Below are 66512 nucleotides of genomic sequence, written 5' to 3'. Positions count from 1 at the left end.
TTCGTCCTTTTTGGTGGTATGCTGACATTACCCTGGATACCGTGGCTCTTGATACATCACAAAGACTTGCTGTCTTAGTCACAGATGCGCCAGCGAGACGTGCACCAACAATTTGTCCTCTTTTGAACTCTGATGTCACCCATAATGTTGTGTGCATTGCAATATTTTAAGCAAAACTGTGCTATTACTCTGCTAATTAAACCTTCACACTCTGCTCTTACTGGTGGAATGTGCAATAAATGAAGATAGGCCACCAGGCTGGTCAAATTTAGCCATGAAACCTCCAACACTAAATTGACCAGTGTTTCAGTTTCAATGTCCAACCCCTGTGTGTATATATATTGCCAAAAGTATCCGCTCACCCATCCAAATAATCAGCATCAGGTGTTCCAATCACTTCCATGGCCACAGGTGTATAAAATCAAGCACCTAGGCATGCAGACTGTTTTTACAAACATTTGTGAAAGAATGGGTCGCTCTCAGGAGCTCAGTGAATTCCAGCGTGGAACTGTGATAGGATGCCACCTGTGCAACAAATCCAGTCGTGAAATTTCCTCGCTCCTAAATATTCCACAGTCAACTGTCAGCTGTATTATAAGAACGTGGAAGTGTTTGGGAACGACAGCAACTCAGCCACAAAGTGGTAGGCCACGTAAACTGACGGAGCGGGGTCAGCGGATGCTGAGGCGCATAGTGCGAAGAGGTCGCCAACTTTCTGCAGAGTCAATCGCTACAGACCTCCAAACTTCATGTGGCCTTCAGATTAGCTCAAGAACAGTGCGCAGAGAGCTTCATGGAATGGGTTTCCATGGCCGAGCAGCTGCATCCAAGCCATACATCACCAAGTGCGATGCAAAGCGTGGGTGTGGGGTTGTTTTTCAGGAGCTGGGCTTGGCCCCTTAGTTCCAGTGAAAGGAACTCTGAATGCTTCAGCATACCAAGACATTTTGGACAATTCCATGCTCCCAACTTTGTGGGAACAGTTTGGAGCTGGCCCCTTCCTCTTCCAACATGACTGTGCACCAGTGCACAAAGCAAGGTCCATAAAGACATGGATGACAGAGTCTGGTGTGGATGAACATGACTGGCCTGCACAGAGTCCTGACCTCAACCCGATAGAACAACTTTGGGATGAATTAGAGCGGAGACTGAGAGCCAGGCCTTCTCGTCCAACATCAGTGTGTGACCTCACAAATGCGCTTCTGGAAGAATGGTCAAAAATTCCCATAAATACACTCCTAAACCTTGTGGACAGCCTTCCCAGAAGAGTTGAAGCTGTTATAGCTGCAAAGGGTGGACCGACGTCATATTGAACCCTATGGATTAGGAATGGGATGTCACTTAAGTTCATATGCGAGTCAAGGCAATACTTTTGGCAATATAGTGTATATATATATAGTTTTTTTTGGATAGATAGTTGATATTCAATAGGGAGTTATGTTGTCCATACTGTATAAAATTTAAGAAACTTCATCACTCCTACTAGCTAGCATAACACCAAGAGTCCTGAAGAAGTAATACAAATGATATCCAAATAACAAATATGTATAGAACACACTACTGTCCAAGAACAAATGCATGACTGACTGATAATAAGCGAGAGACCATACTATGATTCACTTATTCTATTTATACAAGATACAGTGGAAAAAGTACAAGAGAAAGCCATTAACATGTTTCGGAACAAGTTCTTTGTGCTGGAGAATGAGTCATATCTACGTCATCAGAAGTCCCAGAGCTTCGGATTCAAGAGCAAACAATCAATTAATAGAACCTGAAACTTAGCAGTAAAGGAAATGCTCAATAGTCAGTGGTGTAATTTATGGCTATTTAGTGTAGATGGGTCATATAAAAGTATTTTCTTGTCTTGGCTCACTGTTTGAGGAAGAGCGAGGTCTTACAAAGACACATCAAAAAAAAAAAAATCAGAAATTCAGCCATGGTGTAAATCAATAGACACATAGCCCTGGATAAACACAATTCATCAAAATCCAGCTTGTGAACAAAATACATCTTAAAATGACAAGAATAGCTTTAGACTGACAATTTGGGCTTTCTTTGTAATGGCCTGTGGCAATTTTCCAAATATGTTTTTCACAGGCAATGGTCTAGCCTCCACTTTTAGCTTAGCAAATTAAATCAAGTCTTTGTGGTGTTTGGCTCATGGGGCACCAATAAGTGGGAAGAGAAAAACATGCTGACCATGCCGCTCCAATAGATTTTGGCATTAGCACAATATAAGATAAATCTTCTACTCTGCCCTTAATCAAAGCCACTTGTCTGCACCAGGGAGATCTTCATTTCCTTGTTCACTTCAGCATAGCTTGTTTCCCCTCAATATCAACTGCAATCTAAAATAATCAGTGACTACTTTTGGACAGAAACCACCGAACTTTTAAAGGGACGACTCTGAGATGCAGTTAATTTTTTTTTTATGCGAGATATTTTTAAAGAACTAAATTCAGTCTGTTTGTCACAGTGCCCTGAAGGCTGTGGATGTGCTCCACAGAACTGAGCCTGTGCTGGCTCATCTGTCTCAGTCATTTCCTTCCTTGGTTTTTATTACACTCTGGAGCCTGCAGGCACGAATGGGCGTCAGCTTCTCGTATGTGCTGAAGCCCAGCTCACTGTGCTGCTGGGGTTGACGGAAAAGCAGCAGGTGGCTCCTCAACACCTAGAAAAGACCAGAACATTGTATCAGAGAGATGTAGAGACATACACGCACATAGATGTGGAGAGATAAATCACAGCAGGGATGTACCTCATCTGTCAGGTAGTATGTCTTTCTCAGCAGACTCCGACGAGTAGTCTCCACTTCCTAGACGAAAAAAGCAGGAGAAGACCAATGACCCATATGGTCATACATCAAACACTAAAACGGCAAAACCTGCAAAGATGCAATCCATCACGTTCACCTTAGAGTCAATATTAAAAGAAACTAATCTCTAAGGAATAATATACTGTAGCTCAAGTCTATGACTGTTAAGGTCCAAATGTCGTTTTATTTACAAAACTTACAGTACACATTTCAAGTTTATGGGAACAGGCTAAAATTTGTCAGTAAATCTTCTGAGTGCATTATTCACATCTGGACCTGTTTTGTCACTCAGGAACCAGCTACTCCTCACTTACTAAAAGACAAGCTTAAATCAGCAACTATTTGGCTCCCAGTATCTCACACTTCTAGTGAACTGGTGGAAATGGGGCATGCTTTCATTAGATGAATTGGTAACATTTTGGCATTTATACAACCATTTTAGAGAATGTTTTAGTAGTATTTGAGGCATACAAATTAGTACCAATAAAGACTAGACTTGTTGGCAAAGAAGGGAGCCTGGTTGATGGCATTGGTGCTGAGTTCTACTTTTTCTTTGTTAAATAACAATCTGTTTTAAATCCTTTAATGTTAACATCAGATTATGGAGACTAGCTGTCATACAAGTCTAAATAAATGAGTTGAATGAGGAATTGTTCAGTTTTCCTTGGATTGTAATACTGAGCTACTCTTAACACTCTTGTACCTGTGGCACAGCATCTTGGGAGAAAATAAAGGCATTGAGGTGGGCGACAGCTACAGCATACAGTACAGGGCACCAATCCCTCCTCAGAGCTTTCGTCACAAGAGCTCGGAAATACAGCCGCAGCAAAGGCAGCGAGTCCTCAGCAGGGGAAGTAAATTTCTCTAGCTCAATGGGTAACTAGGAAGAGAAAACACAAATGTATAAAAAAAATAACATTTTCACAAATGTTTCTATTTTCAAAGTCAATTATAATATCAACCCCATTTCTGTTCTCTGTGATGCCCCAAGTGTTTGTTTAAAAGTATCTAAACCACTAAATTTAAAACACTATCATCTTCAACCACTAAATTTCTGTGTAAGGTTATCCAAACAAAGTAAAAATGTCTAATGACTAATCAGACTTGCTACGATAAAATAACTCATTTTATTTATACTAAGTCGATTTCCACTGTGCCAGTGGAATGGACCACCAGTGTACTGCCAAACAGCCAAAGATAAAACTGACCACAGTCCCAATGTCTTGTTTTCTGTTGCTTCACATTAGAGACTTCCAAATTCACTGGAAAAACTAAATTAGCTGTAACTTCAGTCTTTTCTGTCATGTGAATTTTATTTGCATTTGGTCTGATTTCTGAAAAAGTGGAAACATGTTTTAGGATGGTCTTAAAAAATTAAAATTTCATGGCAAACCCAAGATGTTGGCAAATCTGCATAGGAAACAAAGTTATACGCAAGATCAAATGTTATGTAGCAGAAAAAACTTAGATATTAATTAAGGCTTTCCATAGCTGTTCTTCTCTGCAGATGGGCTTCATTCATCAGGTTTTGCGGATTTCGGATTCATACATTTTACCAAAAATATATAAAAAATATTAAACTTAATAATCATTGAAACACCCAACAAACCCTTGCTTAAAAACTTATACACATGTAGATGGAAATAGAGCTTGGATATCCATCAGGACTACCTCACTGCATTCCATCTCATCACATGACAGTTATATGAGTGAGCAGTGGCTCCTCACCTGCTCCAGCGAGACCCCAAGTGAGCGCAGAATTGAGACATGCTCGCCGAACACAGCCAGTCTCATCGACACACTGTATCGCCTCTGAAGTGGCAAAAGTATGAAGCAGCCAAAGAGTGAGTCGCCGAAGGACACAGCCTCGTACTGAGCCAGCAGAGCGGAGTAAAGATCATGGAAGGAGGCTAAGCCTGGAGGCGGTATACTCAGGTCCAGAGCTTCTAAACGGCCAGGTCTAGTCAGGCCACGCAGCAGCGCCCATGTCAACTCCTTCACTGGTCTCTCCAGAAAGATATCACTAGAGCACAGGAAGACACAGACCAGACGTGCCAGTTTGGCCACAGGTGGCACCAGCTGCAGCGCTCGCTCCCTAAAGCTCTCCAGCACAAGAAGCCACTGCAGGCAATGCATAAGCGACTGCACTGAGCCAGCAGGTAGAGATTCGGCCCGCAGTCCACCACCCTGAGACACTCCTATTCGCTCGTACAGGCTGATGAGAGGCAGAAAGGCCCAATCAGAGGGCAGTGAAGGGCCTAAGAGCTCAGGGAGGAGCTGAGATGAAAGCCAGGGGTTACGACCAAGGTGTCGCTCACGGGAGGTGATCACAGCAGGCTCCAGGTAGGCAAGCTGGGTGAGGTAGCAGGCACGGATTGAGGGAAGCTGGGTAAAGGCATCACGGAGGAGGAGACCAGGGCTAGGTGAATGACTAGACTTCTCCTGAAGATGCAGCTCTGCCAGGGTCGCGGCTTCTGGACCTCCACTACCAGCCTCACTGCAAAAAACACACTGAGTCACACTAAATATCTGTATCTAAATCTGTTATTACTTTACGTCATTTTTTAAAAATGCACTTGTTTGGGTTGCTTCCCAGAAGCACTTGTCAGATTTTCACAAAATATCAGACATGCTTCCATTTTAACCATTCAATCAATTTTTATTTATTATGTAACATTAATGTGGGGTCCTAAAGTCTGAGACCACATTGATTTTTTTTCCATTTAAAATTGGAACGGATCATTTTCCAATTTTGAAATATTTATAATAAAAAAAAAAATTCAATATTTTGAATAATATATTATTCTAAATTCTGCACTATTTCTAGGTCCCTGTTCAAATCTACAAAAAAATGTGTGATATTGATCATGTTAACTGCTTTGCATAAAAGGTCAGATTTTCCTCATGTATGATCTCCTTTACTGAAGCATTTGTTCAGAAGACACTCCGATAGATTTAATCTAAAATGGATCATAAGGTTTTGCAGAAACTTGTGGAGTCCACGCCAGCTTGAGTGCACAGTGTCATTAAAGCAAAATCGGGAAATACAAAATACTAACAAACTCTAATATTCATGTAAATATTTCAAAGATGTTACTTTTCAATCAAGCTGTTGCTGATTAAATTATCTGTAATAAGAATATTGTATTAAATTAGAAAAGAATGGAAAATAGAAACATTTTTGCTTCTGTTCCCAGACTATTGGACCCCACTGCATGAATACTTTACTCACATACTCACTTTACTCAGCCCCACATTCTAAACATTATTAATTAAAACCATAAACTGGCTACATGTCATGATTCTGAACCATGTTGTAAAACCTACTGAGTGAGCACAGAGACAGTAGAAACACTTAAAGAAATAATTGCTAGGAATAATGTCCGCTACGATAAGTATAATATGCTGCTCTCTTGTGAAAATATTGTGTAACTGCAGCAGATACAATGACTTTACATGAAATGAAAATATGTTTCGAATTACGAACAAGGCCTGATGTCTTGTGCAGATGTCAAGTGAAAAATGCTCCAGATTAAAAATGACAGCCTTGCTCAAATTTCTATATAGAATGCTGCAAGAGAATTAAAAACATAAATGCTTTAGCATGAGTAAAAGAAATGACTGCACAAGATGCAAGTTTCTCTTCACCATTTCTATTAGTGAATTTAGTAGGTGCTGGAAAACCACAACGAAGAACCACCAACTGGATGTAACTACAGCTAAATGGGAAAATCTTCAGCACATTGTACTAAATCGCTTACTCAATCCTCTCCAATTTCACAGGCACAAACAGGGCAAAGTAGTACGACATACACTGAAACACAAAATATATATTTCAGCAAAAGTATCTAAGGTATTACGAGCATTAAAATACTACTGTCAGGTAAATTTGAATAAGGTTGCAGTTACCTAGCAATTTGATTATATAATGTTGGTTATAATGGTGGTTATGGAAGTGCTGCTCAGAAGACTGGCTAAATAAAGTGAGGGACTTAATCGCTAACAAAAAATTTTTTTAATAAAACTCACGGAAAGAGGTCCTGATTGAAGATCATAGTAGACATAAGCTCATGTGCCAGATATTCACTTCCAGGTAACAGCCAGGAGAGCAAAGCCAAGGAAACTTGGTGAAAAAGTGAAGCATGTTTCTTCACCTCTGGGTAAGCAGGAACCTAAAAATTTTGGCCACAAGGGAAAAACATAAACAAGTATTGAATTATAGTATTCTACACTTTACTTTAAATTAGCTAGATTGGACAGAATACGATAAATATTGAAATTGTCATTTAGAAAGCAGAGAATCATAAAAACTGTAGCCAGGTTATAAATTGGCCTGAAATGTGAATTTGTATTATGAGTGTTAAATGACTAGCTGGTGAGTCAGTGTGTGTGGGCATGTTTTTTAATCTTGGAGGGAAGGATAGGTTTTGTGAGGATATTTGGCTGAGAACTAACAAAAGCTTAAAAAAAGTGGCATGGCATTAATTAGGTACATTACAAATTCTGTCATTGTAAGGTTTTTACAAGGCTAGAAAGACAAATGTGTGCCTGTATAAGAGCTGCAGTACCAGTCTATGAGCCAGTCGGAGTATCAGATAGAGAAGGTGGTGTTCATGGCGTAAAATCCAGGCACTGGAATGAGACACTGAGGGTGTTGCTCCAACACAAGACTTCAGGTAAGTCAGCACAGAGTCCGAGAGGATAAGAGCGCTGAACTACAAAGACACAGGCATAGATCATCATTAGCTCAGGAAAGTTAATGATTTTCAACCCGATATCACTAATTTTGGCACCTTTAAAAACACCACTTGAGAATACATAGCAGCATCATTACTATATGCAATTCAAATTTAGATAGATCTGCAGTAATGAGGCATTTTCCTTGCTATTAGTGTGCAATAATATCACATATTCAAACCTACACTCTTGGTTAAGCCTCGGTGGATGGTCAAGATGATGTCTAGTAGATAGAACAGAGCAGTACAGAGAGGGAGAGGAGATTCAGGTCCTAACAGGCTGGTCATTTTAACCCTGGAGCTGCCCAACCCTGGCAGAGTAGGAACAGTGTGGTCTGAAGTGCTCACACCAGGCTTACATATTACTGAACTTGACCTGAAAGACCATTGATGCACAATTTTGATTAGAGCAATATAAAGAAGCCATTGAATATAATGATGCTTGATATTGTGTTTATACTAAACACAGCAAAAGCTCACTGCATTAAAATTTTTAAAATAAAGACTTACCTGAGGCTGCCCATCATGCACATGAAGACCTGATTGGATATGAGAGGAAGGAGCACCTCTGTAGACAGGGCCTCCAGTTCCTGCAGGCACTGCACTGGCTGGAATGAACTCTGTCAATCACACAGCAGTGCACATCACATCACCTCCTCTCAATGCTATTCTGACCAGTGACTGACAAAAATAGCTTTTTACTGTGCATTATCATTAAGAATGATCCGTGGTGGACAAAAATAATACACAAGAATAATAATTCAGTTTTAGAACGAATCTGCTTGCATTCCTACTAAATGGCACATGCAGTAATACTTCTTTCTGGGGTTTTTTGCTTACCTGCAGACTGAGCTGAGAGTAATATGCTCCAGTATAGATCAGGTAAGATGGCAGCAGGCTTAGGGTGCTCGACCTTTGGCTTGGGTCATCCAGCTTTCTCATGCAGCCTTTCAGTATGCCCATCACAGTGGGCTGCAACCCAGACACATGACTCCATGTCACTGGGGGTGGGGGGAGACACTCAGACCCCTGAGAGCTGTCAAACAAATATTGTCATCAGAATTTTTTTAATAATAACAATAATGTGGCTTTTGTGTATATAAAGAATGTAGCTTTTTTAAATTTTTTTTTACCTCAGCAGTCCACTTTGTAGCTCCTGGTGGCAGCCAGCAGTGTGTGTGACCTGAGTGAGCAACGCTAGCAGGGATTTCACTCTGTGGAGCTCCAGGACCAATAGAGGCTCAGACAGAGCACAAGGCTTATGTGCAGCCTGCAATGCCTTCATCAACACTGGGTACAGGTCTCTGGAGACAGGGCAACATTATTACAACATTCTTACTACATGGTTTAATTGTGAAATCCTGTCTCGAATCTTGATATTGTATATACTATGCATATGTGTGACTGGTTGTGCAATTCTGTATTGTATAATGACAGTGACAGCTGATTTGACAAAAAGATAACAGACGTTGGATAATTGGTGGTATGTAACATTTAGATCGTTAAAACTGATAGAAAGAGTGGTCAAGGGATACTCTTCATGCCCATTTTAATATCTTTGTATTCACACTATAATACGTTTAATACTGTATTTCCCTTATTTAAATGTTATATACATGTTCAAAATCTAGATACAATATAAAGCAATAGCATTTTTAGTAGAAATTAGCCAACAACTAAGCGTATATAAAGTACTTTCCGCATAAAAACTACAATTATTTTAAAATTAAGACAGGTTTATCAGAGTGCTATAGAATTCTCCAATCTGATTGGTCAGAATGTGTTATTAATAATGTGTGATTAATTTCTTACAATGGCATGGTGCTGACTAATTATTGGCTCATTATAATGCACTTATTTGAATAGGTAACCGTTTCTATATTAATGACTGAATCAAAGGGACTCTGGTAGAATAATTTCTAAATAAACATAAAAACATAACACAATATATTACTTGTCCCACAGTCATTTCACAACATTAAATGTAACTGAGTCTGTTTAGTAATTACAACATGCAGTTCAGTAATAAATCATAATTGTTGACAAACAACTGTAGTATAAGAGGAATAAAACACTGTGAAGTGCTATGTAGGTAAATAATCAATATCAGGGCACCACCAATTGTGCATTATTTTCCTTTAACAACACATACCAATATGATTTATTCCTTAATTAGAGGTCATTAATAACACAGCTACAGAGCAGAAAGAGTCTCTCTCACTTGTACAGGTTACAAGCCTGCCCATAGCTTGCAGACACAGCCCAGAGCCTCAGAGCCTCAGTGCTACAGCATATACTCTCCCCGAACTCCAACAGAAGCTCTGAAGGTTCCACTGACAAGAACCGGGATAGACGCTCCTTTCCACCTAGATTGTTGAGCTGAGAAAAAAAATGATTTAGGGCACACCCAGGATACATGCTTGTAACATAATTATTTGAGTTATCATACAGTGTCCAGTAGTACAGTCAGACAGCACTCACGATTCTTGCACAGGCATGCCTGCCGGCGCTTCCCAACACTCGCAGGAGCTTCATTGCCTTGGAAACAGGCAACCCATATAAAGAAGGTGGGGATGGTGAGGTCAGCACGCTCCATGAGCAAGGCAGGAAATCTGCCATCACAGTCTCCATTAGCCGGGGGCAATCAAGGATCTAAAAGATGCAAACACCTTGGGGTCACATAGAGGACTGCAATACCTTATCACTTAGATGTAACAAACCAACATTGAGGCAAACAGACAGAAAAGTATAACTGAGATTATTTCAGTAGCTAAAATTTTAATTATTAAAGAGTAGTTTTTTTCAGCAAAGCACAAAAGATGTTACATAGATAACATTTTTAAATTAAGAATTTTTAGCACTTGAAGGTGAAGGTTGACCTGTGTAGCGGCGGAGAGTGAATGCCGAGCGATTCGTATCAGAATCTCCAGAATACCAAGCACTGTCTGGGGCGAAGGTCGTACCACCTCAAGAATGTACCGCAACCGCTGCAGAAGCTGCATCTTCAACAAACCCTGAGATCGGGAAATACATATAATAATATAAACAACTCTGATATGAGAATGTGCTTGATAGACTGATCCATGCAGCATAGTAAGTTTATTATGGAAGATGTAACTGAAAAAAACAGTGTTTTTACACTTAATATATAGACTATCACCAGCATAACTTTAGGGGTCATTTTGGACATGCAAACCTGTTACAGCCTTCAAATGATATTTTATTGGGATACAATGGATTCACATTTGCCAAATACTGTTAACAAATCACACACATGGATTTAGTGGGAAAACACTGCGTGAACAGCCAAGAACTTGTCCAAACTTGGACATTTGGTCCTGTTCTTTAGTATGGTTATTTTAAGCTTTTCCCTCTCTTGTTGTTGTACTGTGCTAATGGTCTACATCCCTCAGCTTAAAGGGTGTTGCAGGATAAATTGCCATCAAATTGTCATCCCCTTTCCTCTTCAACCTTTTACCAGTCTTCTCACCTTGATAACATCCTGTTGAGCGACATCGTGATCTAATTTTCTCTCTTCTTTCTCGGTTTCCTTTTTAGACTCATTCAGACCTTCATCATCTTCATCATCCTCTTTTTGAAGCTGGGGAACCAAGGGGAAAGCTGCCATCCCTAGCAGCCAGGGAAACATGTTGTCCAGATTGTCCTACACAACACAAACACAGACCAAGTTTTAGCTTTTTTACTCCCCTCCCTCTTTATACATGGTATGTATAAAAATATCTTTTTGCTTCAAAAAACAATTATAAAGGGGAAGAAGGCAGTATTTTTTGGTTATTTGCCCCTTACCTCATCTTCGGTGGAAACTAGCAACGCTTGCAGGGCACGCACTGCTGCAGACATTACACCCTCAATGCCGTCGTCCAGCGAGAATCGCAACAGAAAGAGGAGTCCAGCATCGAGCAAGGAGGCCAGCACGTTGCCTTTTAGGCATGATGAGTACTCACCAGCACAGGCCTGAGGAAACACAGACACACTAACTAACAAGTGAACTGAGAGAAGAAAATTAAAAATTTCCAATTTCCGAATACATTTATATTTTAAAGCTTTGCTGCGTGTTTTTTTCTGCATATGCTGAATGTGCTTTTACCGCACCACTTATTCCTCCTACATTGTCATGTCTACATGTGTCTACAAACACAGACTTTAGCAGTGCCTCTATTAGGGTGTCTGTGTAATAAAGTCATGGAACAACCGATTAGAAACCTTCCTGACGGCCAGTTACAAATAAAATTGAATTGAATCTTGACAGTCTTCATGGTCAGAACAACACATCTTGGACAGCAGTATGAAGACAGTATGACATGATATAATCACAGGCACTCCATTGCTTGTTTTCCACTCAGTGAAAAGAAAGGATTTTTTTTTCCTCCACTACATTTTGTTCTGTTTGTGATTTGTAGCTGTACTCTGAAACAGCTGAAGGCAATTTAAAGAAAGTCAACTGAACTGACTTTATTGATTTACCTTTGACAGGATGTGGGCCAAAGTGTTCAGAGCCAGACTCCTCTGCTGGGTCAGCTGACTGCGTGAAAGGAGAAAAAGCTCCTGCAATGAGTAGCCTGCCAACTAGAACCCAAAAGAAGAAAAAAACAAGAAGTTTGTTATCAGCTTTGATGATATTGTGAACATGAAGCCATTATGGAATGAGCTGAAATTAACAGAACTGAACGGACTAAAACTAATGCTTTAACTAAATTAACTGACCTCTGGCTCCTCCCCATGATGATGTAGGCCAAGATGAGTGGGTAAGTCTTCTGTCGGGGGAAGAAGGGTGCCAGAAAAGTCGAAGCGTGCCTGCATGGCCTGGCACACAAAACAAGACTCTGAGGTAAAAAGTACTGGCTAAATATAACCTACAACATTTTTTTATTCCTTGAACATCCACAGCATCAAGCAGAATGCCTGAAAGACTCGTGTTATCATTTCTCAAAATCTTACTTCTACCTTTTTGGTGCCCTGCTTCCTAGGGGCAGGCAAATCCCTCATCCATTCCAGTTTCTCTGGTTCCAGTTTGTCCATGTGTAGCCACTCTTTCTCAGGCTTGATTGGTAGCTGTTCCACTGCATGAACATTTCATTACTAAAATTGCGAACATCTGCACTTTATTCACAATAGTCCCCACAATAGTACTGTTCTGCCAGTAATCCCTTTATATTTATTTACATTTTCCCTTTACTTGTACAGGCAATTCTATTTCTATCTTTATTGTAACTATCTATATTTTTCTTCTACTTTTGTATCGAAAAGTAATAAACAAAATAAAATATATAATGAATAATAAATAATAGGTGCAATGCTGCCAGAAAAACTAAAGAGGAATAAGCTTCTCTCCACTTCAAACATACTGAGGCTGATACTCATGTGTTTTGCGACCCTTCCATTATCTCCAACCCTTGAAGACAAATTAGAGCATGCTCTGGCTTGCTTGCACTAATCAGGCTAATAGAAATCAATGCCTCTGCTCTGGCAGGCGAATCTTGCAGCTCAGCCGAAAGCTCTCTGCCAAATGCACATTAGTGCATGCGTGCAGTTATCTTTCTTGCTAGGACAAGGGAAATAAGAGTTGGAAATCAGCCAGATCGAATCAGCCCCCTTTGAAACACACTGGAGCTTAGAGAGGAACATGAAAGAAATATGCAATGTCGTAAACTTCTGCTCCGAGTGTTGAGAGGAGTAAGGTCCAATATACCTGCTCTCTACTACTTCACTAGACCTGAGGCAAGATGGAACCATCTATAAAAAAGAATTTTTTTAAACAATTTTAAATTACAAATAAAAAATAAAAACCCAAATTCCCTCAGGTTATTCTTGGTAAGATACTGTTTTTATGGGTAGGTCTTTAGCAATTTACCCTTGCACACCACTGAAACATTCTTTATGTAGATGGAAACCTTACAAATGTTTCAGAATCATTCCACATGTGCTCATCTGGATATTTAGATCCACCCAATCCAGGCAAATGTGCTAGTCAAAGTATTAATCCCAAAAGAGCTTAATTCAAAGCATTAGGCTATAATAAATTGAATCCCAGTGAGGCAGATCCACAGCTTTTCTGGAATTCATCTGAGGTTATTGATTTTTCCCTCATCATCACTTTTACCCAGTTGTCCTCATACGACTCCTTCGAACTTAAAAGCCTCTTAGACCATTTCACTCCCAGTACTATAAGTCAAGACTGGATGGCAGGGCATCTCCTCCTCTCTTTATGAATCCTTTTATGGCTTCCTGTTGCACTTTTGGCTGTCTATGGCAAATTCAGCACTACGTCTGAAATGAGTTCCAGGTTTTCTTGCCTCCCCTGAACTCAGCTTGTGCGTTTTTACTCTAGAAGCGTAAAATGAAAATGGTTCATATAGTCGTCCAGTTGTGTCCAAACCAAATGTATGATGAGCAGTAAAAACCCATTTAAACCAGGGGTGTCAAGAATTATAGCCCACAATACTCCAGCCCACCAAATTGAAATTGTGTCATAGACACAAGAGCTAAGCGTTCCTATTCCACTAGGGAGCAAAACAGTGCAATAAAGTCAGGGCCATAAACACAGCAGCTTATAAAATCTGATAAAGATATTTAATTCTTTATTAGCAAGATGAATATTTGATGCTATAACTACGTCTTCTTCCAGAGGGACTAATTTAGGCAGTTTTGCTGTGTTGAGGTGAATTCTTATGCAATCACAAATTTTTATTTGTAAATAATTGTATATTCCAGTTAAGGTGTTTTCTGGTAAAGAACTGCAGTCTGTTCGTCTGTATTGTAGTTAATATATGTAAACAGCGAGGTCTGATAGCACACTGAAAATTTGGGGATTTTTTTTTTTCACTTAAAATAGGAAAAACAACAGGTTTTAGAATTCTGAAATACTAAAAACAAAGAAAGTAAATTTTCATGTCTTGAATATTTAATATTCATGATTCTGCTGGTCCGGATTTAAATGTATGCAAATGTTTGATATTGATTTTGTTAACTGCTTTGTACAGAAGGTCAGATTTTCCTCATGCCTGATCTTTTCTACTGAAGCACGTGTTCAGGCAATACCGGGATGGATTTGATCTATAATGGATCATAAGCTTTTGCAGACACTAGTGGAGTCCATGTGTAAGCACACACTGTCAGTAAAGCAAAAAGAGGACATTTAGATTTTTTCTTTTCATTTACGTTACTGTCAATAATTTAATTAATGTAATGAAAATTGTTGCATTAAATTAGAATGCAAAATAGAGGCATTTTCACTACTGCTTTCAGACTTCTGGACCCCTACTATGTTCTGTTGGTTTGTGCATTCAGACCATACTTTTCAGATAAATGCAAATGTTGTTCCCTTTTCAGGGTCGAATTATACTTTGACTTGGCACAAGTTTTACGCCGGATGCCTGTCCTGCCGCCACTGTCCCATTTTATCCAGGCTTTGGACCAGCACTGAGAGTTAATCCATCAGTTCAGTTCCCTGCCTGGGAATTGAACCCAGGCCATGGCGGTGTGAGTACGGGATTCTGCTGCTGGACCATGAGGAACTTTTCAGAAAAATGTAAACAGCTGAACAAATTTAAGGAGTTTCTGGTGTATTATTAGTATGCTAAATTGATTTAGGACACTACTGGTGTAAACACTGGGAATTTAGGTTAGGCCAGGTCTATCCAGTCTTATCTGCAAAGGGCTGGTGTGGCTGCAGGTTCTCCTCCCAAAAAATCAAACCACACCAGAGTCTACCTGTTTAATCAGTTATCCTGGAATTCATTGAACTATCAGGTGTGACTCTTTGTTAGGTGTAACAAAACCCTCAGCCACTCTGGCCCTTTGCTGATAAATCTGGTCACCCTTAAGCAAAGAAATTTTTTTTAGTTAGCTAGAAGGTCTTTTACTCCTAGTAACGATTCAGCATGTAGGAACTAATATAGTGCTCACCAGTGATTGGCTGATGATTAGTAGGTTCAGTTTCATCCTCATCATCTGTATCCATAGTCACCTCCTGAGAGTCTGGTGCTGAGTCTGAGTAGTGAGGTGCTGGAGCTTTGCTCTCAGTTAAAGATTGGTCAGGACACACTGATTTATTGATAGAAGACGATGTGGAAGATGAGGCATTCTGAGCTTTCCGTGACCTTACAAAATCCACTAATCTTGGATCTGAAAAAAAGAGAAGATTTTTTGTCTAAAAATACACTCAACCAGACACAGTGACAAATGATTATAATGAGGAAAAATATCTTGCAAACATATTAGTCCGTTAAATTAGAGGCAAAGTATATTGAGGTAATAAATAAATAAATAAAAATAATGCAAAGTCAGTTTCACCTAGCTGGGCCAACAACAATTTCTGCTCCTCCAAAATCTCACTCTGGGACATTCCTTGCAGCTTGGTTTGGTTCTCCTGGTGGATCTTTTGTGTTTCCATAGCACTGTCTGGACCAAGGCCCTGACCTGACACCAGTAAGGGACCATCAGCAGTGCCTGCAACACACACACACACACACTCACCTTTTGTGACTTCTACTACAAAGACTACTTAGACTACATACAGCAAAGACAATTGCTTGTTCAGAATTTAAAAAGTTTGCTAGGTTTTTTTTTTTTTTAAGAAATATATCTACAGAAAATTGTGAAAAATGTATACTCAAGCCCACAAAATTAAAATTGCCATAGACAAAAGAACTAGGCTTTTCTATTCCACTAGGGAGCAAAATAGTGCAATAAAGTCAGGGCCAAGATGCTTATAAAATCTGACAAAGATATTTCATTATATAATAGTAAGATGAATATATGATGCTATGTCTTCCAGAATAACTAATTTAGGGGGTTTTGCTGTGTTGGAGTGAATTCTTAAGCAATCACAATTTAAGTATAAAATTTTTAATTGTGAATAATTCCCCTCCAAGTAAGTTTTTTTTTCCCCAAGATGCATGCACAACTATTTATCTAGGTGATTTTCACCATCTCTGCAGGTTAGGAGAGGTGAAACACAAACCAGTCGAAATCAGATATAAGACCATTAACCATCTCCATGGTTTGTTTTCATTAAAATTAATTACATTTATTCATCAATTGAAAATAAGTTATATCAATAATTTGGTCCCAACACTTTCAAAGAAAAATACAGAGACACCAACCTTGAACAGGTCTGGATTTAGAAGCCTGTGTGTTGCCGACCTTTGACTCGTTCTTCTCTCCAGATCCTGTTTTAGCTTTCTGTGCAGCAATATGTCGTGCAAAGATACTTTTCCGACCTTCGGTTGCTTTTTCCTTTCCGTGGATGCAAAGAAAACACATTACAAACGGTGCTCTAATGTTTTTAAAATACCTCATCCACTCACTTTCTGTAAGAACAATAAACAGATCATGTGTGATATGATTCAATTAGAAACAAAGTCCAGTTACAAAATATCTGTGTGTTGAAATCATACCTGCTTGCTGACTGTAGAGCGATGCAGGACTTTGGGGAAAGCTGTGCTTGTGAATGCTGGGAGTAACACTGGAACAGCACTAGTGTCTCTCTCCTACAGTCCACATAGTGCTCAATGTAACCAGACATCTATAGCAACATAACAAATCTAGCAAACTAATTGGAATATAACTTACAACAATCTTGGAGAGGACAGCACTGATGTGAGTGTCATGTCTGTCTAGAAGCTCCTCTGGATCGTCATTTGCAAACCGTACACGCTCCTTTTTGGAACATGACTTCTTGGGTGGTGCAGGAGTCAATGTTGGAAGCTCATCAGGAAGATCTGCACATCAAGTGGCATTTCGAACAGTCAGTAATGTACTGCACAGTAGATAAGGCTGACATGAGCTACATTTACTGGATTTGGACCAAAATTATCTTAAAAAACAAACAAGTTCATGCAGTGCTTTTCAACACAGGATTAACCAAATGTTATTTCCATATTACACTTTCATATCACAGTAATTGCCCAAATTTTTATTATACATCATATTATACCTACTTGATGCTTAGGTACACAACTCTTGTTAAGACTGCATTTTAGTTATAAAAGAAACCTTGGCATGAAAACATATTCTGCAGCATCTGAGGTCATTAATATTCAGCTAGTGGCCTGCAACAGTGTCTCAGTCAGTATTTATACTGCAGAGAAACAGGATATAGTTAAAGGTTACATTCCTTAGGACTGTCAATTATTTTGGCTCATATATTTCTAGAGATAAAAAAATTAGCATTTCAAAAGTAATTGTAGTGAGTTTTATGTGCTATACGTTAGATTTTAATAGCCTTGTTATAGATTACACTCTATGTAATTCTATGCACAGAGGGTCTGCATTGTCTTGTCTGTTGCACCAGGTGAGAGAGACATAGTTTACAAGTTTAGTATCTGAGACTGTGTTAATCAGGATAACACACTTAAAGAAAGGTTTAATAGCTGATTCACTCAAAGACGCACCTGCTATCGTCACAACATCTCTTAGATTCACATGAGACTCATCACTGTCTGCTGAAGCATTGTCCCCTCTGCGTTTATCTGCCCTTCGCGTCACACTGGCCGCCGGTGTGCTGCCAGAGGCTAGAAAATGCTCCTGATCCTGGAGCAAGTCCAACTCCGAGTCTGTGGGCTTGGGACGTCGCAACATCCCTAAACCTGTGAAGGAAAACAGTTTATATATCAGACCCGGAGCCCAAATCTTAAGTTCTCTTGATATATCTCCTATACCAGTGATTCTCAAAAGGCTAAGTGGTTAAGGCTCTGGGTCGCTGACCGGAAGATCCAGAGGTGCTGTATCATGGCTGACCCAGCGCTCTGACCCCAACCCCCAGGGAGGGGTTATGCGAAGAAAGAATTTCACTGTGCAGTAATGTATATGTGACAAATAAAGGCAACTTAACATAAACTTTTAAAAATACAATGATTAAAAATAAAATAATGACGTCATTAGAATATGTCAGTGTTTTTAATAGCTGTGTTAATAAAAGTGTTCTCAACATGGTCAAGAAACCGTTTAATAGGAATCTGAATGCAGAATAAGATCCCTAATGACCAAGTCAGAGAAGACAGTGTCAGGAAAAACCTGAGGAAGAAACCTCAGAGGAACCATGTAAGGTATCCTATGCTTATCTGGAAGACAGCGGGCAGCGGCATAGATGGATGGATGGATGGATAGATAGACAGACTGACATATGTAAGGTAACCCATGCTTATCTGGATGACACTGGGCAGCGGAATAGACAGACAGACAGACAGACAGATAGATAGATAGACAGACAGACAGACAGACAGACAGATATACAAATCACAGACAGAGTTGTAAGGTAACCCATGCTTATCTGGAAGACAGCGGGCAGTGGAACAGACAGACAGACAGACAGACAGACAGACAGATAGATAGATAGATAGATAGATAGATAGATAGATATACAAATCACAGACAGAGTTGTAAGGTAACCCATGCTTATCTGGAAGACAGCGGGCAGTGGAACAGACAGACAGACAGACAGACAGACAGACAGACAGACAGACAGACAGATAGATAGATAGATAGATAGATAGATAGATATACAAATCACAGACTGAGTTGTAAGGTAACCCATGCTTATCTGGAAGACAGCGGGCAGTGGAACAGACAGACAGACAGACAGACAGACAGACAGATAGATAGATAGATAGATAGATAGATAGATAGATAGATAGATAGACAAATCACAGACAGAGTTGTAAGGTAACCCATGCTTATCTGGAAGACAGCGGGCAGTGGAACAGACAGACAGACAGACAGACAGATAGACAAATCACAGACAGAGCTGTCTCCTACAGAATAGGTACAATAGGCAAGAATTGGGATTGCGACAAGCTTCATGACACCCAGCTGAGTGCAAATAGGTTCAGCGTTAATTCAATGCGACTTTATTTCCGGCATAACAAACAAAAACTACTCAGCGATCTACACCTGCCACTTTCAGCTCTTTATCCATCTCTGAAGATGTCTCTAACAGTCCCTAGTACCTCTAACCTATTACTGCAGTTGCGGAAATAGAATATGGTATTTACATATACACAATGTTAATGAATAATCATTCAATGATATGCGTTTCATCTGAAATAAGTCAAGACCAGAAAAAAGATATTTACTTTCTGCACTCTTCTTTATAACAAATACAAAGCCGTCAACTTGCTAAGAGTCCACATGCAACCATGTTCAACCCACTTCCGGTTTGTCGGCGTTAGTTACATTTCAAAATAAAAGTCTTATATTACCTTAATATAACTATTTGTTTTTCATCATGAATGCAATACAATAAATAGTTATATCAGAAACCGTTAAAAATAATGTCCCAAATGTCTCCATGCATAGTTGTAAATGTAGTTTTATTTACAAAATATCCTTTCAATGATTGCCATTTTTTTTGTAATCACACATGAAGTGGTCTCTCCCACTCAGTAAAAGTATTGCTTTATGCTGTATTTTTACATTTTATATCTATACATATGTCATGCAACTTTGACTAGGGTAAAAGGGATTACTAAAGATGTATAAATGAATGAATGAATAATTAAACTCTGTATTTCTGATGCTTCTATCATGCATTATGCTTTTCAATCATCATTAAAGAGCTACCAAATGGTGAGTGGGGTGGGGAAGTTGATTGAATCGTGTATGAACATGAATTTGTGTGTTTATTTCTAGATGATAAAATAATCATTGGATCCACCTTAATTTTTTAGAAATAGTATATATATATATATATATATATATATATATATATATATATATATATATATATATATATATATATTATTAATAATATTAATCTTTAATAGGACAGTCATAAAAAACATTTCGCTATATATGTCGTACTGTGTATGGTTGTGTATGTGACAAATAAAATTTGAATATGAATTAGCAATTATACATAATATTGCTGTAACATAACCTTTTTTATATCTGAGAAATCTGGACTGGTTGAATATTCTTTTATGTTCCTTTCATTTTTAATTATAATGACTACTGAAATGAAATCAAGAATGGATAGGAGCGGGCTAAGTAAGAAATAAACCATGATGGGGCTTCGGAGTGTCAGACCAGACCAACAGCATGCTCTCAAGTGTTTTATTCTTCTTATACCACGGTGATTTGCAAACATTCTGTCTATGATCAAAATGTATTAATGAAAGACACATACCTTTTATAGTCTACATTTAATGTCAGGGAATGTCTTTGAAACAAGTTAGATCCTGTTATCACTTACGATACAGAAGCTATAAACAGTCATTCCCTCATCAGTCTCTTTTTCCTCACTCTCTCTTTTGAGGTTAATGAGATAATAAATAATAAATATAAAGATAATAGATAATAAAGATATTATAGAGAAAAGAAAAAATTCAACTGATCCTGTCTCCTGTGGTGGAAAAGATGCTTATTATAACACAGTGCTCTTACAGTGCTGACACTGAAGACTCCTTCCCAATACATTAAAGAAAGTTTCACTATACATTAACTATGCATTTTATTTTAATTCATTTATTGTTAGCTTTAGAAAAGGCCTATATGAAGCAGCAGCTTATATGTCCCTATGAAATAGTTATGAGAATAGATGCATTAAATTATTAGAAATATAAACATTGTGATTTGAATTGCAGGGTACTATTAGGGTTGAAAGAAAATGAATCAACATCTTTTGACCATTCATAACTATGAATTCAACAGGGCTGTGGTATAAACTTAATGGATGACATTTGCTGTAGTCCTAAATGTAGAAATAAAAAAAGTCCTCCTGTAGAAATAAGCTTAAATAGAATTAATATAGGGTAACATAACCATGGGGGCATGGTGACTCACCCCTCCAGGGTTGGGGGTCCGATTCCTGCCTCCACCCTGTGTGCACAGAGTTTGCATGTTCTCCCTGTGCATTGGGGGTTTCCGCCAGGTACTCTGGTTTCTTCCCAATACAAAGACCTGTGTGGTAGGCTGACAGGCATCTCTAAATTGTCTGTAGTGTGTGAATGGTGTGTGATTGTGCCATGTGATGGATAAACACCCTGACCCAGAGTCCCCTGGAACCCTGGAACCCAGGTTCCCTGCAACCCATGGATAAAACAACAAGAAACTGTCACTGTTTCTTATTAGGGTTATATCAGTTTGTCACGTTTTTGTCATGTGCCCTAACTGGTTTCCATTCAGATAATAAACAAATCTGTTGTAAAGTGAAAGTGAATGAAATCCTGATCCCAAGCAGGAGTCTGGTATAAAAGCACAGCTCTTCTCCTCCCCCCTCCCTGTCTGACTGAATGGGATCTCCCACACGGGATCTCCGCGCGCCTTGGCTGATTTCCCGCCATTCCCGCCCTGTGCTGCTCATCAGTGCATGCAGAGCCTATTTTCCCTGAGGCAAGCGGGGTCTCAGAGGTCCAGCAGGCGAGCTGACTGAAATGTCAGGTCACGATGGTGTCAACCGATGTGGAAGCTGATAGGAGTGTGGAGGACACATCGCTGAACAGGCCCAATGATGATGCGGAAACACCGGTCAGCCTCGATACTATAGAGGAGGTGAGATAACCCACACGCCCCATGCCTTCATTTCAGATTTAATTAACGTGCAGTCTATAGTTTTGTTGTTGTTGTATAGTTTCGACAGGATGCAGCCTCAGAGGAATGTTGAGAACAATTTTGAGATAATTCTCTTTATTGACCATGTCTTGAACTAAAGGCTGGCAAGCTCCCCTGTTTTCTGTGATAATAAATTCCAGCATTATTGATTGTCATTGATGCTGAGACCTATTTTAGTCCTTTGCACCACTCAGTGTCACATAAGATCTAACTGCAGGCCTTATACAAGCTCTCTTACTAATCTCTTGAACCTTTCTTTTACTAATAATAAAAAAAAAGGTTCACAAGGTTCCAAAACAAGCGTTAATTGCATGTACACTGACAATCGATCATGACTTACTAGGAAGACCACAAGGGAGGAAGGAAAGAAGGAAGGAAGGAAGGATCCACATTTTAAAGCAGGGCTCCTGCACAGGTCTGGTAAAGTACATTCACACTTACACTTAGTGCATTTAGCAGACGCCCTTATCCAGAGCGACTTACAGAAGTGCTGTGTATCCTTCATTAAAACACATGCTCATGCTCGGACATTAGCTCAGGGTGCAAGGTGATTAACAAGATAGCAGCAGGTTAAGGGATTTTTTTTAATTAAATGTACTCATAACATGTATGTAGTGTAAAAGCTTGTAAAGCAATATGAACTGCTAAAATATACATAGATAATCTGTTGTAAAAGTAATACAGACCCAAGACACAAAAGTTATAAATGTGTTTATTTTAGACATTTCTATATTCTCTGCAGTACTGATAGTTTTGTAATGCACATCACATTTCATGTTTTCTCTTTTCATTACACAGCTTATGACCTTTACAATCAGCAAGAAACTGAATACACAAAGGACAAACTTGTGAAATGATCTGCAGGGTTTTTTTTGGTTTAGAAAAGGACAAGAACCCTGTAAAGGGTCTGATAGAGATACACATGCTGCAGATGTTTATATAACATGATTTGAACACATTATACATACAGTCGCTTATACTGCCCTTTTCCCATGTGCACCAGATGTGTGTGCATCCGCATTTCAGATGAAACATCATCTTATATTCTGAAAGTTGGTATGTATCTGTGATTTGTTTAAAAGTTTCTTTTTACCCCCTGAGCACTTTTAGAATAACTGGCTCAAAAATATTTCCTTTAGGTAGAAATGATTGCTGAATATGTATATGGGCATTTCAGATTAGATGAATTAACTGGAGCATTTGGTTGGACCTGATGCTGTAACACAAGCCTAAACTGATTTATTAGGGATACCTAATGGAGTTGTGTTTTGGCATGGATGAAGAAGACAAATCTATGGTTTAACTTACATTAGATGTATGATACATTAGCTGTACGCATACATCTCACATGACAGGCTTTGTCAAAACTGTATGTTTTAGCAGTCATCTGATTATAACTATTTCATAACCACTTAGCCATTGACAAGGGTACTAAAGAAGTATGTGACCTACTTACCTCCACACATGTTAAAGTGTTCTGTTTGAAATTGAATTGACTTGAATTGAATTGTTTCATGTGGGAACTTCATCACTGACAGTTCCTTTTCTTCTTCTTTGAAAGCCTGTCAGCAATTATAAATATCTAAAGTTTCATTGTGCATATTCACTGTGCCTATTTTACAGACTGCATGACATTAGTTCACTGCTAAAACTGACAAGATGATATTGTATTGGTCATTTAGGAGTGACAGGCTTTTCTACATGTGGTTAGAACTGATTTTTGCATAATGATAAATATGTCAACTTAACAGTCATATCCTTTGTGTAAATTCCTTTGAATATATTTATTAAGCTGTCTTTTTGAAACACTACATGAACACTTCTACCAATATTCTTCCATTATGTTCCTTAAAAATGTTTACCTCCTGAGACCTTTTCTTGTTGAAGCAATTCCAAGGACCCCCTTATGAACCTAATATCACTCCTGGTTTTATCAAAATTGCTGTTAAAGTTAAATTTATCTAGGTTTTTGGTTTTTGACTTTTAGATGATCTGGGTTAATTTATAGTGGAGATTTAATAATTAATCAGCCTAGACACTGTGTCTGAGTTCCAAACACTAATTGGAAGGCTGTTCCTTAGAGAAGGCTCTGCTGCCTACTGTAGCATTAATTATTTGAACTCCCAACAGATAGCCTGCACCTTTTGATCGAAGAAACCATGGCGGATGATAAAAGTCAGTAGTCAGTAGTAGTATTTTGTAATCAGTGCGAAATTTGAGTGGGAGCCAATGTAGTGTGGATGAGAGAGAGGTGATTTGGTCATATCTTCTGGTTCTAGGCTCATATCTTCCGGCTCATTATGAGTGGGTCCTATTACGTTCTCTTTTACCCCCCTGAATTTAGAATAGACACAACTGCTGTTCTTAGAGACTATTGTCTTCTAGGTTATTAAAATGAATATTAACGTCTCTAACAATTAGGTCTAATGCTTGACTAACTGACGGTCTAACAGGCTATCAAGATAACCTAACTAAGCTCTTTATAAAATAAAAGAAAGGAATATATGGCCTGCATTGAAGATATTAAAATTAAATTCTTCAGTAGTGAGGTAAACAACACTTTGTTTCACTTTATTAATCTATTAGCAAATGCAGAATTTAAGATGCCCTGAAGTCAGACAACATAGACAATAATTGTTAATCTAGGACTAATAAAAAGGTTAAAATGAAACTAATTATGAATTATAATTATGAAACAAATAACAAAAATAAATATGTGATGCAATAACATTTATTTTTGTCCCTGTTAAAGCTGCAGACACCATGTTTTTTGTAAGAATTTAATAGCCATCAAAAATCTATTGCCAATTCCTAATACTGTCTTCAGTCATCCCAGGTCTAGCATTGAGGGACAAGCAATCTTCATCTTAAACAGTACCTATTTTGAACATACTTTTTAGCTCAATGTAGTTGAATCCCTGGAGGGTTGTGATAATCTAGTTCTGCCTTGTGGGTTTCCTAAGAGATCGATTCCATGCTTGTCTTGTAGCTTTTTTCAATTCACAACACTTGAGCCAGATTTAGGTGGCTTAAGGCAACTTCTGCATCGTTTTCTCTCTTGTCTTTTGTTTCTGCAGCAAAGGCCAGTGAAGCAGTCCCTGAGTGCATCTATGCGACGGGAGACACACTGGCGTTGTCTCCTCCTTTCCTTGCTCATGTACTGCTGCTTGGGTGTAGCGGCCTGGTGCCAGTTCACTCGTGTCACCAAGCTGTCTTTTGATTCATCCAGTACCTTGACTGCCTCTGTAAACTCGCTACGAGGTGGAGGAGGGCGTGCCATGATATATCATGATAGCCCCTGCTCTGATGGCTACTTCTACATCCCTCTTGCCTTTTTGCTAATGCTCTATGCAGTCTACTTGATGGAGTGCTGGCACTGTCGTGCCCGCAGTGAGCTGCAGTACAAAGCAAATGTAGACAGTGTCTATGACAGGGTACTACACATGCGTCAGGCTCGACCATGTGTGTGGTGGAAAGCCATTGGCTACCATTTTGTACGAAGGACACGGCAAGTCACACGTTATCGGAATGGAGATGCCTACACCACTACACAGGTTTACCATGAGCGGGTCAACACACACGTGGTGGAGGGTGAGTTTGACTACAGCAATTGCGGAATGAAGGACATCTCACGGGACCTACGTGGCCTGGAGTGTCATCCAGCTACAAGGTTACGCTTTACCAAGTGCTTCAGTTTTGCAGGACCAGGACCTGAGAATGCCTATCTCAACCAACGGTCTAGATTCTTCTCAGAGATTGAGGGCTTGGATGACTACATGGAAGCATGGGAAGGCATGCAGCTAAAGAATTTTGATTTCAGAGAACACCTTATAGCTTATGTGGATCCTGACCAGCTACCCTGGTACTCTACTCAGGTGACCTTTTGGCTGGCTGCCGTCCTCATGCTGTCCTGGCCATTGCGGGTTTGGATAGAGTATCGGACAGCCTACGTACACTACCAGGTAGAAAAGCTCTTTGGGCTGGAATACAGCAGCAGCAGCCCATCTTCAGATGAGCTTCCATCTACAAGGAATACTCACTGTGGTATCCCAAGAGGGGAAACGGTAGACAGCACAGAGCTGGAATGGCATATTCACTCAAACCGCCAGCTTATCCCTAGCTACTCTGAAGCCATGCTGATGAACTTGGGGAGCTCTAGGTCAGGACAAGATGATAGAGAGTCAAACGGCTTCCTATTAGATGATTCCCTAAGCCAGAGCTATGGCACAATGCTACAAGACTGTGATCGTTGCTGCCAGCTTGAAGGAACACGCAGGACCACCATCAGCTCCAGCTGCTCCTCCATCTTCTCCCGGCACACTTTCCATTCATGTGTGTCTCAAGACACCTCCCGTTTTTCATTGTGCCGGATGTATGGATCTAGGCACACGGTGGGGCTGTGGAGAAGCCACAGCAGCACACTGACTGAACGCTGCTGTCTAGACGAGCAGTGCTGCAGGTCATACTCCAGCCAGCTAGCACTTAATAACAGTCCCCCTAACTACCAGGACGCCCGCTTCTTCCCTGTCCTTATTGTGCACAGGTCCGAGGGATGTGGAGATCCGTCAGAAGTGAGAAGATATTATGTCCGTAGGAATTCCCTCTGTTTGGAAACTTCCCTTTAGAACTGTATGCATTCTGGCTTTACTGATCTAATAGGGTGATCTGAAAGTATGGTGAATTTCAGAATTATTGCCTTATTAGAACATATGCCTTATTAAAATACATATGTATAACAAATAAATAAATATTTGTGTTACAAATTATGTACAGGTTGATTGAAATTGCTTGGAAAAGGACTTCATATACAGTACTCCCAGATCTTCTGCAGTGCAAAATTTGAAGTCTATAAATTGATCAAAGAAGAAACCACAGAAAATATGTTGAAAGACTGACTGAAAAGTTTCCACAAACATTTGACTTTCAGGTAACAACAGGTTTAAATCTGCCCTACATCATTTAACTTCCATACATTTTTTTGTGTTTGCTGTGCAGAACAACTAGTGAAATAACTATTGGTGAAAGGAATATTGGTTGACCAGTCAAAACTATAAATGGGAATTGCATTACTGATGCATCAGTGTAAAAGTTCCTGGCCATAACCTGGCCATCACTATAGCTAAAATGGAGCATGTCTTGAAAATCAAATTCGATATATAATTACTGCACAGGCATGAATTTGTGAATTTGTATTCTTTGTACCATTGCATAAATTATTTTCATTTATATTATGTTTTTTTATTGTTGAAATATATGTTCAAGATACAAAAAAATGTAATATCCTGAAAACTCTTGTTTGGGTATATTTCATAGCATTGATTTTATATGAATATTAAATATATGTAATTTGCAAAAGGGAAAAGAAATGACTTATCATATGGGCGATAATTTAACTGTTATTTTCAGAATAAGTTCAAAGCAATATTTCAAAACGTGCATTGTAATTTTTTAAAAACACTTTACATTCTGATCAATAAAGCTGATGCTCTAAGAAAAAAGTAAAAAAATAAATAAATAAAAAAAACCTCTAGTCAAAGTGACTATCCCAGGGTCTGTAATCAGGAGCAAAATTCACATTAAGACTTGGTGTTCTTGCTGAGTGTCATGTATTTTGTGCATACACTTCAGTTACTGGAAGAGGAACATATTGGAAAGGAAACAGTTGTAGGTTAATCTGAAAACAGGATCAAAGAATGCCTACATTTCTTGTGCCACTAATTCACAAAAGGTTAGCATGTATCAAATTCTGTATACATCATAATAAGATACAGCATACGCCTGTTATAACCAAGGAATAAAAGCACAGGAAGAAAAGAAATACAACCAATTAACCAGATGCTTGAAAAAGTTACAGTAAGAGTCTCCCATATTTGTAGTAAACTAAAACTTTTGTTGCACAATTTATGGTGCTCTTTCAAGCTATTAAGGCTGATTAATGAAATCTTTCTATATTATTGTTAACTCACCAAAAATGAGATTAAATTAAACTAAAGCCATAGCTTAATAATCTACATTATAACAAACCATAGTTTACAATTATATATGAGTGGGACTGTGAATGCTCTAGATGTGTTGTGGGTAATAGGTAGCAACTACAACTGATGTACTGTGTTGTATTGTTTAAAAATATCACTGTATGCAAAATGATACACTGATCTCATTTTGGACATCACTTGTGGCAGTATACACTTACAATCCAAGTTCTGCTATCACTAGTAAGGTACCATAAGGAAATCTCTTATAATATATTACTTAATAATTAATAATAAGCTTCTGAATTTGTTTTTGTTTAACATATTAGTCTATTTTCACTTCAGTTTCCTACATTACCCACAATGCTGTTGGACTGCCTGCTGAAGAATTATATGCTGCGGTCAAGTTAGGAGTAAGGCAGTAATTTATAGGTCGGAATAAAGATATTTTCGCTTTCAGAAAAGCGAAGTGGAAAAAAACACAGACACCACAATGTTTGTCTTTTGTTAGCAACAACCTAGCCAGCTAACTGTGATGTATAATGATGTATATTTTCCTCTTAGAACAGTACTCTGTAATAGTCAGTATTATAGATTTGATTGATCTTGTATAATCTTGCAAGATATGTAAAATTTACATGGCTGCACTAATCAGAGTTAGCTGGCTAGGTTGTTGCTAATAAAAGACGATCATGAAGGTGTCTTTGAAGTTTCATGAAGTGTCCATGTTTTTTTTTCCACTTCATATGTTAAATGTCCCAAGGTTTAATTTTGTCTTGTGAATTACAGCTTAGAAAGAAAGTCAAGTGCAGCAGCTCATCGTTTCTTATCTAACTAATGGGACTTCAATCGGCCCACCCCTTTCAGCTCCTCAACTTTCATGCTAATACCACCATCAGCTCAATTATACTTGTAGATATGGTAGATAGCTAACTGTAGCTGTGCTGAATGAGTCTTTCCTGTCTCCAATACTCCTACATTTAATATCTCACGAATATGACATGCGACAATATGAAAACTGTGTGCTAGTCAAGTCTCCCTGTGACATCAGAGCAGCAGACAGATTATCCTGTCATGGGAATAATAAAAAGCATTAGTCAGCAATTTAGCACCAGAATCATAAATATGTAACCATCATTTTTCAGGATGAAGATTTTCTTTAAGGGTGAGGAGGGAACTCTTTGTTTACTGCAATAAATATGATTCGATTCACGAATCAATGAAATCATCAGTAATTAAAGCACAGAAATTTTCACTTAATCTATTTGTAATCTATTTCCACTAATCTAGTTCCACTATTCTATCTCCAGTTTCCTTAATCACGTGGTGATGTCTCTTGTGATGTTGGCAGTGTACTGCTGACAGAGCTGCTGGATTAAAACCTTCCACACTGTCTGCAAGAGGAGAAGTCTCTCTTCTCTTTTCTAAAAGAAAAATCTAAAAAAAAACTCAATAAAATTAGCATCATTTAGTAAAGAAATAGTCTGAACTTTGAAAATATTAAAATTATGTTCAAAACAGTAAAATCTGTCTAATCTAGGTAACAAAATAAAATTATCTCTAAAATGTGCCCATGTTTATTGTCTTTCAGTTCCATGACGTCTTCTCCATACATCTACCAGAATGCGAGTTTTTATAACACGTGTTAAAGCATGCTTAGATGCTACATGGAGTTCAGTATGATTCCTATCTAAGGAGTCGTTTTGTGTACAGTTAAAATAACCTCCTAAAACCAGATAATCTTTTAAATCACAGCTCTTTCAGGACCTTTGGTTGGAGCACATGCAATGATTAATACCAAATTAAAACCTTCATATTTTTGCTTTAAATAATATTACTCTGCCAGCAATCACTTCCTGTGTGGTGTAGGATTCTGGTAAAAAAACTCCACTGGGCTTACTGAACTCAACACTACTCCTCATTCCTATTCCATCATCCATGTAGACTCATCTTCCTTCTTGCTGTGTTTCCTTTACAAATATCACATCTATGTGTTTTAATTTAATTAGTTCATATAGTTCTATTTATTTTCTTGCATCCCTTCCTACCCGTATATTGAGGAAGCGATGTTAAAATCAGTCATGAATAAAAATAAAAAATGATTAGCATTATTCTACAAGGTTTATTTTATACACTGTCTTCATCTTCACACAGCAGATCTTGCCTTGTTCTAGTTTTAATCTAAATATCTCCTTGTGAGTAAAGTCCTTGTTTTTTTTTCTTTTATTATGGCTGTAGCTGTTTTGTACAATGTACAATGTTTTGTTTATTGGGGAAGTACTGATCTACTCGGATTCCTTTCATGTTGTTTGAACAAAATCGTTTAATCTCTTTTGCTTTGTATCCACCTATTTGTTCATCATGGTTTTGTTCGTCCTCGTCACTTATTTTTTCTGCATTTGTGTCTTGGTCACTCCTAGATTCCATTTCTGCTTCCTGATTTGTTTTCTTTTTCTATTTCAACTAGTCCTTTCTTTCTTGCCTGATCTGTTTCCTGCTTTAGAATTATCTTTTTGACCTGACCAGACTAAAACCAGCGTCATCTATGATCATCAGTGTTTTCTGTACCCGAACACTCATCATTACTTTGATTGTTAGCTGGTTGCGTGTTCTGTTTGGTGTTCTCATTCACAATAACTCGGGGGGGTTTCTTTTTCTCTCTCTCCATCTGATTTGTTTCCTGCTCAGTGTTTTTCCTCCTACTTGACCCTCTGTGTTACTTTCTTATTGTTCGATTTCTTCCTGTCTGTTTGTTTGTGCACTATTTTCTCCTCTGCTCTGCTTAACTTGTTCCCTTTTACTTGTTCCCTTTCCAAGTTATTTTCTTCGTCATTTCTGTCTCCTGTTTGCCTGTTACCGCTTTTTCAGGACCGTTATTCTACGAGGTATGCGACAGCACTTTAAACCCGTATGTTCACGTTAGGTTTGTAAACACAATGACGTTATGACGACATGTACATAAACACACACAATATATCGAACTTTCCCACAAAACAAAAATCTGAGGAACGTTTATCCTCTATATTTGAGAAGCAGCTTGCAAGTGTAGCTCAGCCCTAGGCCTCAACAAAACAATCAGCACCCATCAACCATGCACTTTTAACTGTAGTATAATAATTTCCCATATTTATTTCAATGTAACCAGATCAAAACTAAAACTGGAGTCCATGCCTCGATGGATCAGGGCTGTTTTGGCAGCAAAAGGGACCAACACAATATTAGGCAGGTGGTCGTAATGTTATGCCTGATCGGTGTATATCATAAATAATGCAAATGTATACAATTGTATAATATGAACTCCAACAGTTCTAATTATATTTAAAGGGATATTCAGTATGAGCATATTGTGAATAAGAATGTCAGGATGAGCTCAGTTTTCATGATTACAGCAGAATATCATAAATCGAAGTCTACATTATATTCAAATGAGATCATCAGCTGAAGCAAAGGTGTGATTTGGGCATAAATTCTTGATGGTAAGTGCAGACTGTTAAGCTATCCATATGTGTTCATCCACAGCAGCAGAAGGTGAGTTATAAATGCAGACGGCTCCAAGCAGAAGATCATAAATATGATGATATTGAATGAAAGCAAACAGCAGTCAGTCAGGTACAATGATCATAATTTATTTACAATAATTTATTATTTGTTGGGTGCTGATCCAACATCGTCTATTCATCATCTGTAGAGTAAAAACATGTTTAAATTAAAAATGTATATAGAGTATTGTAGAACATAATGTTTACTTATTTGATTTCTTGTTTAATTCATGTTTCTGTCATGGAAATAAAATGACTTAAGACTTTATTGTTGGAGAATGCAGCAGTGTTCTAATACACTCCATGTGATCTGGATTATATTCTTTGTTAGATCATTTTAATTAGGTCTGATGTTTTGCCTGACTAACCTGAAAGGCCTTCTGTGAACCAGTCATGTTCAGTGATCTGCTTGAGGCTTGGCCTTTTAGTGGGGTCTTGCTCCAAGCACCACTTGATCAGATGGCGGCAGGCTGTGTGGGCAGTGATGTGAAGAGAGACAGGGAATTTAGTCACGAATTTCAAACTTCTACTTGCAACTTCAGTATCATTTTTCTTAGATTTGTTGTAATATCTCAATATGCTGCGTTTATATTCTCTCACATTCAGACAGGGCAGGTGTGAAATTGAGGGTCCCAGCAACAATTTCCTCCTCATTGCTGAAGGGCATTTCTCCACAGACTATGCTGAATAGGAGAATGCCAAGACTCCAAACTGTAGCATGGCTGGCATAGTACTCTTGTTGCTGGATCCATTCTGGAGGCCAAAAATCTGGAGTTACTGAGCAGAAGAGCAAGAACAACGTCAGAAACATCACAACTTAGATATTAAATCCCTTTAATTCTGTCCAATATCTCTTACTCCTTCATGTGCAATTACCTGCATGTTCCACATAGGGCGTGGGGTGTCCTGCCACAAATCACCACAGCCAAAATCAATTAGCTTGATGTCCAGGGTGTCGAGGTTGAAAAGAAGGTTTTCCATCTTGATGTTGCAGTGGAAAACTTTGCGGCTTTGGCAGTAGCGGGCAGCCTCTACCACCTGCAGCGTGAAATAATAATAATAATAATAATAATAATAATAATAATAATAATAATAATAATAATAATAATAATAATAAAAATAATAATAATAATAAAATATACCATCAGTCATTGAACACTAAAAAAACTCTCAGGATCAAAATCAAAAGAGCTAAATTAAATTTCATCCAAACACAACTAGATAGATGACTGTAACTATGTACTATAGTCTTAAAAGAACAAATCTCAGACTGGACCCTTACAGCCACATCACAGTCACAGCCATACCATACATCAGTAACCCTAAATAAACAGTTCACTCACACATGTATCTAAATTACATACACAAACAAAAAACAAATGATGACTTTGTGGATTGTTTTTCTTAAAATTTAAGAAACTTAAGGAACTTTACCGTTATTATCTGCATTTCTATTTTCCATCTTTATGGGACTATTTACTATGTAAAGTATTTTATCACAAGTCAATCAAGAACGAACAAATCAACAGCAAACAAATTCTTTGGTTATCCAAAGAGGGGTCATGGTGAAAGATGAATCACCTGCAGCATGATGATTTTGACCAGTAGCTCATCGAGTATGCCTTGTTGACTCAAGCATAACTCATACACATCCATGCAGGGGATTGGTCTTTCCAGTACCAACAGGAGGCAGTTGGCCATTTAGAACCAATCCAGGAGCTGCAGGACATACTGGCAGTGAGGTGGCTTTGATAACATTTGCATTAAAGCCACCTTTAGATGGAGCTTGCAGGTCTTGCTAGGCTAGCAATAAGATAAACATAAAATTAGCATAATTTGTGAAATTGGAAACATCATAGATACAGTATATGAAACCTAGATGCTGCTGTGAGCTAAGACTAATGTGACTGAACTGAGTAGAATTAGACCTTCAACAAAGATTTTTGCAGCATATGGATCACAAAGAACAAGTATAAAATCAAGGCATTACTTTTTATGGGAATTACATCTTTGTTTAGCTTTTCTTCATCTCATTCTCAGTTCTTTACTAATGTGTGTGATATTTTGGAAGTCATGTGATGTCCAGTAAGATGTGTTATCATGGTGAAAGTACACTAGTTTGAAGTGTCAGTTACTTTTAACTCACATTATGTTATTTGATCAATTTATAATGAATATGTTGTTGCTTATATATTGTGATTTGATGTAATCTAGTTATTGACCCTGATTTATAGTGTTTGGGTGTTGACTTACACAGAGGTGGACAGTAAAGAAGTACATTTACTTGAGTACTGTACTTAAGTACACTTTTTGAGTATCTGTACTTTACTTGAGTATTATTTTTTCTGAATACTTTTTACTTTAACTTCACTACATTTGAAAGACAAATACTCTACTTTTACTCCACTACATTTCTGTCAAGGTCATTGAGTAGTTTTTTCTGACCAGTCTTCATTTACAGACCATTTGATTGAAATGTGCATGAGTGGATACACATAGATGTGTACAGGTACATCTCAAAATTTAGAATATAATGAAAAAGGTCAATATTTTTTGTCGCTCAGTTCAGAAAGTGAAACCCATAGATTCATTACACATAGAGTGAAATATTTCAAGCCTTTATTTCTTGAAATTGTGATGATTATGGCTTACAGATAAGGAAAACCCAAAATTCTGTGTCTCAGAGAATTAGAATATTGTGAAAAAGTTCAATACTGGAAAGTCATGGTGTCACACCCATTCATTCATTCATTCATTGTCTATACCCGCTTATTCCTAGGACTCCTAGGGTCACGGGGGTCTGCTGGAGCCTATCCCAGTGCACATAGGGCGAAAGGCAGGGGTACACCCTGGACAGGTGGTGTCACACCCTAATCAGCTAATTACCTCAAAACACCTGCAAAGGTTTCTTGAGCTTTTAAATGGTCTCTCAGTCTGGGTCAGTAGGCTACACAATCATGGGGAAGACTGCTGACTTGACAGTTGTCCAGAAGACAGTCAATGACACCCTTCACAAGGAGGGTAAGCCACAAAAGGTCATTGCTAAAGAAGCTGGTTGTTCACAGAGTGCTGTATCCAAGCATATTCATAGAAAGTTGAGTGGAAGGAAAAAGTGTGGTAGGAGAAGGTGCACCAGCAAAAGGGATAACCGCAGCCTTGAGAGGATTGTCAGGCAAAATCCATTCAAGAATTTGGGGGAGCTTCAGACGAATCCTGGACATGGCCTACAAATGTCGCATTCCTCGTGTCAAGCCACTCCTGAACCAGAGACAACGTCAGAAGCATCTTACCTGGGCTGTGGAGAAAAAGAACTGGACTGTTGCTCAGTGGTCCAAAGTCCTCTTTTCAGATGAAAGTAAGTTTTGCATTTCATTTGGAAATCAAGGTCCCAGAGTCTGGAGTAAGAGTGGAGAGGCACAGAATCCATGTTGCTTGAAGTCCAGTGTGAAGTTTCCACAGTCAGTGATTTGGGCTGCCATGTCATCTGCTGGTGTTGGTCCACTGTGTTTTCTGAAGTCCACAGTCAACGCAGCCATCTACCAGGAAATCTTAGAGCACTTCATGCTTCCTTCTGCTGACAAGCTTTATGGAGATGTTGATTTCATTTTCCAGCAGGACTTGTGGGCACCTGCCCACACTGCTAAAGGTACCATAAGCTGGTTCAATGACCATGGTGTTACTGTGCTTGATTGGCCAGCAAACTCGCCTGACCTGAACCCCATAGAGAATCTGTGGGGTATTGTCAAGAGGAAGATGAGAGACACCAGACCCAACAATGCAGATGACCTGAAGGCCGCTATCAAAGCAACCTGGGCTTCCATTACACCTGAGCAGTGCCACAGTCTGATTGCCTCCATGCCATGCCGCATTGATGCAGTAATTCATGCAGAAGGAGGCCCAACCAAGTATTGAGCGCATAGAAACGAACATACTTTTCAGAAGTCTGACATTTCTTTTTGAAATATCCTTTTTTATTGATCTTATGTAATATTCTAATTTTCTGAGACACAGAATTTTGGGTTTTCCTTATCTGTAAGCCATAATCATCACAATTTCAAGAAATAAAGGCTTGAAATATTTCACTCTATGTGTGATGAATCTATATAATATACGGGTTTCACTTTCTGAACTGAGTGATAAAAAATATTGACCTTTTTCATGATATTATAATTTTTTGAGATGTACCTGTACTTTTTTGTTGGGGGTGGTAGGAGTGTTACATTAAAAATGAAAATGATTATACCTGTCTTTTTTGTCAATTCAGTTGTTTAATTTCTATAGGTTTTGTAACATTCTAAAAGCTTATCCCATATACTGACCAGTTTGTAGTATCTTATTCCATAGATACTACAAACTGGTCAGTATATTCACTAGGTTGCTACAAAAGGTACTGTAAGTATTGCATACAACAATGCAACAATAATAAAACAATGCGTTGACATTTACTTTTGATACTTAAGTACTTTTAAAAAGTACTTCTGTACTTTTACTTAAGTAAAAATCTGTCTTTACAACTTTTACTTGTAATGGAGTAATGTTTGACCAGCAGTATTTGTACTTTCACTCAAGTAAGGAAGTTGTGTACTTCGTCCACCTCTGGACTTACATAGTCAGGTACAGTGACCAATGCAGCATCTAGGATTTTTATACCGAAAAACTTTTAGTAGCAGGTACAAGTAAATGGACACATCCTAGAAAGATTGTTTTGGTCTTTAAATCAATTGTGAACAGGACTTTGTTGCTACTATTACAGCAATGAAGTAAGGTGACTTTCCATTGTGAGGTACAGGTCCTCGCTGTCCTTGGGAACGTATTTAATCGCTACAAAAACAAAACACCTCTGTGTAGTGTAGCAGTTGACAGATGGAAAACTTTCAATGTAGAGTCCACATGTTAGTTTACAACATAAACAAAAAGGAACGAGTATTAAGCATTAAATCTACTAATAGCTCTGTTCAGTGTGTTATCTTATTATGATAGACGGCCCTCTGGTGGTCAAGTAAGGAAGCGTCCGAGCAGCTGTGACATCCTGTGAGAATGATCCTTAACTATTATCATATAGTCTCTATTCTTTCTGTTCCACTTACTTCAGTTCCTCATTTGGATTTCGTGTTCCTCATGTGTTTAAAATGATTGGTTCGTAACAAAACTGTGGTAATATTGTTTTATCTTATTATGTGCAATGTGTTCTAATTCCCTAGCACTTTTTTTGTACTTTGAATACATTTTGTAAATATAGAATATTTCATTTAATCTATTTTTTATTTATATTTTATTTATATTTTGTACTTTGAATATGTTTGTATATATTGATTATTTTATATATATTTCATTTACATTTATTTTTTTGTTATCTGAAGCAGTCTCTGGCAAAAGAATTTCCTTCAGGATGAATAAAGTCTTATCTTATCTTGTCTTATCTTATCTTATCTTATCTTATCTTATCTTATCTTATCTTATCTTATCTTGAGATAAAACAAAACAAAAAAAAAACAAAAAACAATGAAGACTTCTTGTGAATATTGTGAATTACACGTACAAAAAAGGGAAGCCCTCCCAGCAGGCACAATGATATCAATTTGATGTCAAATATTAGTCAAGACTTGATCAAGATGCTGTATAACATCATTTTAAATTCAGTTTGGAAGGCAATTTCTTCCAGTGGTAATTGGTTTAAAATAGGAAGTTAATCCTACACTGAAATTGGTTTATTATATATGTAGGCCAAAATGTCTGATGTTCAATTTACATCAATGTCATGTTTTAGACGTGATATTGATGTCATATTGACATCACATTGACATCAATAATTCAGCTGTTTAGCACTTTTTCTTATAAGGCCTCATCATTGGCATCTGCTGACTTTCCCTTTAATATCAGTAATTTAAAAAACAACAACAAAAAATATTTCGGACTGGTTATTATTTTTTTATTTTTAATGATACCATAATGCTGTGTAATTACAATACTGAAATTACTATATTTTTTGTAATAATGTATTGCCAGTTAATTAATTTACAGTAGGCCTAATTCTTCACAGTGAAAAAAACTTGACATTTCTTGTCTGAATAACAATAACAGGCACCCCTCCAAATTTGAAATTAATCTAATATTTATTTATTTTTATTATTCTCTGAAATTATTCCTTTTCACACTGACAAATGCGTTGATAACTCATAAAAATGTAGAATATAAATTATTTTGGGCAACTGGAAAACGTTTCAATGAAATATGACTCTGTGCAAGGATGTTTGGTACTTTTTGTCTATGCTATTTTCCCATGTTTTTATATCCTGTATTAGTTTCCTGTATTATCCTAATTACATAGTTTTATACCCTGTATTAATTTGGTGTGGCTTATGTGAACAGAGGAATTCTCGTTGTTCAGCTGGTTTTGTAATGTCAAAAGAGTAATGTTAATTTTGGGGTCATTTTAATTTTACCTTTTGAGTTCAGACTAAGAAAGTGTTGGTATGGGACACCAAAAGGGCCAAGCAGCAATTGATCTGTGTTCAGATTCAGAATCTTAATTTATCCATAATCATATCATTCATCTGTCCTCATAAAGTAGTATTAGTATAGAGTATAGTATATAGTATTTGTATAGTAACCTTCAGGGGATACAAAATTCAGATTATATTTGTATTTTTGAATTGAAGCCTAATAAATAAAAAAATTCTTACTTTAATTACTTTTGTGCCATTATTTTGGTGTGCAAAATAAGACCTCAATATGTGGATGTCAAATTGACGTCAAGTTTTTGACGTCTATTTGATTTGCATTTTTGATTTGTTTTTTGACATAATTTTTTGGTGTCAATTTGATATCATTTCGACATCAAATTGCCCACTTTTGTTGGACGATTCAGAAAGTTGGGAAATGAATTTTGAGCACTCCCTATTGACTGGCTGCCACTGAAAGGGACCCTACTAAAAAGTTCATTCTACATTAATTTCTTTTCCATGCTCAAATGCTTTGATATTTACCAGGTAAGCCTTCTCTCCATTTTTCCTAGCCTTTTCTACCACCACCACAGATGAGCATGTGTTGGCCTGCCATCAGCTGTCAGATATTCCTTCACTTGAAACCTTTGCCTTTGCTCTTGTGGAACTCGTTGTTCTTGGCACCTTTTCAGAAAGCATCTCTTGTTGATTTAGTCATAAATCTGACTATCGTTGGCCATAGAAACTGTTTCTTTCATCTGCTGTCTATTCTGCTGATGCGATTAGCCACATTCACTGCTGCCACAACTGCTTCACCACCACTGAATTATAACTACAAATCTCTTTCACCCTAACTTAGATGTTTTCCTCCCGCTCTTCAGGTACTCCATATATACTTAGATTGCACCGGCGGCTATACCCAAGTATGACAGATTCTGAGATAAAATTTAGCTTAAATGAGCAGCTATATGCACCTGGCAACAGAAAATATGCAACTATATTATTCAAACATTGCTAACTGTGTGTAACAATCTTTCAATTGTCCCTCGATTGAAAAGCACAACTGCTCTTTCCTCCATCTTGGAAGAACTAAAAAATTAAAATGTTTGTTTATGTTGTTGTTGTTGTTACCTGGCATGTGGCGACCTGTGACGTATGTAGAATATGACTCATATTTTGATCGACAAAATATTAAACAATTTTTATTTTAATATAACACGATCACTTTGATCTGGAAAATAAGAGGGATTCCATTGAAAAAATACAATGCAATACAATAAATAGCCTTTATTTATTCCCATACTTTTTGTAAAGCTACAGTGAACCACTGCAGTGGGAAGAACGGGTTGCCGTCCCCAGCCTAGGTATATCACTTATATGTTTATGTGCAGAATGCCAAACTGAAATTGTATTTTTAAGAAATGGATTTTTTGTGCAGTCTTTAATGACAGATATCTATTTAATGGCAGATCTGAGACAGACTCTATGATGCTGAGGTCAGTTGCAATACAATACCATCTAAGATTAGGAAGTCGAAGCCCTCCCCTCTCACCAAGGAAATGTAGCTTTCCTATTAAACCAGTTTTCCTATTATTCCAGACAAATTTACTGACTACTTTATTAAGTTTGTCTTAAAACATGTTAGGTAGTGGCTGTAACAATAGGAATTATTGTTGAACTGTTACAGCACAGAGCATATAGAGTAACGCCCTCCTATCAGATCGACTGAGCAAAATAGCACAGGTGTCCAGAACATCAATAAAATAAGGTATAAGTATAACATGGTGGCAGCTTCAATACACTTTGTCTGTGTTGTGAGCACAAAAAGAGTGATTTTGTAGTGATCCTTATGGATGGGGCTGAGTTTCTAACTAGCATGGCCAATACCTGAAAAGTGTGCCATGCGATAGGAGGGACTGAAGCTGCCGCATCCTTTGTGTCTGGACTCCAGTACCCTGTCAAGGACATGAAAGAGCTTGAGGGTTGAGCTGAGTTTATTATTTATGTGGATTTAATGCTAGTGGAGGATGACACAAAGAAAAAAGTGAAACTTTTCAGCTATCTCGACAGCGAGAGTGGTCAGGAACTGCTGGAAATGCTAATGGGAGACATAGCCCAGGAAAGATGGACGGTAGAGGACATTATTGAGAAATTTGGCTTTTATTGCAAACCGAGTGTAAATGAGACTGTAGAACGTTAATGTTTTTTCACAAGAAACCAAGGCACCAGTGAAACTACTGATGCTTATGTCACAGAGTTGAAGGTGCTAGCAAAAACATGTAACTTTGGAATTTTATGTGATTCACTCATTCTAGCAACCATCATCAAATTTTCAACTTAGTATTTTTCTTATTTTGATTGTTTCTGAAAGATCTCATTACGACAATTCCAAAACAGTTTGAATTTTGAAAATATCTCTTCTAGATATATCCAAGTCCACGAGTATAGCCTGGGAAACATATCTCCCACCTGTGGCACCACAGTATATATTTTCACTACAATATCAATAGTCATTTAATGTGACAATTAAACCATAACCTTATTTGACAAAAGGTGACACTATGAGTAGCTGGATTTACCAGCGGATTTGTTTTTTTTTTTAAATAAATGTTAATTTGCTCAAGCTGCAGGTTGCTGTCACCTTGGTAGCTGGTTGGGTCAATTTTGTAATGTTTTTGTGTTTATCACTGATCTAATTTAATACACATTCATGGAAAAAATTATTTAATTATAAAATTAATAATATAATTTATGAAATATATTAAAATGCAAGTCAGTGATTCAGATGCTGTTTAGGCCAGCAGAGAAGGCCTTGCTGGCCCTGATGGCCTACCACTGGATCACTTTTATTCACTGTAATCAATGTTTTGTCTTTAATTTGCTATAAAACACAATCTGCAAAATATTCGCAGAGAAGTTGTCAAAAAACGCGCAATTATGACCAACAATTTTTATTTCATTTAAAAAAAAAGTACCATCTAATGGTGGTAAATATTTGCAGTTATATCAAAAATATTTCTTTTTTCGAATAATTAGATTCAGTATAATAAATTATACTAATAATAATAATAATTCAAAGTTAAATAATTCAACGAATGGATTTATTGCCTTTGTCTGCAAAGTAGCTTATACAAAATAGTGTCTCGACTATCTGGCTAATCGAGGGTCAAAACCTCGGGGAGCATGGATTTAGATGTAAATGCGAGTTGCAAAGTGTTTGTTTTTTAAAAATAATTTTTACGTAGGGTGATCATATGAATTATAAATTTGCACCTATAGATTTTTTAGTTTTCATTTGTGACTTTGTCACATCATTGAAAATGGCACCTCATTAGTATCCATAAATCCAAAATAGTGTGCATTTAAGCTCAAAACACGTGTGTCAGGCATGACACTTGGGAAAACGCAGTACACAGGATGTTGCAAAATAGACACGTCACTGGTAATTATATGGGCAGATGGTACTTAACAAAGAGAAATTTTTTAATATATATTTATATCAGAATAAAGGGAATGTTTGCTTTCTAACCAATGTATTTGCATTCAATTTCAACCACAAATAATAATTTGATAGCAATTTTAGTAGTTTGTATAAATTATCGCTTTTCACCCTGAATACTGATAAGCAGAAAGCACTGATGGTGGTTGCTACTCATTTGGGACAAGATCATTTGCAGGATTCACAATGCCAGCCTGAGAGAGAAAAGAAAAGTGAAAAGACTATGACATGCATGCAGCTTTGTAAAGCTAGCGCGTAAGAATACTAAAGCCATTTCTAGTCCTATGGCAGAACAGGTGCATGCAGTACAAGGAGTGGAACGCCAGAAATGACCTAGTACCACAGTGAAATGCAAGTTTTGCGGGAAAACACAGAAGAAAAACAAACATAAATGCCCAGCTTATGGTAAGCAATGCAGAAAATGTGGCAAAGACAACCATTTTGCAGCTAAATGTAGAGCAGGCACAGAACAATACAATCTGTTCATAATTTAGGAGAATATGAGAATGATGAGTGTGAAGAAATTCCCTGTGTCACTGAGGCAAAGTCTGAGAATGTGAATGCAGTAGACACTAACAAAGAAAGTCATACACCTTCCATCTCCAAGCATAGATAAACTCCTCAGTTGGATTCAAAAAATGAGTGTGTGCAGGGAGAAATTGCATCATCATATAAGGATTTGCTGCAAACCATTCATTCATAAGATGAGAGTGGTGGAAGGCAACGTTGTCTCAAATGATGACATACAGAGCCATACCAGGCCTCAACAGCCCTCTCTCTTCAGGTAGAACCAGTCTTTCATTCAGTACATTGAGAAATGTGATGAGGCGTGCTGTATTGTATGGGCCGATAGTTGGTATTTGGCAAAGGACACAATCATTGGAGATGGCAGCACACATGGTGATACTGGTGCCCCTCTGACCTGGCACTGTAACAGTGCCAAAAGGTTGCTGGTTGCTTGTGCATGTGCACTCCACCTTGTGTTTGACAAGGACTTCAGAGTTTAGGCATGTCCCTTCTCATTTTCTTCTAGGTTGGACGTAACAATCTACCATCTACAGGTGGACTTTGAGCAGAAGTTAAAAAGAGACTATTCAAATGTGAGTCATCAGTCTCAAGACAACAGTTCACAGCATTTACCCCAATTAAGTTCAGAGTATGTGCTGCACAGGGAACCCATTCAGATAATGAGTTGACTTCACGTATGTGAGATTGCACACCTTTATAAACACCAGACATTTACATTTACATTTCTGGCATTTGGCAGACGCTCTTACCCAGAGCGACATACAAAAGTGCTTTAAGTCTCTATCATTGAAAACATTAACACTGGTTCAATAGGTTACAGACTTAGGATACCATCAGCCTAAAATTGGATTATTTTTTTTTAAACATATAACAGTACATAAACATGGAAAGATAAGAGCTAGTTTAAGTTCTTCAGGAAAAGGTAGGTCTTAAGATATCGTTTGAAGATAGTCAGAGACTCTGCTATACGGACATCTAGGGGAAGTTCATTCCACCACCTCGGTGCCAGAACAGAGAAGAGTCTAGATGAATACCTACCTCTTACCCTGAGAGATGGTGGGACCAGTCAGGCAGTGCTAGTGGATCAGATGGAGCGAGGTGCAGTGCGAGGAGTAATAAGATCTTTGAGGTAAGATGGTGCTGGTCCATTCTTGGCTTTGTAGGCAAGCATCATACTTTGAATCTGATGCGTGCAGTTACCGGAAGCCAGTGAGAACTTAGGCAGTGAGAACTTAGGCAGGTTGAAAACAAGCCATGCAGCTGCATTTTGGATCATTTGCAGTGGACGAATTGCATTCAGAGGAAGACCTACCAGTAAAGAGTTGCAGTAGTCCAGTCTCGAAATAACCAGAGACTGAACAAGCACTTGAGTAGCCTGTGTGGATAGGAATGGTCGAATCCTTCTAATATTGTACAGAAGAAACCGACATAAGCATGTCACATTGGCAACATGGGAGGAAAAGGATAGTTGATTGTCCATGGTTACCCCAAGGTTGCGAGCAGTGGCTGAAGGGGAGATCATTGAATTGTTCAGAGATAATGCAAGATCCTGGGCTGGGGATGAATCACCTGGGATGACCAGCAGTTCAGTTTTGCTGGGATTAAGTTTCAGTTGATGAGCTGTCATCCAAGATGAAATATCCGCCAGACATGCTGAGATCCGGGCAGAAGCTGTGGTATCTGAGGGAGGGAAGGAGAAGATAAGTTGGGTGTCATCAGCATAGCAGTGGTATGAAAAGAAATGTGAGGATATAACTTTGCCAAGAGTGTGGGTGTAGAGGGAGAAAAGGAGAGGACCAAGCACTGAACCTTGTTACTGCCATGTAACTGCCGTTGTCAAAGCACTGTCCACAGCATGTTTATGTTCATCTCCGGCAGATCTGAAATGATGGAATTGAACAGTGACTCACAAGTGCGACTTCTTATGGGTAGGAACTCTGTGCTTGCTTCCTCAGATACATATCGCAATATCACAATAAAAGTGAGCTGGTCTGAATGTGAAATGTTTGGGCTGAGTCAACAATTATTGAAAAATATTTGGCTATCCTGATTTTATCTAGGATTACAGAGAGCACCCATCAAATTGATTAACTCCTCACACATAGTAGATGAAAGGTATGAAGAGTCCCCTTGCCTGCATTGCCAAATCATACAATACAGTGAGGGAAAAAATTATTTGATCCCCTGCTGATTTTGTACGTTGCCCACTGACAAAGAAATGATCAGTCTGTAATTTTAATGGTAGGTTTATCTGAACAGTGAGAGACAGAATAACAACAAAAAAATCCAGAAAAACACATTTCAAAAAAGTTATACATTGATTTTCATTTTATTGAGTGAAATAAGTATTTGACCCCTTTGCAAAACATGACTTAGTAATTGGTGGCAAAAAGCCAAATCACAGACGTCAGACATTTCTTGTAGTTGGCCACCAGGTTTGCACACATCTCACATCTCAAGGAATTTGGGCCCACTCCTCTTTGCAGATCCTCTCCAAGTCATTAAGGTTTTGTGGCTGACCCTTCAGCTCCCTCCACAGATTTTCTATGGGATTAAGGTCTGGAGACTGGTTAGGCCACTACAGGACCTTAATGTGCTTCTTTTTGAACCACTCCTTTGTTGCCTTGGCCGTGTGTTTTGGGTCATTGTCAGGCTGGAATATCCATCCACAACCCATTTTCAATGCCCTGGCTGAAGGAAAGAGGTTCTCATCCAAGATTTAACGGTACATGGCCCCGTCCATCGCCCCTTTGATGCGGTGCAGTTGTCCTGTCACCTGGGGATGGTGTACTTGGGGTCATAGGCAGCATTCCTCCTCCTCCAAACACGGCGAGTTGAGTTGATGCCAAAGAGCTGGATTTTGGTCTCATTTGACCACAACACTCAGTTCTCCTCTGAATCATTCAGATGTTCACTGGCAAACTTCAGATGAGCCTGTACATGTGCTTTCTTTAGCGGGGGGACCTTGCGGGCACTACTGGATTTCAGTCTTTCAATGTGTAGTGTGTTACCAATTGTTTTCTTGGTGACTATGGTCCCAGCTGCCTTGAGATCATTGACAAAATCCTCCAGTGTAATTCTGGGCTGATTCCTTGCCGTTCTCATGATCACTGAAACTCCATAAGGTGAGATCTTGCATGGAGCCCCAGACTGAGGAAGATTGACAATCCTTTTGTGTTTCTTCCATTCGGGAATAATCGCACCAACTGTCGTCACCTTTTCACCAAGCTGCTTGGCGATGGTCTTGTAGCTCATTCCAGCCTTGTGTAGGTCTACAATCTTGTCCCTGACACCCATGGACAGCTCTTTGGTCATGGCCATGATGGAGAGTTTGGAATCTGATTGATTGCTTCCTTCTGTGGACAGGTGTCTTTCATACAGCTAACGAGCTGAGATTAAGAGCACTTCCCAAGAGTGCTCCTACTGTAATCTCAGCTCGTTACCTGTATAAAAGACACCTGGGAGCCAGAAATCTTTCTGATTAATAGGGGATCAAATACTTATTTGACTCATTAAAATGCAAATCAATGTAGAACTTTTCTGAAATGCGTTTTTCTGGATTGTTTTGTTGTTATTCTGCCTCTCACTGTTCAAATACACCTGCCATTAAAATTACAGACTGATCATTTCTTTGTCAGTGGGCAAACGTACAAAATCAGCAGGGATCAAATCATTTTTTCCTTCACTGTATGCTCTCTAAGAAATGGATCAAACTGACTGATTAGCTCAAGGCACCCCAATTAGTTTCCATCCTGGGGTGATCCAAATTGTTGGTTGTCTCCTCTAAAAGCAAGTCCTTACTCAGATATAAATTTAATAATGGCAACTTCTTTTTTAAGAACCTCTGACAAGTACTGGCTCTCTGTTTCATACTGTCGTTCCAATTCATTGTCAATTTTACCCTCCCCTTCATTTCTTGTAATCCATACAAGCATGCATTTGCAATGCGTCTCAGATCCCTCGTGCTCTACAGTCCGATCATTTGCGTGCATTAAATTGTTAAAGCCATCAGTACTTCGATATTTTGAATGGGCGTTCTTGTCATTTCCACCAAATAGACGACACACGTAGCAATACATGGCTCCCTTAGATGAGGAATAGAGCAGCCAATCTCGTTGCACATTTTCACCATTTACTAGTCTGCGATTAAAAAGGCTTTTTAAAAATCTTCTCTTTTGATTTTTATATTGTTGTTCTGATCCAGAGAAATCTTGAACCTTGTTGCTGATCTCTCCCTGAGTTCCAGGATCAGTGCTTAGGTACGCTGTGATATCACTGCCATGCAGGGCAGGTAAGGAGGCCAGTGCAAGGCTGCTGATCTCAGGCTGATCTGCAGAAGGCGGCCCAGGTAGGGGGCTCCAGGCAAGCTAAGCGATGCCACTGTGTTGAGGCTACTAGATTGGTTGCCACAAGTACCCAACCCCTGAGTACTTTGAGCCATTCCCATTTTTTATTCTCTGTAAAACTCCTTCACAATTTTGCTTTTCACCATTTTAATAATTTCCTGAATACTTAAATTCTCCATTTTTTCCCTTCTATTTCACCTGGTAGTTTTGTTAGACCCTGAGACTAGTTTCCTACTGCAATAGCTAAACTCAGAAACTATGTTTTCCAAGATCTTAATTTCATTTGTTTTGTTCTAAAATCATAATATCATCTGCGTAAACAGATACAACATGTGGGACAAAAGTAGGCAAAATAAACCAATTTAAAGAAGTTCACAATCTGTATAAAATCTGTATATAAACTGTACAACATACCTGATAGGGAGCAACCTTGTCTGATTCCCCATTTTACTTTAAAAGAGTTTTCCAGAGGTATTGGTGCTCAACCCTGTCAAAAGCTTTTTCTTGATCTAGTGAAATCAGGCCAAGGTCAACTTCCAATCAATTGGAGATCCCAAATCAGAGAAACGTTATCAATGATGGATCTATTGATGTGGGATGTGGTAGTTTAGTGGTTAAGGTGATGGACTACCGATTGGATCGAATCCCAGGTCCACCAAGCAGCCACTTCTAAGCCCCTGAGCAAGGCTCTTAACCCTCAGTTGCTCAGTTATATATATATTTAAAAAAAAGTTGATAAAAAGTATATTGCTCTTTATAAGGGTGACTGCCAAATGCCATAAATGTAAATCTACTGGGCACACAATACGATTGTTCAACTTCGATTAATGAGTCTATAATGTCTCTGAACTGATTGGCCAGTGCCTTTGACATTATTTTATGGTCTGTACAGGGCAGTGATACAGGATGCCAGTATTTAATGCCCTGTAAATCCCTGTAAAGAACTTCCAACAGATCTCCTCCTGCCAGAAGAACAATTCCAGACACTTTTCCTCCCACCATTGAGCTCAAGGCAGCCTGTAGCTCTTCCAGAACCAGTGGTCCTTCCAGTACAGTGTTGTCCTCTGGAGAACTCTTTGGCGGTCCTCTATAGAAACTGTCTAGCAGCTCCTTATTGTCGCTATAATCCCTCTTGTCCAGATTGTTTGCGGTATACCGTGTGATGTCATTACTGTTTGTTATGTGTTGTCCGTCCTTTGTGTGTAGTGTGCAAGAATGTGCTGTTTGTTCTTTTTTTCCAGTTGTTATGCCCCAGATGTAAAGAGTCTAGGGTAAGGGAGTAACAGATGAAAGTGTAATCAGACACTGCCCCACATGACAAACATGTTAAATTCAAATTTAAGTATTTTATTAACAAAAACTACAAATGACACAAATGAAGTAAAATATTAAGCAAAAATAGACTGATGAACTTCTTAGAAAAGTAGCATAGAGGGTGTTCTACGCCATTGGCATCGTCCTGCAGCAACACAGCTCCGGCACCTGAGGAACTGGCATCTACCTGAAGTTTGAACAGGAGAGTGAAACACTTGCACTACTTCTTTGGTCACACTCAGGGGACCATACAAATATTCTGGCAGTGCTGAGCAAGTCAGTTAAAGAGGTGACTACAGTAGCAAAGTTACAAAAGCTCCCATAATATGCTACAATTCCGAGAAAACATCATAACTCTCTTTTATTATGAGGTATAGGAAATACAAGAGCACCCTGTCTCTTTGTGCCCAATAGATCCATCATTAATGCTTTCTTTTAATTTGAGGTTCTCAAAATGTCCTCTGTTTCTTGTGGACTCAGTTAAAGTCCGGAGTTCCAGTTTCCTTAATAACCTGGTGACATCCCTTGTGACATTGGCAGTGTACTGCTGAAAAAGCTGCCAGATTAAATCCTTCCCATGGTCCCACCACTGTCTGCAGGAGAAGAAAAATCTCTCTTCTTGTTTTCTAAAAGAGGTCCAGAAAAATCTGAAAGACTCAATAACATGAGTATAATTCAGTAAAGAAACATTATAATGCCAGTATGCACTTCTGGATTTAAGATTTTTAATAAAAACTGACAGGTATTATTTTACTAGCTTTGAAAATATTAAAATTATGTTTAAAACAGTAAAATCTGTGTAATTTAGCTAAGAAAATAAAATTATCTCTAGAATGTGCCCATGTTTATTGTCTTTCAGTTCTATGCAGTCTTCTCCATATCTACCAGATTGTGAGTTTTTATAACACGTGTTAAAGCATGCTTAGATGCTGCATGGGGTTCAGTATGATTCCTATCTACGGAGTAGTTTTGTGTAGAGTTAAAATCACCTCTTAAAACCAAAAATAAGACTCTTTCAGGACCTTTGGTTGGAGCACATGCAATGATTAATACCAAATTAAAACATTCATATTTTTTGCTTTAAATAATATTACTCTGCCAGCAATCACTTCCTGTGTGGATTAGGATTCTGTTTTTTAATTTAATTTGTTCATATAGTTCTATTCATTTTCTTGCATTTCTCTTTTTTCATCCTGCTTATCTTTTACTTGTTCCCTTTCCTTTTTATTTTCTTTTTGTCATTTCTGTCTCCTGGTTGCCTGTTACCTCTTTTTCAGGACTGTTGTCCTAAGTGTCCCTCCTGACCACAGCCAAAACACTTTAAGTTTCCCAAAATTGCAAAAATGATGAATTCATAATAACATAATATTCAGATCTTCATCCCTTAGGTTAGGTTTGTAAATGCCATGAAGCCAAAAAAACCCAGTCTGATACAGTGTCTCACACACACACACACACACACTCACATGTACTGTACATAAACACACACAATATATCGAACTTTCCCACAAAACAAAAAAATAAAAAATCTGAGGAACGTTGGTCTGTATTTGATTAGCAGCTTGCCAGTGTAGCTCAGCCCTAGGCCTAAACAAAAAGCAATCAGCGCCCATCAACCATGCAGTTTTAACTGTAGTATAATAATTTCCCCTTTTTATTTTAGTTTAACCAGATCAAAACCATTTTCACTTGTCTAATGTAATTTTTTGTGTAATGTACAGTAACAACATTTACTGTACTAACATGTTGAGAGAGAGAGAGAGTGAGTGAGTGAGTGAGTGAGTGTGAGAGAGAGAGAGAGAGAGAGAGAGAGAGAGAGAGAGAGAGAAAGAGAGAGAATTTTATTATGGTGATTTATTCATAAGGTGTCTATACTGTATACTTCGTAATGAAACGAGCTTCAGCTTTCACTCACACGTAATGATATAAAGTGTATAAAGTGTAACCATATTACTGCGTCATATGTGGATATTAAGAGAAACCTAATAGGCTACCTGTTGTATATATAATATCCCATCACAGGTGGTCCTCTGGTAATATTTTCCCTGTAAGAGTATCAAATAACAAAAAAGAGCAAGCGACAAAAGAGAAGGCAACATTATAGGAGAAAACGCAAAATGAAACGCAAAAAGTGTGTAATTTGAAACTACTTGGTTTTAGGCGTGGAAAACTGTAGTGTGCATTTTGTCGCCATGGTTACATCTGTCTGGACAAGTAGAAATCAGAGCATGAGTCTGCTCTAGCATTAGCTGAGTCTGACCACGAAAAACTTATCCATGGACGCCTTCTGGACTAGTGAGTAATTATTAAATTTGATAATAATGCGACCTTTATGTATTTGACAGGAGTTGAAAGAATCAGCAGCATCCTGAACGATTCCTTACTTCCTGTATAATTAAACTACTGCTATGAAATAATGACATGCAGTTGTTATATTTAGCAAGTGTAGGGCTCATGTACTTGTTTCCCTTTAATTTGATTTTGGCATTATTATAAACAGTTCTCAAAATTTACAGGGAAACAAAATGATTAAAACAAGTCCTTGATATTTCCATGTACTGTATGTATCAAGGACTAAACTAATTCAGTATATGTTTCTTGTTTATTTGTTATCAAAATGCCTTTAAAAAATTGAATGATTCTTTTCAGGCAAAGCTATATGATACACTACATCCTTTGAAACAGGGAAATGAATATATTTTGTACTGACAAAAAAAAGAAAGAATAGACAAAAACAGTTGCCCTAACTGAAAAAACTGCAGAGCTAAAGGAGTCAAAGCAACAAATCCACAGGGGTAAAGGAAATAAAGGCAGTATTTATGTGAGCATGCAGAAGAAATGTCAACATCTTCAACTTGACTTGCGTCTTAACTACAGTATATCTTTTTAATGTCAGTAACTCTTGATTTGGATTTTCAGCAGCGGTTGAAAAAGGCATGGACCAGTGTCTTTCTCGCAGAAGGGAGCAGCTATACAGGCGGCTCCTTATTAATGCCTCTAAAGGTTTAACTTTCTCTCAAGATGTCATGTGGGAGAGAGGACCAGACAGCATCCCATACAGCAAAGCTGACTTCACCTGGCTTTTTTGTGCTTCTGGCCAATTAGCACCACTCACCAGAACTAAGAGCACAAAACAAGGAGGAAAGAAAACATTGCTACACCACGCTCAACTCCGAGGCTATGTGACACCTCCTTTACCAGCCTTGCCACCATTGCAGACTGTACATCGCCATTCACTGACCACTAATAAGTCTTTTATTTCACAGACTGGCCATCAAGATGGAGCATTAGACACAGATAAAAGGACAGGGTTGAATGAAGCCTTAAACATGCACAGTATAATTCCCTACCAGCTCCCTACCATATTAGAGGAGGAAGAGCAGAGGAGGATAAGCAAGTTAGATGAATCTGTGGTGACTAAGAATACTGCTCAGTGGATTGTTAGTCAGCAGATTCCTAGAGATTATCAGTATAAAGCAAGTCTGCAATCACTGCTGAAAGATCAGTGTGTGTCAGCCAGTACCACTGATCCGGGAGCTGATGAGTCCAAGGGTAAGGAGGATTTCTGTGGCTTCTCTAGTGTGCCAAAAACCAGCACAGGACCCAAACCACTGCAGATCAGCAAACCCGAGACACTGCTACCAGTTTATTACAGGCAAGTAAATACAAGCTACAATTTACATTGAGAAGAAGCAGTTTGGCATTATGTATTAATAGTGTCATGAAGACATTATTTTGCCAAAAATATGTGGACACCTCACCAGGCTTCCTCACTTGGAATCAGTGTCCAGCTTCTTGCACCCTTGTGGCTAAATAAGCACAAATCCCCACAGCTATGCTCCAAAATCTAATGGAAAACCTTGCCAGAGGGAGAACAACTCAATATTAATTCCCATGGATTTGTAATAGGATACTTTTGACAATATAGTGTAAAATAGAAATCTGTGTAAAATAGAAAAATTCTTTAAACTTTCTCACAGGATGCAAGGTTACACTATCTCACCAGTTTCCATAGATGAGCAAAGTGGGATCAATAGGACTGCAAATGAAGTGACCATAATTCATGTGGAGACACCGAAGCTGCCTTGCCTTCAGGACAGCCTGAACCCACATGCTGGAAAATTTGTTTATCACACTGAAAACGACTTTGAACTGGAACTTTACACAGGTATTACAGAGCCCTGTTTGCCTACAAGTCTGTTTAAGAAAATAAAATTCATCTCTATTAATGACACCACTGATTACTTTACTGTGTTGTGCTGATCTAGTCTACAGGAAGAAAAGGTCAGTGGTACAAAAAATCTTTATAATTCTTGAATCTAGGATCTAGCTAAAATTCAGTACAAGTCACGTAAAAAGACTGAGTGTTTAACTGACCTTTAGGGACAGCCAAACAAGTACATCAAGCAGCCAGAAAGAATCAATACCGCATCATCATGGACAACAACTCAGAGTACAAAAAGAACCTCCAGGACATGTTTCCATGTGGCCCAGAAAGGTGGACAGGTTTCCAATCAGCTGACTTGCTAAGTGTGGCTGAAGGTTGGTGTTTCCGTGTAAGAGAAAAGAATAGAAAGAATGTAAAAAGCTTATTTAATAGCTAAGCTCTATTCAATATATAAGCTATATATTGTGTATGTAGCATATCGTATTATCTCTTTGCTTACCTGCATTTTTGTGGCAGCAGAAATGAGTAGACTGGAGAAAGGAGTACGGCGATGGGTGGGTTTGCCCACCAAAGCTGACTATACTACAGAGCTAGGGCTCAGACCTCCTGATTTCAACAGACAAGACACAAAAGTGCCCAAACAACCAGTTAATTACAGCCCCATGCCGGGTCTTTCATCCATCCGCTATGCCGTAGAGGGATGGAGGAATGCCTGGAAGATCAGTAAGTTTTGTGGTGTTCAGCAAATCAGCACTTTCATTCAGTCAGTCCATTTTAAAGGCTCAGCATGGTTCATATTAACATTTGATTAATACATTCCCAGTATTAAGCAACATGGAAGCACAGTGTAGATGTGCATTTCTCAGCTATTTCTACAATACACAATGTGTATCACAAGGTATAGCTTTGCAAATGATTTCCTAGCAGTAAGGATGTGTTTAATAAAAACAGTTGATTATACTATGTTTACTAGCTATAAATGATTTATTTATTTAAAGAAATAAATTTCTAATTTTAGTAAATTACCTCTAGCAGTAAATGAATGTGTGTATGATGATTTCTGCCTTGTGCTTATTGTGGGGTAGACTTCTGATCCACCATGACCTTTTTGGAGTGAAATTTACATACTCTCCTTCTTCCAGAAACTACTTGGCATAGTGTCACTATTGAGGGTTTGAAGAAGGATCTCACAGATCTGCACTGCCAAGTGCGAGTGGCAGCTATTGCTACTTGTGCATCAGGAGCAGTTAATAGACCAGAAGTGCGTCCAGATACAGATGAAACAGGTTTGGGTAATAAATGTGTCTATGGTTGGTCAACTTAACAGTGAATACAGAACCAACCTCTATTCAAATACCCTTAAAACTACTTTTCCTCTATAATTATCGGTCAAGCTTCATTAGAGCTATTTAAGAAATGTATGTATATCATGCATGTACATCATATAAATGTCTTAGACCTCAATACATTTCTGTCAACGATATATTTAGACAATTCAACCCTTCAGTTTTTTTTGCACCAAACCACATCGCATCATTCTTTGTTCTACTGTTAGCTCAGTATGGTCAGAGCTATGAGGTTGAGGCAGTGCCTCCAGAACTGCAGCCCCTTCTTCTTATTGCTCTCAATGACCCAGTGAAGAGAGTTCAACTGGCAGCCGCTGTGTGCCAGTATGCCATTGGCAAACCCAATGCCCATGCTCAGGATATACTGCAAAAAGCACTACAACATGGTAAGTAGAGCTGGGCAGTTTGACTAGACTAATATAATATTTATAGTGATAAATTATTTCACAATTTTCTGAGATATTCTGAGAATCTGATATTGTCTTACAGAATTAAAACAAAACGTTTTACTTTTAATGTTTCTTTTTTTTTGTTTGTTTAACTGAACACATGGTTTTGCTGTTTGCTAACAATAAAGATTTTTTTTTTTATATCACACAGACACTTTAAATAACCATACTACCATATTCAATACTACTGTTAATGTCATTAAGTGTTTGAAAATAAAGTGATTACAAAAATATCTAATATTATACTAGTTTATTATGCACAACTAAATTGACATGCTACTACATGCTCACATACAGTATAATTTAGCAAACCAGACCTTGTGTTCTCATATGTGCCTTTCTGATTTGGGTCCATTTGTCTGGTTTCACAGATTCTTCAGGAACAGGAGCAGATGGCTGGGTTGCAGCTCAGTGTTTAGCGTTAGAAGGGGAGGCCAGTCAAACTGTAATAGAAAGGTTACTCTCCCAGCTGTTTCTCAGCAGTGCTCCAGCAGACCAAGAACAGGCTGCCACCCTACTAGCCAGCATTAGTAGCAAGACTGTGAGTGGTTTTGTGTGGTCTTTTCACCTATATGTTAAATATAAAAAGCATACACAGCTATGTTAAGACTGCAGAATTTTGTGATGTAAAAAATGGAACCAAAATAAATTATATAGAAACATTTTAAGAAAAGAAAAAAAAATATAATAACGTGGTGTGCAGATCCCTTAGCTAATACTTTTTAAAGCACCTTTTGCATGTAATGGAGCACTCAGTCTTTTCGAGTAAGAATGTACCAACTCAGCACATCTTAAATCTTTTTCCAATCCTTTGGGTTTGTGCTTCGGGTTGTTATCGTGCTGGAAGGTGAGGTTTCTCTTCAGATATAAGAAAGGGGCCTGCAGGTTCTGTACCAAAATAGATTTTGGAATTTAGAATTTGGAGCGATTTATGATAACCTCTATCTTGACCATAGCCCCAGTCCTATCTGAACAGAAGGATTGCAATAACATGTTTCTGTCACCACCATGCTTCACTGTGGGTACGGTGATATGTAGGTGATCTTATCTGTGCACCAAATATCTTTTAGAAATATGCCAGAAATTTCTACCTTGGTGCCATCAGACCTTAACACATTTTTGAAATTTGGGATGCTTAAGAATAATTGAATTATTCATATCCTGATGATGATCTTTAGTCTAGCCACCAAGATCAAACTCAGGTTGACGTCAAAAAAATCCTACAGAAATAGCTGATCTTTAATAATAGGTGTATTATATATTACTTTAATACAAGTTGAATTAGTTGAGGATGCAGAAGATAAGGATAGATAAGACGATTCGCTGTGGCGACCCCTGAAGGGAAAAGACTAAAGAAGAAGAAGAATACAAGTTGAATTAGTTCATTCTGAGCACAGTCACATGCTCCATTATAAAAGTGTGTGCAATGTGAGCAATTAGATTATTGTAAGTTTTTTGTTCCCAAAACGTTTCTTATTTTCACATGGATTTTGTTGATTGCTGTATTACACTGAAGGTGGAAAGTGATCTGATATGATTTATCTTAGCTTCCAAAATCCTACAATTTTAATAAAGGTGTTTAGATTTCCTATATCCACTGTATTGTACCTTTAATTTTGTGAATGTAACACAGGGTTTTGTCCATTTTAATTTCTAACATTTTAAAAATCTTGTTCTGAATTTACTATATAATTTTCAATGAAATTCTAACTCAAAGTTCATGAAAGGCTTCTCTTCAGATTCTAGTGCGCTCACTGCTGGGAGAGCAATTAAACAGCGCTGACTATAGAAACCGAGTTCTGGCCTGCAAAACCATATCAGAGCTTAAATGCCCAATCAACAAGGTACTATCTAACTCATACCAAACTTGTGCTTAACTTGAATGTGTCATAGAACACTGTGTAGTAAACTAAGATTTAGAAATGATTTGTGACTCTTGGTCTTATGTAGGATCTGACCAACAAGTTGTTGTACTTGATGTGGAATGACTGGAGTGGTTTCGTGCGTCAGGCAGCAGCACAGGCTTTGGGCAAACTGGGCTTAGGCTGTGACATACACAATGAATTGTGGTAACAGATTAAAACATTCATAGCAACAGATTATTGTATTGTCCTAACATGCTTAATGTTGGTTTTGTTTGAAATAAAACTGTTTCTCTTGGCAGTGTCAAACTACATGAGGGTCCAACACCTTGGAGGGTGGAGGCATTGGTTCTAATTGGTCAGCTGAAGATAATGACAGCCAAGCTCCTGCCCAGTTTCTTGCACTGCCTAAATGATGATTTTGTTGTTGTACGCAAACTGGCCTGTTCAGCTGCTGCCTCTCTCCTGATCAAAGATGAGATGGTGAGGACATGAATCTTGCCATTGCCTACTGAGCAACATAATGTGTAGAGGTGGAGTAGAAGTACATAAAAAAAAAAAATAGAAAATGTTTTAGGCATGCTATCAATTTTTTCTTTCTTTCTCAGATCCAGAATCAACTGTTTCAGTTAATGCAGAATGACTCATCGTGTGAAGTGAAGGTGGCAGCAATAAATGGTGAGCATGATTCAGGTAGCACAGATCTCACTTCTTACTGAAGTCTATATGCAATACATATTATAATGTTTGTTTCTAAGGCATATAGAAATAATAAAATGTATTACTTGCCACATGTAGCACTGATGCCAGTGTGAGCGCAAGAAAATTCATGAATATTTTATGCAGCTCTAGGAAGAATCGGTTGGTTGACACCTACGCTCCAGGAGCTCTTACTGTGGGCGCTGCAACATGAGGAGGAGCCCAGTGTGCGCATTGCTGCCTGTGAGGCCCTGAAGATGTTAGGGGTAAAAGGACCCGAACTACAGAATCTTCTGCAGGAACGATTTGCCTTGGAAGCTAATGCTCAAGTTCATAGGTCTGAACTGCAAATAAGTGTCAGTAGATAAAAAAAAGCAGAGGTCTGTCAGGAAATTAATGTAAACTAAATATAAACTGCTAATGCAGTAAGAGTGTCAGTTGTAAACAGAATAAAATAAGTTTCCTATTTATTAATGAGCGTTCAAAAAATTAGAATACATTTTTTTTTACAAGACAAACATTAGTTATATGAACATTTGATATATATATATATTTTTTTTTATTACATAGGCACCTGGAGGATCTGATGAAACACTGTGGCTACAGCTTAGATGTGGACAAAGGCAGGGGCCATGAGATAACACAGCAAGTAAGTGTGCTGCATTTCAGTTTGTTAGGTCTAACACTTGAGGTCATTCTTAATAAACAACAAGGCTTATGGATAAAGTTTCTCTTACTCTGATTGTGTGTAGGTGCAAAAGCTCTGCACAAAGAGCAATATCACAGAGAAACTGCTGCAATTAGAGGACCTGAAACAGCAAACACAGAGGAAGATGCCAAGGACAAAAAGCTGGCCAGAAGCTGCAGTCCTGTCTGCACTAGTGCAAGAAGGATTCAGAGGTTTGAAGTAATTTGTTTTAACAATTCTTGTCTCACTTACACACACAATATAAAGTGAGGGAGATTCATGCATATTTATTTACATTTATATTGCAGAAACACACTCGTCAATGAAGGACTGATCAGCACATGGTTCAGATATTCAGGTGTTATAACAGGTTACAATGTGTTTGAGATTTAAGTAATTAATTATAGTAGTAATTATGCCTATTCATAGTGTAGCCCAAAACAAACCCATCTTTGTATTTAAAAAGTGTTGTTTATTTATACATTAAGAAACACAAGTAAACCTTTTAAACATATCACATGAAATATTTACAGAGACTGTGTATATTAATGTTTTTTTCCTGCTCTTCAACACCTAACTTTAGGTGTTATTCTAACTACTTAACAGTCAGGAAGAACCACGAACCAACAGTGTTCATACTGCTCACACTGAAGAGTATGGGGGAGTGTAAATAAAGCAATGATTAATGAATCAATAATTCATTAATCATTGCTTTATTTACACTCTCCCAAACTCTTCAGTGTGAGCAGTATTAATGGGATCGAACAGTGACAACTCTTTTACAATGTCATACATTTTGTTGGATAGGCCGTGCAGTCTACCATTTTCTCAGCTGGACATGTCGTTTGGGTTGCCACTCCGCTGAAGAACTTGCTTTGTCAGACTCTCCACCTCTGTGACTTGAGCCAGGAGCTGAGTCATCCCATTATTCTGATTAAGAGATAAAAATGATCTGTTTACATAACATTCTGGTAACAATATTGTTAGTTGAAGACCGTTATGAGCACCTACTAAAGATTGAAATGTATGTTACAGTTGGTTCTGGGTGGACAAAAAGCCCCAGAGAGGATTATGTTCCTCTTTTAACACAACGAATTTAGTTGATGAAGCATTACTATAAGCTGATCAAGTATGACCAAATAAAGCTGAATACTAAATGCTGTGCTATGGACTTCTAGGTACGAAGTCTTGCAGTTACATAAAAAAAAGTGTATCTATATTAAAGATCCAAGTAGAATCCTTAAAAAACACTAGCTAGCTAAAGTCTTTAAGAATCATGCTTTTATAGAGAAAAACATCCACCCTTTTTGATCCATTTCTTCTTTGTATAAATAGCATAAAAACACATTTGCAGTTAAGTTTTTCGGCTCAGTTTAATTTCAGCAAATGTACAATCAACAGTCTCATCATAAAATCCACAAGTTATTATTTGAAAATTAATGAATGTTTAATAAAGAATTTAATTTCATCATAACATTTTACTCCATAAAATGCAAGGCCATAAAACAACATTTGCTATTCAACATATTAATTTTATTTATGCAACCTGAAAACTTATGCCTGCACTCTAACCTACATACAGACACCTGAACATTTTAGATACAGATAAGCAGTATATGTATGTGAAACAGAAAAGACTCAACTTATATCGATAAATCAGCCGTAAGAGATTTTGATAGCACCAAATGTCTTAGCGGTAATGTTACTTACCAAATTACGCATAAATTCATCAGTTGTTGGAATTGAGTGAACCATCTTAATTTTCATTTCCAAAGTCTCAATAAACTCAACCACCATTGCCACAAATGTGACCACATATCTATGATGGAATAGAAAAGAGGTATGTTTGTAGCACTGGGGTAATATACACTGACTCAAACTATTACAATTAGCATCGGAACATCATATAAACCCAAAGTGATGCTCTCTTACCGATGAAGATCGGCCTGTATAGGTAGGTTCTGCTGGCAAAGAGGTTTCATAAGTCTTTGACGCAAACTTGTCTGTTCTCTCAGCACTTCCTGAAGATGAGAAGTGAACTGCTGCAAGGATGCAAATCTCTGACCTGTTAAAGTGAAAAGAAAAAAAAAAAAGAAATAATAAAGTTCAGTTTTAACACCTACAGAATGGGAATGACAAAAATGTAATGAACAGAACTTACTTAGATAATAACTGTGAGTGACATCTGCACTGTTTTTCTCAAGTTTTAGCAGCTCCAGGTCCAACCTCACCTGAAATTCAAATGTTTATGATATATTTTATGCGACATGTACCTTTAGGAGTACACTACATTGCCAAACGTTTTGGGATACCCCTTCAAATTCAGGTGTTGTTTTTCAGTTTTTGGCCCCTTAGTTCCAGTGTAAGGAACTCTTAATGCTTCAGCATACCAAGACATTTTGGACAATTTCATGCTCCCAACTTTGTGGGAACAGTTTGGGGATAACCCCTTCCTGTTCCAACATGACTGCACACCAGAGCACAAAGCAAGGTCCATAAAGACATGGATGAGCGAGTTTGGTGTGGAGGAATTTCACAGAGTCCTGACCTCAACCTGATAGAACAACGTTGGGATGAATTAGAGCAGAGATTGCGAGCCAGACCTTCTTGTCCAGGATCAGTGCCTGACCTCACAAATGTACTTCTAGTGGAATGGTCTAAAATTCCCATAAACACACTCCTAACCTTGACACCTGAAATACAACATCTGAATTCAACGATTTGGAGGGGTGTCCCAAACCTTTCCACAATATAGTGTATTCAACATATTGAATATATTGAAGAAAGATACATTATACAATGATTTCCTACCTGGTCAGTCTCTTGTTTGATTTTATTCAGCTGCTCGGTTTGAAGCAGGCGAGAGGAAAATATCTCTGAGCCTCGTGGTACATCGTCAAGCTCTTTCTGTAGAAGAAAACTGACATGGGTTAAAATCAAATCTCACCTATGGATCTCATCAGAGTATACACACACATATACATATATATACACACACATATATATACACACACACACACATATACATACATATATACATATTATTTATATATATATATATATATATATATATATATATATATATATATATATATATATATATATTATCTGCTCACCTGTGACATTGTGCCTGTGGCTACACATCTCGCCAGGACCTTCGCTGCTGGAGTCACCGTGTAAGGATTTATTTCCCAAGTATCCATGAAGGAAGAATATGATTTACTTTGTTTTTTAATCCGAATCTAAAAGCGCGCAGTTTGATGACGCCTGTAACAAAAATCACAAGTAAAGCTAGCTAGCATGCTAACATTAAATACCACAAAAAAACCCACAGTATGCTGACTTTATTCGCTAAACAGCAAGCATGCGATTGAAACTTACTTTTCTATCCTCCTCTAGAACATGTTTTGAGTGTTACCTCGCGCTCTTCATATATTAGTGTTACTTTAAAACACACCAACTAAACCCGAAGCGTCTGTTAGACAAAGTAGACTTTTGAATGCACCCGCCTCTTTAGGTCTGTTCAAAACGGCCAATCTGCGCGGCATACATCCCACGCAGACCTATAAAGATACTCGCATTTCTGTAGATCACCAAAGCCTGAATTAATACACCTCCTAAAGAGATTTTAATGGGCTACATTCATTATGAATGTCGTGGAGGTGTTTTGTGAGCCGGGTGTGATGTGAATCTGCGCAGGGCACAGTTATGGCGACATTTCATTGATGCTTCTGTTACCGTAAATTACGTTGTAAACAGACTTCGTTTTTTTTAACCTGCTCTATTATAATATTCACCAACAAACAATAAATAATAATTTCGAACTGAATTTACTTTGGCACCATTTTTGTACGATTCCAGCCTTCTAGGACAAAAAAACCTCACGAGAGTCACAAAAACTATATTGCAATGCGGTGCATATTAGAAGTTGTGCGGTAAAGTAAACAGGTCAAACAATGACAACACATATGCGACAGGAAGGAATACTGAATTATTGCTGAGGACATGACGATTTAGTTATATATGTAGGCTGCAGTGTGTACACGCATTAAAAATACAAAGTGTGTGTGTTAGAGTGATTAGCTGAAGGATGTCGGCGGCAGCACGGTTAGCTGCAGCAGGAGCTCCGGTGTCGCTGCTGTCGCGGTTCCGCGGCGCGCTGGTCGCTTCAGTGGTGGGGGATTGTGTAGGCGGCGAGTTTGAAGGAGCTGAAGATGTTCCACTCGACCGAGTTCTTCAGCATCTGAGTGGACTGGAGGATGAAACCCGAGGAGACGGTGAGGACTGTTTCAAGAAAATCAATTATAACGCACACTCATCTGGCAATAACAGAATTGAATTAACGTGAGCGTTTACATATCCATATAAGAACACAAAAACAAAAACAGCTTGATAAAATGTTGATCTAAATCACAGTTGTAACATAAGAACAAGAAATAAAAGTCCCTACCCTTGAAATGGAAAATAGCCAGATGGATCTGAGACACCAAGATTGATACAGTCAGATAATCATTCTTTACAACCGTGATGAGCAGAAAAACATCACCAGCATGCACTCAACATCGAATACAGAGGTGGATGAGATACGACAGCAGAAAACCACATCAGGTTTCGTCTCTTGTCAGCCCAGACTGAATCGTGACACGGACTCACCCAGAGTGGACAGGTGAAGATTAGAGGGTTAAATCTTCACCTGTCCACTTTGAATTACTCCTGACAGCTCAGAGCAGTGTGGTCATCTCATCTCACCTCTCCCATCAATGAGATGTTTCAGCTTGCCACTCACAGGATGTATTTTGTTTTGTTTTTTAATATTATTCTTTGTACTCTAGAGCCTGTTGTGTGTGAAAATCCTAGGGAATATTTTGAAATACTCAAACCGGCCCATCCGGGACCAACAACCGTGCCACAGTTAATGTCACACATTAGAGATCACTTATTTTCCTCATTGTAATGTTTGATGTAACTGATCCTAATGTTACTTCTAAGCTATAAAAAATGTTAGGTGTGAACGTCAGCTGAAGCTCTTGACCTGTGTCTATATGATTTTATGCATTATGCGGCTGCCATATGATAGGCTGGTTGAATAACTGCATAAATGTACGGAAAGTGATTGGTGAGTGTACAGAGAATATGACCACTTGTTTGTCTTTGTATGGCATTCCTGTTTTTTTTTTGTTTTTTTTTAATTTATCTATCTATCTATCTATCTATCTATCTATCTATCTATCTATCTATCTATCTATCTATCTATCTATTAACTAACACAGCTCAAATGTATTGCACACTTGAGCACCAAAAAAACCCATGACTGCCACTCCAGAAATGTAGTAAAACAAAATCAAACAACGCTGACACTTTTCCAACATGGGGAAATACTATTCTGGTAAACAGGATGAACTTGTCTACAGAATTACCAGTGTTTCTGGATGAATTTAATGGCAGTTTGTATAAAGCACTGAACTGTTTGAATGGCTGGCTTGTTGTAGCAAATCAGTTAAATACATAAGTAAGGAAATGACCTTGATAAGCAGTCTACCTCACTGATTAATAATAATGTCATGGCAATTCTTGATTTTGACTCTTGATTCTAGACTCGTGTTTCAAGGACTTAAAAAACAATCATTCTAATGTTGTATTTCTCTTACTTAATAGCCAGAGACCAAATCTAGACCAATCCTGACTAATGCACCTTTAAGGGGAAGCAACTATACTCTAAAAGGAGAACTGAGCAGGCTGAAGACACTGAAAATTGTACTTCCTTGTGCACATACTTGCAACAGTAGTCTGTAAGTCATTGCCCAAATCAGACCCTTCAGGATTTCGTAGAGGTTTTTTTTATTATTATTGTTGCGGCCAGAGATTCTTGATTTTTGCTTCAGCTTTTTTTTAAAAATGTGTGTTGCCACTTTTAAACTCCTTCCATTAAAGACACATATGTAATTACCTTCTATGTTGGCTGTACTCATGTTCAACACAGAAAATCTGTTTTAATTTTTAAAACATTCATTATGGAGTTTGCTTGATTTTGTGTGAATTTCTGTGATTCCTTAAATCATGAAATCCTGGAGAGAGGCATGTTTAGCTTATTACTGTTCTGATACTGCTCCATATCTTAGTGTAATTTAGTAGTAATTTAATAGTGTAACTTTGTGTAAATCAGTCAACATCACAGTTTACTCCATGTTAATGATTATTAGATCAGAAAATGATTTAAACATGATCTGATACCGTTCCAGCATTTTAGGCTGGTATGATAGTCCTGTATGTTTAATAGATCATCCAGAACTAATGTAGTATAATTAAACAGAGTGTGTGTGTGTTTATGTGCTCCTCCTCAGGCATTCTGCAGTACAGTGATGACACGGCCATGTTGCGCTGTGTAGCCCAGTCCCTTCTTACCAGGATGGGATTTGATGAACAGGACATGGCTCGCAGGTAATCCTCAGGAATGATTTTATCAGCGCAGAAATGTTTGTGCTTTTCTGTGTCTGCTGTGTGTCGTCAGACTTTTGCTTCACTTTCAATACAGTTTCGCAAAGGAGTATAGCCTCGCTCCAGGCCGTGGCTACGGAGCAGGAGTGGTTCAGGTTCTGCGAAAGCTTGCATCGCCTCAGCTCAGTGACGTCTTTCAGCCAGCACGCGCTCAGTTTGGCGGGCGCGGCTCATTCGGCAACGGAGGAGCAATGAGAGCGGCACCTTTTGCCCTTGCGTTCAGAAATATTGCAGATGTGAGAAGGGTGAGTTAGGCCTTAAATCTTATTTGACCTTTATTTGAAGTCACTAAATAGAATTAAGCAATTAAATACATACTGAATGTAAAGGAGCTTTAACAATGTCTTGCAAAAGGTTTTGTCTGGCATCTTGGTCAAAAATGAGTTAAAACTCATCACTTTATTCTCTTGTGGTGTTTTAAGTGTAACAGGTGACTGAAGGGCAAATATACTTCCTAAATTGTCTCAGAACTGTAATAGTGTAAATTTAAAGTAACTGCAAAGTGTAATAATTGTTCAGCTGCAAATGTAAATTTTTTACTTACAGAGTTAGCTAGAACATCAAAACTTTGTTGCCCAATATCTCAAAAATGCCCCACACTCAGAGACCTACGAGAAATCAGTTCTGAAATACACTGAGACATTTGATATGTATGTAAAGAAGTATTTCTTTGTGAATCTAGGGCTTTCTCCTTTAATTACACTCTTATAAACTGCATTTTATGTGCATAGCTATTGTTTTGTTTATAGCTAGTCTGCTTGTGTCTTCTCAGTGCTGCACTGTACACCAGTGAAGTACATCTGACCTATTTAGAGTTGTATGTAGTGTATTGTTGTGTTTGTTTTTATCTATTTATTGTCTTTATTTAAGTTTTAGGTTTTTTGCTTTAATGTAAATGTAGACAGGATCACATCAGTGGTTTGGTTGTATGGGCCTAGAAAGTGTCATTACCAGATGCTGAATTTTATGAAATTGCTGTCAGTGAAGCTTACAGTATTTGAGTGCCAGTGGTCTGAAGTTGATTTGCACATTTCTAGCGGAGTTGTTTAATAGGGCAGAAAGTCTGATGCACATGATTTCAGGAGAACAATGTGCAGATGCCATGCATGACAAGTTCCTATGTTGGAGTCCATTACTGGGTGATTACGAGCAAATTTTTTGTTCTGAAATGCCATTACTAAGCTAGAGCCTTTATATAGATTGTATTTTTAGATCTGAAACTGATTCTGTACCAAGCTGACCCTGTCTCTGTGTCCTCTCTCTGTGTCGCTGGCAGTATGCAAGGTTTGGTGCAATGCTCACCCATTCCTGCTCTCTGGGCTATAATGGTGCTGTGCTGCAGGCCCTCGCTGTTCACTTGTCCATGCAAGGTGATCTGGCCTTACCACAAAAATTCATCAGTAAACTCATTTCAGAAATGGAGGAAGTGGAGAAAGACGAGACGGCACGCAGCGACGCCAAAGTGTGAGTCATCGCTATTGAGTTTTTATCAAAAATAATGTTTGGTGGAGAATCTGTGTGTGTGTGTGTGTGTTTTGGGGGAGGGTGGGGGGTTGTCTCAAGGGTTTCCTCTGCATTCTCAGATTTCCTCCCCCAGTCCAGAGACATGCATTATAGGCTGATTGGCATCTCTAAATTGTCTGTAGTGTGTGATTTGGTGTGTAAGTGTGTGTGTGTGTGTGTGTGATTTTGCCCTGCAATAGACTGGCATCCTGTCCAGCATGTACTGTACTTTGTTCCCTAAGTCTCCTGGGATAGACTCCAGGTTCCCTGAGACCTGTAGGATGTAGGGTGTAGAGAATTAATGAATGGCTGGATCTATGTTACGTGAATTTGTGAGTGAAGTTTTTTGTGTTATGGATGTTTTTAAAAATGCTGGTTTGTTTTGCAGGCTTAATTTAGCTGAATTTCCATATTGTGCACGTTTGCACAGAGTCAAGGAGCTCATGGAGCAGAATAGCGTGAGCATTGAGGAGGTCATATCAGAACTTGGTTGGTGCTTTTTTCTTTTATGCAATGTTAATTTTTTTTTATTTGCATCCTCATTGGTGTTATTTACATCACTATCACCAGTAGAGCAAAATCTGATAATGTATTGCAGAATGTAAATTATGTAGAGTATATTTATGTTTAGTGATGCAACTACATTTTTCTGTGCATAGGGAACGGCATTGCAGCCCTCGAGTCTGTGCCCACAGCTATCTTCTGCGTGCTGCACTGTTTAGAGCCTCGTGAGGGTCTGTCAGAGCATTATGGTGGCCTGGAGAGGACAATAGCCTACAGCTTAGCCTTGGGAGGCGACACCGACACCATCGCATGCATGGCAGGTGCAATCGCAGGTGCCCACTATGGCATCAGTGCCATTCCCCAGAGTTGGCTGAAGAGCTGCGAAGGTGCAGTGGAAGCCGAGCATCTGGCTGAGCGTCTTTACAAACTCTACAACGATCGTGACAACGATCAGCCACAAGACGGCCATCCACATACGAAAAGTACTGACTGATCCATTGCACAGTACTACGGATATACATGCATGGAACATGACACAAGCATACAGGTTGAGAAAACCCATCTCTTGATCGTAAGAATATGTTGTCTATGTTGTGCAAAAAAATTTACAGATTAAAGATCTAAATCAGTTGCATATTGTCTGTTAAATGGTGTAAGGCCAGAAAATTTTAAAAGATCCATTTCATGGTTAAGAATGTTTTGTTAAATTTGGTGTCTAACATAAATTTCAGCATCTGTAAATAAAGCATCTGCTCAAATGAACTTCAGTCTCTGTGGCATTCTGGGCTTTTAAAACAAACAAACAAAAAATAATAATGTCAATTTCTGGCTGTACTTTCAATAAACTGAAAAGCAATAGGCCGGAATCATTATAATTAATAAATAGTCAGTCCAATTTCTAACATTGTAAAGGCACCTTATTAATTATTAAGAAATTAAGAGGCGTTTGACAAGGTACAGCCACTGTGCTCCAAATCATTTGTGGAGATTTCTTCAAAATAAAGTCGAGCTGTACTACACATTGGGAAACTT

The 66512-nt window shown here is 38.3% G+C and overlaps 5 protein-coding genes across 6 annotated transcripts; 3 read left to right on the top strand and 2 right to left on the bottom strand.

Moving 5' to 3' along the window:
- Positions 1-1597: 1597 nt before the first annotated feature.
- On the bottom strand, positions 1598-19737 carry rpap1 (RNA polymerase II associated protein 1). Its single transcript, XM_058399914.1, has 25 exons — positions 19650-19737; positions 17970-18164; positions 17149-17297; positions 16974-17066; positions 16680-16812; positions 15868-16023; positions 15481-15699; positions 12520-12635; positions 12280-12378; positions 12040-12141; positions 11362-11529; positions 11045-11218; positions 10434-10568; positions 10036-10206; positions 9776-9933; positions 8688-8858; positions 8395-8590; positions 8065-8174; positions 7741-7930; positions 7387-7533; positions 6848-6990; positions 4547-5315; positions 3522-3698; positions 2762-2818; positions 1598-2674 (listed from the first exon to the last, which is right to left on the bottom strand). The coding sequence occupies exons 2-25, from the start codon at positions 18154-18156 to the stop codon at positions 2537-2539; spliced, it is 4158 nt and encodes a 1385-aa protein (XP_058255897.1). The 5' UTR covers positions 18157-18164; positions 19650-19737; the 3' UTR covers positions 1598-2536.
- A 2123-nt stretch (positions 19738-21860) lies between these two features.
- si:dkey-13p1.4 (transmembrane protein 151B) lies at positions 21861-30248 on the top strand. The gene is made up of 2 exons (XM_058398468.1): positions 21861-22065; positions 25203-30248. Exons 1-2 carry the CDS (start codon positions 21961-21963, stop codon positions 26748-26750), a joined length of 1653 nt encoding a protein of 550 aa, XP_058254451.1. The 5' UTR covers positions 21861-21960; the 3' UTR covers positions 26751-30248.
- Positions 30249-50702: 20454 nt separating this feature from the next.
- On the top strand, positions 50703-57371 carry heatr4 (HEAT repeat containing 4). Its single transcript, XM_058399527.1, has 15 exons — positions 50703-51421; positions 51747-51934; positions 52150-52308; positions 52451-52657; positions 53077-53226; positions 53490-53666; positions 54101-54270; positions 55469-55573; positions 55680-55798; positions 55894-56074; positions 56200-56269; positions 56438-56627; positions 56861-56939; positions 57043-57197; positions 57287-57371. The coding sequence occupies exons 1-15, from the start codon at positions 50703-50705 to the stop codon at positions 57369-57371; spliced, it is 2754 nt and encodes a 917-aa protein (XP_058255510.1).
- On the bottom strand, positions 56741-60927 carry haus2 (HAUS augmin like complex subunit 2). 2 transcript variants are annotated; one of them, XM_058399532.1, is made up of 7 exons: positions 60360-60927; positions 60095-60245; positions 59790-59885; positions 59140-59209; positions 58911-59043; positions 58689-58797; positions 56741-57908 (listed from the first exon to the last, which is right to left on the bottom strand). In XM_058399532.1, exons 2-7 carry the CDS (start codon positions 60179-60181, stop codon positions 57807-57809), a joined length of 597 nt encoding a protein of 198 aa, XP_058255515.1. In that variant the 5' UTR covers positions 60182-60245; positions 60360-60927; the 3' UTR covers positions 56741-57806. The 2 variants fall into 2 exon arrangements, with proteins under 2 accessions (XP_058255515.1, XP_058255516.1); XM_058399533.1 differs by having other exon boundaries at positions 60488-60927.
- Positions 60928-61068: 141 nt separating this feature from the next.
- On the top strand, positions 61069-66242 carry adprs (ADP-ribosylserine hydrolase). Its single transcript, XM_058399529.1, has 6 exons — positions 61069-61255; positions 63320-63416; positions 63511-63718; positions 64750-64937; positions 65365-65465; positions 65636-66242. The coding sequence occupies exons 1-6, from the start codon at positions 61069-61071 to the stop codon at positions 65971-65973; spliced, it is 1119 nt and encodes a 372-aa protein (XP_058255512.1). The 3' UTR covers positions 65974-66242.
- The last annotated feature ends 270 nt before the right edge of the window (positions 66243-66512 follow it).

Source organism: Hemibagrus wyckioides, linkage group LG09, assembly GCF_019097595.1.
Source record: "Hemibagrus wyckioides isolate EC202008001 linkage group LG09, SWU_Hwy_1.0, whole genome shotgun sequence".
NCBI lineage: Eukaryota > Metazoa > Chordata > Actinopteri > Siluriformes > Bagridae > Hemibagrus > Hemibagrus wyckioides.
Note: the sequence above shows the minus strand (reverse complement) of the source record. Positions and strands in the feature narration are given on the sequence as shown.

What these genes read in the sequence shown, in the direction of transcription:
- rpap1 (XM_058399914.1), bottom strand. Translation starts at nt 18,156, where the DNA reads ATGTTGCGACGTCCCAAGCCCACAGACTCGGAGTTGGACTTGCTCCAG. An exon ending in GGAAGCAGGGCACCAAAAAG is followed by an intron (nt 12,379 to 12,519) that starts GTAGAAGTAAGA and finishes TTTGTGTGCCAG; the next exon opens with GCCATGCAGGCACGCTTCGA. An exon ending in TGCATGATGGGCAGCCTCAG is followed by an intron (nt 7,931 to 8,064) that starts GTAAGTCTTTAT and finishes ATGGTCTTTCAG; the next exon opens with GTCAAGTTCAGTAATATGTA.
- si:dkey-13p1.4 (XM_058398468.1), top strand. Translation starts at nt 21,961, where the DNA reads ATGGTGTCAACCGATGTGGAAGCTGATAGGAGTGTGGAGGACACATCG. An exon ending in GCCTCGATACTATAGAGGAG is followed by an intron (nt 22,066 to 25,202) that starts GTGAGATAACCC and finishes TTGTTTCTGCAG; the next exon opens with CAAAGGCCAGTGAAGCAGTC.
- heatr4 (XM_058399527.1), top strand. Translation starts at nt 50,703, where the DNA reads ATGGACCAGTGTCTTTCTCGCAGAAGGGAGCAGCTATACAGGCGGCTC. An exon ending in CTTGCTAAGTGTGGCTGAAG is followed by an intron (nt 52,309 to 52,450) that starts GTTGGTGTTTCC and finishes TTTTTGTGGCAG; the next exon opens with CAGAAATGAGTAGACTGGAG. An exon ending in GACATACACAATGAATTGTG is followed by an intron (nt 55,799 to 55,893) that starts GTAACAGATTAA and finishes TTCTCTTGGCAG; the next exon opens with TGTCAAACTACATGAGGGTC.
- haus2 (XM_058399532.1), bottom strand. Translation starts at nt 60,181, where the DNA reads ATGGATACTTGGGAAATAAATCCTTACACGGTGACTCCAGCAGCGAAG. An exon ending in CACTCACAGTTATTATCTAA is followed by an intron (nt 59,044 to 59,139) that starts GTAAGTTCTGTT and finishes TCACTTTAACAG; the next exon opens with GTCAGAGATTTGCATCCTTG. An exon ending in ATACAGGCCGATCTTCATCG is followed by an intron (nt 58,798 to 58,910) that starts GTAAGAGAGCAT and finishes ATTCCATCATAG; the next exon opens with ATATGTGGTCACATTTGTGG.
- adprs (XM_058399529.1), top strand. Translation starts at nt 61,069, where the DNA reads ATGTCGGCGGCAGCACGGTTAGCTGCAGCAGGAGCTCCGGTGTCGCTG. An exon ending in GGATGAAACCCGAGGAGACG is followed by an intron (nt 61,256 to 63,319) that starts GTGAGGACTGTT and finishes GCTCCTCCTCAG; the next exon opens with GCATTCTGCAGTACAGTGAT. An exon ending in GGAGGTCATATCAGAACTTG is followed by an intron (nt 65,466 to 65,635) that starts GTTGGTGCTTTT and finishes TTCTGTGCATAG; the next exon opens with GGAACGGCATTGCAGCCCTC.